This window comes from Homo sapiens, chromosome Y, assembly GCF_000001405.40.
Source record: "Homo sapiens chromosome Y, GRCh38.p14 Primary Assembly".
NCBI classification, from domain to species: Eukaryota; Metazoa; Chordata; class Mammalia; order Primates; family Hominidae; genus Homo; species Homo sapiens.
The window spans coordinates 12225675-12297763 of NC_000024.10; the positions used below are offsets into that span (position 1 = coordinate 12225675).

At 42.4% G+C, this 72089-nt stretch overlaps 3 pseudogenes; 2 read left to right on the top strand and 1 right to left on the bottom strand.

The window, feature by feature from the left end:
* On the top strand, positions 19071–26450 carry RPS24P1 (ribosomal protein S24 pseudogene 1; annotated as a pseudogene).
* ARSFP1 (arylsulfatase F pseudogene 1) lies at positions 26526–32361 on the bottom strand (annotated as a pseudogene).
* RN7SL702P (RNA, 7SL, cytoplasmic 702, pseudogene) lies at positions 47819–48088 on the top strand (annotated as a pseudogene).

Sequence of the window (72089 nt, forward strand, 5' to 3'; positions counted from 1 at the left end):
ATTCAGCCAACCTGTGATTCCATTTGGACTTAATCAACATTTCCATGTAACTCTGCAAAAACAACAAGTGGGTCTAGATTTCATGCACAGTGTCAGAAAATCGGGGATATGCATTAACTAGAGGCTATGATTAACTTAACATTTGTATGATATACATAAAACTTGCCATAGGTCATTTTGTGTGTGTTTATGTGTGTGTATTCCAACTATAGTTGCATCATCAATTTTTAAAATGACTTTCTCATGCATTTGGGGATTGTCATTGATTCCATATGGTTATGTGATAGTCATCTATTCAAAATCTTTTCAACACTTAAGCAATTTCCCTTAATATTTTAACTCTACAACTGATGATCAGAGAGCTAGAAAATTTTGATTCTGAGTTGATACCATTGTTTCAAAAGCACCCATTTGACTTACGCTGTTTTAAGAGGAAGAATGTTTTTTCATGTGAGTGGAATTTCCACATGCTTTGAAAAAATAAGCAGTGATTCATGAGTTTCCCTATAACGTACTTCCCCGCAATTGAAACTGGGTGCATACCCAGTATTTGCAAATCCAGGAAGACATCATAACCAATAGTCTTCATTTTATTTTACCAATAACCATAATCAGTATAGGGAGATATATTTCTTTATACACCAAATCCTGCATAACATGAGTAAAAGCATGAGTCCCTAAGCTCACATTAAATGCATGTAAATAAATCAGATTAACAAAGCATATGAAACAGGGAGTTTCAAAGAATAATTTCAAAATCCCTTTCCACTAAGTTTATCTTATATTTTCAGCTATTCATTTACTGCTCATATCAATGTTTCACCCCAAATCTTAGAATTCTTCCCTTTACAAAAAAAGTGCTCCACCTTCTTTTATCTCTGAACAAGAAGTTTTGTTTTTTAATGAAAGGAAATCTTGAAAATTACTCTCTGTTCATTTTCCTAGTCTTTTCCACCCAGTTATTTTTTCCATTGGTGTAGATGTGGACCTGGAACTCTCCTCCTTCAAAAATTGTATTTCGTGTGCTGCTCCTGAAGCATTAAAGGTGTCTGGTGAGCTGGCAGGAGGTAGTAAGGTTTTAACAACTTTTAAGTTTTTCCCTTAATTCATCCAAGTCTCAAATCACAGCCATGATACTTAATTCCCTGCTACTTATTGTAAACATTCATTAAGCAAATCTGGGGAACTTTTATTTTGCTAAAATACCAAGGGTATTTCAGGAATGATAATTATTCCTTCCTTTTCAGCTCTTAAAAACACACAGAAATCCAGTTACATCACTGGATGCTGGGCAACTATGTCCCAGGGAAGCTATATTTAAAATATGAATTCACATCTTAACCAGAGAACATGGGAATAGGACCTTATGTGGAAATAGGGTCTTTGCAGATGGAATCAAGTTAAGGATCTCAAGATGGAATCATCTTGGATTATCTGGATGGGCCCCAAATCCAACAACCTGTGTCTTTCTAAGAGGTGTCCTCTTGGGGTCATATGCAAAGCAGACACCTTGTTCTTGGTGAAGACAACATGCTTTTTTTTCTCCATCTTTGGGCTTCTGCTTGGAAGTATAACTTTTATAGCCAAGCATCAAAGTGGCCCACTGGGAGTCAGGCATGGTGACTCATACCTGTAATCCCACCACTTTGAGATGTCAATGTGGGAGGATCACTTGAGGCCAGAAGTTCAGGACCAAACTGGACAACATAGAAAGACCTCATCTCTATTTTTTTTAAAAAGTGCTCCACTGGGAAAATTTTCCTCTTTCACTTGCTACCACCATCTCCCTCTCAATGTCGCCACTGCAGCTGAAGCAATGTTGCCAGACCTTTGCCATTCTCAGAGACAGACGTAGAGGAGAAGGGCCATGCGGAGATGAGGACAGAGACTGGAATGATTTGGCCACAAGCCCAGGGATGCCAGGAGCTGGAAGTGGCAGGAAGTATCCTCCCCTAGAGGCTCCGGAAGCAAGTGAATACAAATGTAGTGGACTAAACAGTGGCCCCCAGAAAGATCTGTCCATATCCTAAAGCCTAAAACCTGGAATGAGACCTTATTTGGAAATAGGGTCTTTGCAGATGTAATTAGTTAAGGATCTTGAGATGAAATCATACTAGATTACAGTGATTTCTAAATAAAATGACAGGTGTTCCTAAAAGAGACAGAAGAGCAATGGATGATTTGATGCAGAAAATACATAAATACATACAATAAAATAAGAGACAGAAGAAGTAACACAGACAAAGACACAGAGGAGCAGTCCATGTGGAGATGGAGGCAGAGACTGGAGTGGTGCGGCCACAAGCCTAGTGATGCCTGGAGCCCCCAGGAGCTCGGAGAGGCAAGACGGAGCCTCCCCTAGAGCCTCTGGAGAATCGCGGCCCTGAGATGCTTTGTTCTCAGTCTCGGGTCTTCTGAACTGGGGGAGAATAAAGTCTTGTTATTTTTAGCCACCCAACATATGTTGACTTGTTAGGGGCCTCAGGACATTCCTCCAGAAGTTTCCTAGAAGCTGCCAATTTTACCTTTTTAGCAATACCCATTTCCTTGGTCCCATAAGGCAGGAACCATTCAGGGCAAAGAGAACAGCTAGGGTGCAGCATGCCTTCTTCAAACTGTGCTTCTGCAGGTCATGGACTTCATCTCTCTCTGGATCCTGCCTGTCCAAGATGGTCATTGGCATCAAATTCTGTCTTGGTTTCATGGCATAATAAAATTGTCCCATGAAATTCCTCCCCTCTGCTTTACAGCTTGCCTGACTTGTCCTCTTCTGCTCTGGGGAAAGCTATAAAATTACACACTGAAAAGAACAGATTTGGCACCCCAGTCTCCCAATTCCACGTGTCAGAGAGGCTGCATGTAAAAAATTAAACAGACAGGGTAGATTGTCTTCCCTTTGTCAGAAAGTAGGAAAAGTAGACACTTGTAGAGAAATGGGTTTATATTTAGAAGGAGGAAGCATCACCTTTTTAGCATAAGAGTTTTGCAAAATGAGCATGGCTTTTGTGAACGTATAGATGTGAATCAAAATGAAAAAGCTGGCTTTTGATTCGGGAGCAAATCAAACTTTGAAATCATGAATGCTGGTGTATTCTTTTACTCTTTTGTCTTTACTCTTGAAGGACTTGGAACTTTCTGCAAATTTTTCTTCAAATGTTTGGCAGGGGCCCCCAGGTGATCTCCCTTTGGGTTATATGCAAAGCAGACATCTTGTTTTTGGTAAACACAACACATGTTTTTTTCTCCATCTTTGGGCTTCTTGGGAATAATTTTTATAGCCAAGCACCAAAGTGTTCCACTGTGTGTCAGGCATGGTGACTCATACCTGTAATCCCACCACTTTGAGAGGCCAATGTGGGAGGACCACTTGAGGCCAGAAGTTCGAGACCAGACTGAAGAGCATAGCAAGACCCCTTCTCTATTAAAAAGAAAAAAAAGTGCTCCACTGGGAAAATACTGCTTTTTCACTTCCTGCCACCATCTCCCTCTCACCGTCACCATTACTGCTGAAGCAATGCTATCATATCTTTGCCACTCTTGGCAGCATGGAATATAAGCATGCCTCTCTCTCTCTTGCAGTTTCTCTCTGAGAAAACCCCAGAAACCTAGCTCACACCCAAAGCCTCACATCGATTGCAATGAAAGATCTCTTTCCTCTCCTCTTATACCTTCTTATTACTTCCTAAAAGGACTACAGATGTTGATCCAAACATTTATTAATAGTATAACCCCATTCACAGAATATCTTTACAATGTAGTTTTTTGTTTTCTTTTGTTTTGTTTGTTTTTTGAGATGGAGTCTCACTCTATTGCCCAAGCTGGAGTACAGTGGTACAATCTTGGCTCACTGCAACCTCTGTCTCCTGGGTTCAAGCCATTCTCATCCCTCAGCCTCCCAATTAGCTGGAATTACAGGCGTGTGCCACCATACCTGGCTAAATTTTTGAGTTTTTAGTAGAGACAGGGTTTCCCCATGTCGGCCAGACTGGTCTTGAACTCCTTACCTCAAGTGATCCTCCTGCCATGGCCTCCCAAAGTGCTGGGATTACAGGGATGAGCCATTGTGCCTGGCCTGGAAGTTACAATTATTAACAAGACAAAAAAAATATAGGTCAGTGGTACGAAAATCATGATAGAACTCTTTTAGCATCCTTAGGTAGACATGTATTCAACTTTTGGTCAAGTGTAGATGCCTATTTTTAAAAAAGAAATATTTGGTTGGAGAGGACACAGAGAAGCTAAGGGGGTTGGTGAATGCAAATGGGAAGAAAGAATGCTTAATGCAGCTTGACAAAAGTAGAAGCAAGCCCTGCGACCTAGTCAAAAGTTTTGTAAGAGCATCATTAAAAGATGGCATTGGAATCCTTATTCTCTGTCTCCACAGATGTTCAAAGCTGAGGAGGAAGCTGCACTGTCTTATTAAAATGGACCCAGCTACAGAGGCATGTGAGTGATTTCTTCTATCAAAAGCAATCAGCAGTGGGTTCTGTACAGACCTGTTCAAGCTCCCTTCCAACCTTATATTTCCATGCCCCAGGTTATGAAATCAGTTCCAGGACCAGAGTTCACAGTCCCTCCGAGCCCATTTAGACATGCATTACAGAAAACAACAGTGGTCTTCAACTCTGTATTTGAAAAATAAATATGGTCCTAATTATACTAACTACCTTTCCAAGCCAGAGGTTTTATCCATTTCACCTTAAGGTCATGTACTTGGGAAATGACAGACTCACATGTGGAAGCCATTTCTCTACAATTTACTAGGTGATCACAGGCTTCATTTCATCAAACCATTTTTCTACAGTAGCCTCATACAATTCCCAGAAATACCAAGGTGAGGAGCGGCCATTTGCTGCTATGTTCTTTCCTTGGTTGGTTCCATTATAGCCCCTCAAGCATAGAGCAACCAGAAGTGATGGCCCACACCTGTAATCTCAGCATTTTGGGAGGCTGAGGTGGGTGGATCACTTGAAGCCAGAAGTTTGAGGCCAGCCTGGCCAACATGGCAAAACCACATCTCTATGAAAAATACAAAAATTACCTGGGCATGGTGGTGCAAATCTGCAATACCAGGTACTCGGGAGGCTGAGGCAGGAGAATTGCTTGAAACTGGGAGGTGGAAGTTGCAGTGAACCAACATCATGTCACTGCACTCCAGCCTGGGTGACAGTCAGACTTTGTCCCCACCCCCCAAAAAAGGAAAGAACAAAAGATCAAAGAAGGCATCTCACAATAATCCTACTTCTTTTTCAGAGATGGTGGTCTGGAACAAGAAAACAAGGATGAATAATAGAACAAGAAAACAAGGATGAAGTCGATTTATTGGAGGCTATGGAAATCACTTAATCATGAATCATTTAATCTTCTTGTCTTGTGGCCTGACCCTAAATAGCTCCTGGACCAGCCCACATCCTGCCAGCTCTTATAATGTCAGGAGCCAGGTGGAAGATTTCATCATCTCTTCCTTTCTGGATTGCAACATCCCACTAACTGGTAACACCTCAATTCCCAGCCTTATTCTTCCCTAGTCCAAAACCCTCTGGACACAGTAGAAGATGAGATTATAGACCTGACCATGCTGTGTTCTGTGTAGACCCATTTCATGGTTTTCCACTGTTCCTGGGATAAAGAAGAAGCTCCTCATCTCAGACCACGAAGTCTGAATCATCTGTACTTGTTGCTTCTTTCCTGCTACCTCTCCATCCTCAGTGTTTGCCATCGTTTACCTCATTCTGTGTCTCCCAGCCACACTGCGGTTCTTACTGCTCTTCAGGGTTGCGTCACCCATTTTGTTACTGAGCAATGGGCTTGCTGCTTGACATGTATATAAGCCAATACTAGGGCATTGCTTTGGGGATTTTGTTGTTATTGTTTAAGACAGGGTCTCACTCTGTTGCCCGGGATGGAGTGCAGTGGCACGATCTTGACTCAGCGCAGCTTCTGCCTCCCAGGTTTAAGTAATCCTCCCATCTTAGCCTCCCGAGTAGCTGTGACCACAGGCACACATCACCATGCCTAGTTAATTTTTGTATTTTTGGGTAGAGACTGGGTTTTGCTGTTTCCCACGCTGGTCTCCAACTCCTGAGCGGAAGCAATCCACCTGCCTCAGCCTCCAAAGTGCTTGGATTACAAGTGTGAGCCACCATGCTGTGCTGTAGGGTACCATTTTTTTTCTTTGTTCTTTTCTTTTTCTTTCTTTCTTTTTTTTTTTTTTCCTTTTTAAGGCTTTATTGTGAGGTCAGCTGGCAAGGAGACAGGAGGCAGGGCTCAAATCTGTCTCCCTGATCTGGGGGTTAGCTCAAATATTTATGGGTTAAGAAGTGTGTGACTGGGCACAGTGTCTCATGTTTGTAATGATGGCACTTTGAGAGGCCGAGCTGGGAGGATTGCTTGAGGCCAGGAGTTCAAGACCAGCCTGGGCAACATGGCAAAACCACATTTCCACAAAAAATATGAAAACTAGCCTGGTGTGATGGTGCCCACCTGTGGTCCCAGCTACCCACCCAGGAAGTTGACGTGGGAGGATCAATTAAACCCAGGAGGTCGAGGCTTCAGCGCACCATGATCACGCCACCGTATTCCAGCCTGGGTGAAAGAGCAAGACCCTGTCAAAAAAAAAAAGAAAAGAAAAGAAAAGAAAAAAAGAAAGAAACAAACAAAAGAAAAGAAAAAGAGGTATGTGGAAGTGCTGGTGTGGCAAGTTTTAATTAAAGGGCTTTAACCTTGGCTATTTATAATAAGATATGGAATAGTGGATTTCAGCACAATGTCTTCTGGGGGAGTAGACCCTTTGCTTCTGAATGGGTTTCAGCATCCTGGTTCCGGTCATGTCCAGCTGTTTTTGGTTCCACAGGGAAGCATCATCAGTTTCAGGTGTGACTGGAAGTCAAAGCTTTTTCCCTTTGCCTGTGCCCAGGCTACACAACATGCAGTGTTGGTTCTGTTGCAACTGTATAACAGCTTAAACAATGGTTAAACAATTGAGTTGAACTGGTTCAAGCTGATCTCATGGTTACAGTTTCCCTACTCCATTCCTTGCTAAACTCTACCCAGAAAGACCCAGTGCTACATATTACCACCCCTTACTCTACTTACCAATCAGATTTACCTTCAAACACCACTTTCTCAGGGAATCTTTCCTTCCTTTCCAAACTTGGGAAATTTCCTCTAACATTCCTCTATTTCTACTGCCAAACACTTCTCCTGGTACTAATGAAGTAGGAAATAGTACTTTTTTATTTCTTTCTCCACTAAAACATAAGAGAAAGACAAATATGGTATCCACATTGCAAGCATGTTCCCTGAGGGTATTCTCCACTCATTACATGCTTTTTGAATATGTAAAATGTAAATATTCAGTAGGTAAATATTCAATATGTAAATATGATGATATGTAAATATTCAATATGAAACATTGAAATCTACTTCAAAGGTCATGGGTTTTTTGGAGTTTTCTTTGTTATTTTTTAATTGACACATAATGGATATACATGGTTTTGGGATACACGTAATAATTGAATAGATTCACATAATTTGTAAAAATCAAATGAGTACTTGGGCTCTTTATCATCATAAATACTTGTCTTTTCTTTATGCTAGAACCATTTGAATTCTTTTCTTCTAGCAATTTTGAATATGTAATAGATTACTGTAAACTATAGTCACCCTATGACCTAACACTAGGACCGTTTTCTTTCATCAAACTTTATATTTGCACCATTGAATCAACAAAACTGATGTTGATTCATGAGATTAAACAACTAAATCTGAAGAGATATCATCAGTTCTCACTCTGCTGGGGACATACTTCATCCCCTTGTAGGTAATAGTTGTATCTACACTAATGATATGTGACTCTGAGGTACTCTGTTTTTTAAATTTTTATTTTTTAATATAAATAGAAATGGAGACTCACTGTGGTGTCCGGGCAGGTCTCAAATTCCTGGGCTCAAGTGATTCTCCTACCTTTGCCTCCCAACATGCTGGGATTACAGGCATGAGCCACCAAGCCTGGCTTACTCTGTTTTTTTGTTGTTGTTTTCTTTTTTTCTTTGTTTGTTGGTTGGTTGGTTTTTTGAGTCAGGGTCTCAGTCTGTTACCCAGGCTGGAGTGCTATGGCATGATCTCGACTCTCTGCAGCCTCAACCTCTCAGGCTCAAGCTGTTCTCCCACCTCAGCCTCTGGATTAACTGGGATGGCATGGACTACCACCATAGATTTTTGTGTGTTTTTTGTAAAGACAAGGTTTCTGGCCAGGCACAGTATCCCAGCAGTTTGGGAGGCTGAGGTGGGCAGAACACTTGAGGCCAGGAATTCAAGACAGGGTTTTGCCATGTTGCCCAGGCTGATCTCTAACTCTTGGACTTAAGCGATCCTCCTACCTTGGCCTCCCAAAGTGCTAGGATTACAAACATGTGCCACCATGCCCATCCATTAAAAGTGTTTTCTCTTCCATTTTAAGAGAATGCTCCTTCATTGAAATGCACTGTCTTATTTATTCTTTTCTTTTCTTTTTAGATAGGGTCTCATTCTGTCACCCAGGCTGGAGTTCAGTAGTGCATTCATAGCTCACTGCAGCCTTGACCTCCCGTGTTCAAGCCATCTTCCTGTCTCAGCCTCTCGAGTAGCTGGGCCTACAGGCATGAGCCAGGGCACCTTAAAAGAAGTATACATTGGAGCTTTTGTAACATCAGAGGAGTAAAACAAAAAACAACAACAACAAAAGAAACATGTTGGGACTGTGTCCCCAGAAGGCCAGATATGACTTGAACTACTATGAGACATAAATTTAAAGAAAACCACCCAGTGTGGCTGAAGATAGGATTCCCTAGTGCTACTGCCTCACTTACAGACCAACAGTCTCCTGTCATCCAGCTTTCCACTCCTTCCTTGGCATTTCCACTGAGGTATCTCAGTGGCATCTCCAACCCAGGGATTGCAATGCATAGGTTCTTCCATCAGATCTGCCAGTTGCAAAAGGATTCCTCTGGTAGTGAAAGCCAGAAAAAACAAATGCTGACATCTATGGTCCCAGCTACTTGGGTAGTTGAGGCAGGTGGGTGGCATCTGTAGTCTTAGCTATTTGGGAAGCTGAGGTGGGAGGATTGCTTGAGCCCAGGAGGTTAAGGTTGCAGTGAGCTATGATGGTACCACCACACTCCAGTTTGGGTGACAGAGTGAGAATTTGTCTCTAAAAAAATATAAAAATAAAAATAAATAAGTCAAATAAATGTAACAGAGTTTAATTGAGCAGAGAACGATTCACAAATTGGATAACCCACTGAGCCAGAGTAGGTTCAGAGAGACTCTGGCGCTGTCTCATGGTGAGAGAAGATTTATGGACAAAAAAAGGAAAGTTGTGTGCAGAAAACAGAAGTGAGGTACAGAAATAGCCAAATTCTTTCCAGCTGACCATTGGCCTTATTTGAGCATGGTTTGGATAGTTGACTTCCTTCGGACAAAACTTTGTGATTGGCACAAAAGTAGGTTCCAGCCTGTTTACACATCCAGTTAGGTTTCAGTGCACTGCGTACGGAGAAACCTTTAAGCAAACCTTAAAATATGTCAGGGAGCAGCTTTAGGCTAAACTTAATTCAACACATCTTTTGGCGCTCAGCTTAAATATAGCTCTTGCATTAAACATGAACAGTCTAAGAAGAGGGCCGTGCCTGTCTAGTGAGACCTGAAATTTCGGCTGGGTTTTGGAAAACCAGTGACACTTGCCCTAAGTTACCGTGAAGGCTCCAGGTGTTGTCTGGGTGATATTACCCATGTTCAGGGTGAACTTCAAGATGAAGGACCTCCACTGTTGCACAAGTCCCTGTCATCAGAGAGACCAAAATAAATGCCCCTTTAGCAACTAAAACAGACCCTAAGGTTAAGGAAAGAAAAGTTTGCTACAGGCTGAGTTCACAGAGAGGCTAGGGTGGCAACTTCCTAAATTCCTACGGCTACAAGAAAAACCACACTCTTGCTAAATTCCGTAAGAAGACAAGCTACCCAGGCAAATTATCAGACCCTTCTAACACTTTTTTTTTTAAACAGGGTCTCACTCTATAGCCCAAGCTGGAGTGCAGTGTTATGATCATGCCTCACTGAAGCCTCAACCTCCTGGGCTCAAGTGATCCTGCCACTTCAGCCTCCTAAGTAGCCGGGACCACAGGTTCATGCCACTGTGCTCAACTAATTTGAGCATGTGTATTTTTTGCAGAGATGGAGTTTCACCATGTTGTCCAGGCTGTTCTCAACCTCCTGAGTTTAAGCAATTTACCTGCATCAGCTTCCCAAAGTGCTGGGATTACAGGCATGATCCATGATCCACTGTGCCCGGCCCCTTCTAAGTCTTGACAACCCAGATCACTATTCAGACAGAGAAGCAGCTTTACCCATATTCTTTCTAATAAGCAACTGCAGAACTTACTCCAGTTTCAGCAGCTCAAGAGGCTTCACACTGTTTGTGTCATATAGTTCACCTCTTCACATAAAGAACCAAATCCCACCTCTTTTTTTTCTTTTTTTTTTTTTTTTTGATACACCATTCCCCTTTGTCACCCAGGCTGGAGTGCAGTTGTGCAGTCTTGGCTGACTGCAGCCTCAGTCTTCTGGGCCCAACCAATTCTTCCACCTCAGCCTCCCAAATAGTTGGGATCACATGCATGTGCCACCATGCCCAGCTAATTCTTTTATTTTTATTTTTTGTAGAGACCAGGTTTCACCCTGTTTCCCAGGCTGTCTCAAACTCCTGAGCACAAGTGATCCACCTGCCTTGGCCTCCCAAAGTGCTAGGATTACAGGAAAGAGCCACCATGCCTCACCTCATTTTAATACTAAAACATAGCCCCAAAATGAACATGAGTCATATGTTACGTATATGTTTACCCGTTGGGCATGCACTCAGCTCCCCTCATAAATATGCATAGCTTCTCCACCAAACCTGCTGAATATGCATGACTCTATTGTGTAATATGATCCCTATGAGGCATGAGACCCAATCTCTTTTCCCTCTTCAGAGAGAGAGCATCTTTTCTTTATGCCAGGGACACTCACTCCCCAGTTTGCAAAGCGATATCACCAATAAAACTCTCCTTTCTATTACACTATTTGCGCATCCTGGTGGTCTTTTCATGACAGCTCTAAACTTTGCTTAAGGCTCTTGTGGGAGAGCAGGATAGGTCACCCCAAAAGATATCACTTTGGGATAAGCATTATTTTGAGCCAAAGAAAATTGAGAAGCAAGAGCTGCTAAAAGAAAACAGCTGTTATACAGATTAATTCATCACCCAGGCATTAAGTTCAGAACCTGTGAAAGGACAATATATCTTGGGGCCTCCAAGTCACTAAGCTAAAGAGAAAAGTCCAGCTGGGAACTGCTTAGGGCCTCTGCCTCCCATTCTAGTCAAAGTCACCCCTCTGCTCCCTGAGAGACGCGTATCTGATCGCCTCCTTTGGAAAGGCTCATCAGAAACTCAAAACAATGCAACTGTTTGTGTCTCACCTATCTGTGCCCTGGAATCCCCCTCCCTGCTTCCAGGCTTCCTGCCTTTGCTTCAAGTTGTTCCACCTTTCTAGATCGAATCAATGTGCTTCTTACATATATTGATTGATGTCTCATGTCTCCCTGAATGTATAAAACGGAGCTGTGCCCCAACCACCTTGGGCACATGTCGTCAGGACTTCCTGAGGCTGTGTCACGGCACATCCTCAACCTTGGCAAAAGAAACTGTCTAAGTTAACTGAGACCTGTCTCAGACTTTCTGGGTTCACATACCCATTAGTTATTTTTCCTGATCCTCTCCCTCCTCCCACGCTCCACCTTCTGAAAGGCCCCAATGTGTGTTGTTCCCCTCTTTGTGTCCATGTGTTCTCATCATTCAGCTCCTATGTATAAGTGAGAACATGCGGTATTTGGTTTTCTGGTCCTGTGCTAGTTTGCTAAGGATAATGGCCTCCAGCTCCATCTGTGTTCCTGCAAAGGACATGATCTCGTTCTTTTTTAACTCAAACAATAAAAGCAAGTCAGCTAAGGGAGTGGAAAAAAAAAAAAAACTCTCTGCACTCTCCTATTCGCCTGAAAGTAGACTTAGACTGTTAATTACCAGAGACACAGGCCTAGAGGAATCTACATAACAAACCTTACTCAATTTGCCTTTATCTTCCATTAGCTTCCCTCCTGTATTTATCTTCCCAAAGTTTGCAGCTCCTAGGAGCTTAAAAGGCCTTTTTCCTTTGCCTTTTTTCTTCATGACAAATGTATTGTTCTTGGGTGATTTGTTCTATGTGCCCCATGTCCTAACCACACTTTTGAGTTACTCATCACTGACTTTCACCACAATGGATGTACACTGCAAATCTTAATAAACTCTGCTTTTCTTTGGTTCTTTGGTCAGTTCCATTTCCAGGGCAGTAGCTAGAGAACTGAGGAAGACAGAGGAAAAAGTTGTTATTGTTGTTGTTGTTTTTCCTTCTGCTCTACCAGCGCCCTGTCAAAATCCTTAAACATTTTGGAACAGAGAGCTGTTAAAAGAAAACTTCAGACAAGTAAAATTTGGTGGAGTTTAACTGAGCAAAGAAAAGATCTTATTGAATCAGGCAGCCTTGAGGATCACAGCAGATTCAGAGACACTGCAGGGGTGCCTTGTGGTCAGAATAAATTTATAGACAAAAGAAGTAAAGTGAGGTACAGGAATCAGAAGTGCGGTATAGAAACAGTGAAATGGATTACAGCTCGGTGTTTGCCTGATTTGAACACAGTATGAACACTCAGCAGTCTGTGAGTGGTTGAAGTATGTCCCCTGGGATTGGCCAACACTCAGCTATTGTTACAGATGCATATTATTAGTTAGGTTTTCAATTTTGGCTGCCTATTAAACTAGGATACCCTTCATCCACAAGGACTCACATATAGAAGTACGGAATCCTTCTTGGGCCATATTTAGTTTGTTTTAACAGAAGTAAGCATTTTATTTTTATTTTTACCTGTTTCCCCAAGAGCTGAGCATTTTCATTTTGCACTCGGCCTTGCAAACTATACCTGGTTCTATCCACAAAGAAAAGATGCCAAGAACTGAGGTTGCTTAAGTCATTATTACTTATATTGATAGCAAGAGTAGATTTCTGAAGGAGTTTGCTCTTAAAAGTGCGTATTTCCTGAGTCTATACTATTGACAGCATTTCTTTGGCAGGGATCTAAATTTGGGTCTTGGGATTAAAATTAGGGAATCTGGGTTGCTAATCAAAACTCTGCTTAGAAGAAACAAAAATAGGCTGGGCATGGTGGCTTATGTCTGTGATTCCAGCACTTTGGAAGGCCAAGGTGGGTAGATGGCTTGAGTCCAGGAATTTGAGACCAACCTGGGCAACATAGTGAGACCTCATCTCTATAAAGTATACAAAAATTAGGTGGGAGTCGTGGCTTATACCTGTGGTCCCAATTACTTGGGAGGCTGAGGCAGGAGGGCACTTGAGCCTGGGAGGTCGAGGCTGCAGTGAATCATGATTGCAGCACTACACTGCAGCCTGGGTGACAGAGCAAGATCCCGTCTCAGAAAAAAAAAAAAAAGAAGGAAGGAAAGAAGGAAGAAAGGAAGGAAGGGAAGGAGGGAGGGATGGAGGGAGGAAGGGAGGAAGGGAGTCTTTACTGTTTAAAGAATGAATACAGGCTGCAGATGTGGGTAGATACTTGGCATTTTCCAAGTGGGAGTTTCACTTGCATGTCATCTAAATGCAATGCAAAATCAAACAAGGCATACTTAAAGAGGCAGGATTTTTCTGATTCAGAATCCAAGTTTTCTATTCTGCAGAATCTGTGTGTCATCCTGAAATCCGTTGCTGGAAAATGTTCATTGCTCAATTATCATCACCAAGAGGTGGCCGGGCAACAAACCATCATCCCATAACATGACCCCAAGGTATCCACCGCACAAACTGTGCTTCCACTTCCATGCAATGTGTACTTCCTGTATCTCCCGCCTGTTTTTTACAAGAGTACCAAGGAAATCTGCTGTAGTCAGAGGAGGGCTTCTGAGGCCATTTGCAGATCTGAGTAAGGAAAATCATACAACCCTGATCCTAGGAGTCTTTACCATTTGTGCGTCCATCCAATTTGGGATTTGCTTTTAAATCCCTGTACCACCCAAATCAAATATCATAAAATATTTGGATTTGAAAAAATCATTCCAAGTAGGCTGCTAAATACACTGCTTCCTTAACTAAATTATAGCCAAGATCTGAGGTATGGTTGCTGCTTTCAGCCAAGCCTTTTGAGATTATTTATTGTTGGCCCATCTCAATTCTAATTCACATTGCTTTTCTCATCCTCTGAACAAGGTCTTGAGACAAAAGAAACTATGTATCATTTCTCCAACTTTAGACCAGTGCCTGGATTATTCTAGGTTCTCCATTTATGCTCAGCCTCTGATGGATGAATGAGTGGCACAGATCACACATACTAGTTGTAATTAAAATATTTGTGCTTAGAAAAATCCAGATAATAAATGATTCACTTTGATATTTCTGTCTCTCTCTCTCCCCTGCTACCCTTCTGTCTGTCTTTCTTTCTCTAATTTTTGCTTTATGTTATTCCTGTCTAAAACTTTAATCAATGCATTCCATTCCTTCAAAGCTATTAAGGATTTGAGGAGCTTATGTAAAATACTGACAACCTCAGATGGATAAAGTAGGTGGAGGTGAATTCTGGATACAATCAAACAATATAGGTTGAAAAATATATCTTTCCTTTTCAAATACCTCTTCTGAGAATAAAGTTAAAATGTATGCTATCTTTACAAAAATGAAATAAATGTACACATTTATCATATTAGGAATTTGGAGCTAGCTGTGCAGGCAGCTATATTAGCATGCCACCTAGTGTTTAAATTCATGTAATGATTAAAAACACGCCGTGCTCAATCAGGCTTGCATTCCTTGATGCTAAGGAAAGAATATAAATTATTTGAAGGATAATTCAGAATGAGGAAATAATAGACATCCCTTAAGTAACTATATTTGCAGACTGAATTGTATAATTTATCTTTCTATTTAGGGAAAAAGGTTAATTAAGGGCTTAAGGGGCATATGGAAAATATTGACCACCTCGGATAGACAAGGCAGGTGAAGGTATTTTCTCGATGCAATGGGTCATGATAGGTTACTTAAGCATTGAGTTTGGAGTGTTTAGACCAATGGCAAAGGTTTGTATCATTTTGATAGATGACATTCTTTCAATTTTAATCTTAAGGTATTTTCAAAATAACCACTAGAAAAGGAAATATAATACTTATTAAGAGCTACCTATGGGCCTATGGGCTATGTGCAAAGTCTTTTACAGATATTATCTCCATGAATCTTTGTAAGTCTGGTAATATACTTTTCAGTTGCATTTCACAGAGGGAACAATTGAAGTACAGATACATTAGGGAATATGTCCAAAGATATTTAGCTGGCAAGAAGAACAATTACCATTCACCCCATTGTGTCAAACCCTAGAGAACATTCTTTCCACCTCTGAACACCACTGTGTGGAAAAGAACGTGTTCCCTTGGTTATACATAGCTTGCTTTTATCTACTACCTTCTCCTTGCCATGTGGTTAAAGAAAATGGAAGGACCGGAGCCAGGGAGGGAGAAGGATCTTGCATTTGGGGTTGACAACCTTGGGGCCAGACGTCATGGTCCTGCTCCCTTTACAGTGTGGACTCACCAAAGCCTCTTCATGTCTCCACACTCTGTGTTCTTCATCTGCAAATATAAGAGCATTTGAGAAAATGATTTCAGAAGTTATTTCTCAGGCTAAAATCCTAAGATTCTGTTCTAGGGTTTTCTAAATTCAAAATGAACATCCTCCTAACAGTGATGAGAAAATGAATGCTTTAGAGATCTTAGAACAGACTGGCAGAGAAATTGCTCAGCCTTTGTAAGGAATTCTTTTGTAGACAAATAAGGTCTGATATGGTGGCCCCAAATCACTTAGGAAAAAGATATCCTTGTTTAATAGTTAATATTAAGACAGTTATTTCTATTTCACTTGACACTTTCATATTACTCCTTAGTGAAGACAGCACAATAATACAGTCCATTGAAATAAATCAAACACACATAATTTTCTAATTTTTTTATTTCCATAGGTTTTGGGGGAACAGGTGGTGTTGGGTTACATAAGTAAGTTCTTCAGTGGTGATTTGTGAGATTTTGGTGCATCCATCACTGAGCAGTATACAATGCACTCAATTTGTAGTGTTTTATCCCTCACCCCCTTCCTACCCTTTCCCCCAGAGTCCCCAGAGTCCTGGCCTTTGCATCCTTATAGCTTAGCTCCCATTTATGAGTGAGAACATACAATGTTTGGTTTTCCATTTCTGAGTGACTTCACTTAGTCTCCAAACTGATCCACGTTGCTGTGAATGCCATTAATTCATTCCTTTTCATGGCTGATTAGTATTTCTTTGTACAAATATATACCACAGTTTCTTTATCCACCCATTGATTGGTGGGCATTTAGGCTGGTTCCACATTTTTGCAATTGCAAATTGATGAACACACCTGATTATGTTACTCCTGGTTTACACCTTTGAAAGACACTGATGGAGGGCAGGTGAGTTTCAAAGTGGGGCTTAGCCCACAGGGGTTCCTGGCTTAGCCCAGGAAAGAATTCAAGGGCAAACCAGAGGTAGAAGAAAACTGCTTTATTGAAGCAACAGTGTTATGCTTTGTGACTGTTCCTGCAGAAAAGGGTTACCCCCTAGGAAGAGAGTAGCAGCTCAGGGCAGTTTTGCAGTCCTATTTATACCCATTTTTTTTTTTTTTTTCCTTGTTTGAGACAGTGTCTCACCCTGTCACCCAGGGAGTGCAAGTGGCATGATCTCACTGCAAACTCCGCCTCCCATGTTGGAGCGATTCTCCTGCCTAAGTCTCCAGAGTAGCTAAGATTACAAGCATGCACCACCACACCCGGCCAAATTTTTGTATTTTTAGTAAAGACAGAGTTTCACCATGTTGGTCAGGCTGGTCTCAATCTCCTGACCTCAAACGATCTGCCCACCTTGGCCTCCCAAAGTGTATACCCATTTTTAATTGCATGCAGATTAAGGGGTAGGTTATGCAGAAATATCTAGGGAAAGGGTCGTAATCATTGAGTTATTGGGTCATTGCCACGGAAATGGGTGGTAACTCCCAGGTGTTGCCATGGCATTGGTAAATAGACATGGCACACTGGTGGGCATGTCTGACTGAAAGCTGCTTCAGTCTGCCCTGTTTTAGCTAGTCCTCAATCTGGTCTGGCGTCCAACCCCACCTCTGGAGTCAAGTCCCGCCTCCTACTTCAACACCATAGGGTTGATGTACATGGAGTTTTGGGGTTGGCATGGCTAGGGCGCTAGTCCCAGCCCAGTAACACCTAAGCTGTGTTCTTCTGAGCAAGTTACAGAGCATTTCAAGTCCCAGGTCCTCTTCTTGGTATTTTGGGGTGCAGTGGGTTAAATTGTGACCTCCTCAAATGTTACATTAAAGTTCTAAACCCTGGTACCAAATAAATGAGACTTTATTTGGAACTGGGGTCTTTAAAGATGCCATCAAGAGAAAATGAGGTCATACTAGATGAAGGTGGGTTCTAAATTCTATATGACTATAATCTCTCTCTATAAGGAGAGAGAGATTTAAAGACACAGAGCGTAGACATTCATGTAATGACAAAGGCAGAGATTGGAGTGATATGTCCACAAGCCAAGGAATTTCAAGGATTGGCAAGGACGGATTCTACCCAGGGCCTCGGAGGAAGCACCTTGATTTTTGAACTTCTAGCCTCCAGAATTGTAGAAGAATGAATGTCTGTTTTCTTAAACCACCAAGTTTATGGTGATTTTTATGGCAGCTCTGGGCAATCTCACACAAGTGTTTATACCTAAATCATGAGGCTGAATTAAGAAGGAAATAAGAGACTTCATCAAAGCTCTGGCACATTCTGGGGGGATCAAAGCAGTGCTGCTCCGAGGTTGTTGATGACTACTTCTCTTTGCTTTGTAGAACTTGGCTGCTCAGGAGAGGCAATGGCTTATCAGCTGTTGCTGAAATTTCCAGACTGCCAGGAGACCAATTGCTATGTCACTCAGTGCCAGTATGTGTGAAAGGAAAATATCCTGGGCCCCCAGAATGACTCAGGAAAACTCAAGCTGGAAACTGCTAAGGGCAAACCTGCTTCCAATTGTATTCAAAGTCACCCCTCTGCTCACTGAGATAGATGGATAATTGATCGCCTCTTTTGGAAAGGCTAAGCAGAAAGTCAAAAGAATGCAACTGTTTGTGTCTCACCATCTGTGACCTCAAAGCCCCCTCCCACCTCAAGACTTCCAGCCTTGCTTCAATTGGTCCCGCCTTTCCAAAGCGAACCAATGTATGTCTTACATATGTTGATTGATGTCTCATGTCTCCCTAAAATGTATAAAATCAAGCTGTGCCAGGACCACCTTAGGCACATGTCATCAGGGTCCCATGAGGCTGTGTCATGCATGGGCGTGTCCTCAACCTTGACAAAATAATCTTTCTAAGTTAACTGAGACCTCTCAGATTTTCTGGGTTCAGACAAATTTTGCTGAATTATTGCAACAGTCCTGATTCAGTTTCTATCTATTGTTGACAAACATAAACCCTTTTGGTTGGCTACTGGCCATGTTCAGACTTGTTGCTCTTAATACACTGTTTAAATGTCTGGTATGTTGCATCCTGATGACACAGGGCCTTATATTTAGAGCAAAGCAACTGAGCAGATGGCACAAGTGTCTGTAGGTGCTTGTTTTCTGGCACAGGAAGATATGCTTAGAAAATGGAAATTAGGGTTGGTGCAGTGGCTTATGCCTGTAATTCCAGCACTTTGGGAGGCTGAGGCAGGAGGATCACTAGGGGAATGGAGTTTGAGATTGACCTGGGCAACATAGGAAGACTCATTCCCTACAAAATAATATGAGCTGGGTGTCGTGGTACGTGTCTACAGTGCCACCTACTATGGAGGCTGAACTGGGAGGATTGCTGTGGGGTCCAAGAGTTCAAGGCTGCAGTAGCTCTGATTGCACCAGGGTACTCAGCTGCCAACATGAATGACACAGCAACTATCTACATAGGAAAGTCATGAGGTACCGACTTCTTCAGAGGCAACAAATGGTCATTAATGTTCTTCACGCCAGGAAGGCAACAGTACTTAAGACAGAAATCCAGAAAAATGCTAGCCAAAGAATGTCCTGGTTTTTTTTTTTTCTTTTTTCTTTTTTTTTGAAATGGAGTCTTGCTCTGTTGCCCAGGCTGGAGTGCAGTGGTGCAAACCTGGCTCACTACAACACCCACCTCCCAGGTTCAAGGGTTTTCCTGCCTCAGCCTCCCAAGTATCTGGGACTACAGGTATGTGTCACCACCTCTGGCTAATTTTTGTATTTTTAGTACAGACAGGGTTTCATGATGTTGGCCAGGCTGGTTTTGAACTCCTGACCTCAAGTGATCCACCCACCTTGGACTCCCAAAGTGCTGGGATTACAAGAGTGAGCCCCCATGCCTAGCCAGGATGTCCTGTTTGTATTCATATTCAGAACTCATTTTGGTGGTGGTTAAGACAACTGGTTTTGGCACAATTTACAAATCTTTGCATTATGCAAAGAAAAATGAACCCCAACATAGACTTTCAAGAATCACCACATGTGAGAAGAAAAAGATCCCAGGGAAACAGCAAGTGGAATGAAAGAACAGAACAAAGAAAGTCAGGAAGACTGCAAAGGCCACTGTTGGTTCTGGCAATAGAAGAGGTGGAGACTGGGTGAAAAACAGACTAAGAGAAGAGAGACAGACCCTCTCATATTGCTTTATATTGTTTTATACTCAGAAAAGGAAAGAAAAGTGAAACAAAAGGCAGGTAGCCCGGCGCCTAGGAACCAGACCTGAAACCAAAGAACCAGACCTGAAACCAGGCCTGGGCCTGCCTGACCTAAGCCTGGTGGTTAAAATTCCACCCCTGACCTAGCAACTGATGTTATCTATAGATTCCAGACATTGTATGGAAGGACATTGTGAAACCTCCCATTCTATTCTGTTTCACTCTGACCACTGGTGCTTGCAGTCCCTGTCACGTTACCCCTGCCTTGCTCAATCAATCACAGCCCTCTCACACAGACCCCCTTGGAGTTGTGAGCCCTTAAAAGGGAAAGAAGGTGGGCACCTGAAAGCTCAGATTTTAAGATGTTAGTCTGCCAATGCTTCCAGCTGATTAAAGCCACTTCCTTCACTATCTTGGTGTCTGTGGGGTTTTGTTCACAGCTTGTCCTGCTACATTTCTTGGTTCCCTGACCTGGAAGTGAGGTGACTGATGGACGGCTGAGGCAGCCCCTTAGGTGGCTTAGGCTTACCCTGTGGAGCATCCCTGTGGGGGACTCCAGCCAGCCTGAGTTACGCGATGCAAAGAACACTCATGGGTAGGCAATTGCCCCGGTGGAACGCCTCACCAAAGCAGCACATAACGGGCCCCCACGGAGGATTAACACAGTGGCTGAACACCAGGAAGGAACTGGCACTTGGAGTCCAGACATCTGAAACTTGGTAAGACTAGTCTTTGAAATTTGCCCACTCCATTTGAGTGGAAGCATGGCCTGATCACCCACGGTGTGCCTGTATTGGCACTTTTGTTCCGGTTTTGACTTTACTTGAATTGCTTGATACTTTGATTTTGATTTTGACTTGGCCTGATACTCTGATTTTAGTTTGGTATAAATCTTAAAGGTGTGTGTGTGCCCTCTTTACCCATTCTTTGTTTTGTGGTGAGTGTGTGGTGTGGGCATGGTATTTTGTCTTGAGAAAACATGGGCCAGCCTCAAAGTAAGCCAATCCCATTGGGAACTATGTTAAAGAATTTCAAGAAAGGATTCAAAGGAGACTATGGAGTCATTATGACTCCAGGAAAACTTAGAACTTTGTGTGAAATAGATTGGCCAGAATTACAGGTGGGTTGGCCATCAGAAGGAAGCTTGGACAGGTGTCTTGTCTCAAAGGTATGGCAAAAAGTAACTTGTAAGGCAGGACACCCAGATCAGTTCTCATATATAGATTCCTGGTTACAGCTAGTTTTAGACCCCCCACAGTGGTTAAGAGGACAGGCAGCAGCATTACTAGTAGCAAAGGGACAGTTAGTTAAAGAAGGTTCTTGCTCCACCCGCAGAGGGAAGCCAACACCTAAAGTTCTATCTGATACAGTGCCTGAAGATTCATTCAGTCGGTTGTGCAAAAGGGATGGATGCCCTGCACCTGGAGGACTGTGGGCATAAGGTGTCCAAGAAGAAAGCTCAGACCTGCAGACAGCAGGTACACTACCTGGGATTCACTATTCAGAAAGGGGAGTGCAGCCTGGGGTCAGAAAGAAAGCAGGTCATCTGCAGCTTACCAGAACCTGAAACCAGAAGGCAAGTAAGGGAATTTCTAGGAGCTGTGGGGTTTTGCAGATTATGGATTCCAAACTTTGCAGTGCTAGCCAACCATTGTATGGGATTACAAAGGGGGGTGACTGAGAGCCCTTTGAATGGGAGCCTCTACAACAGCAAGCCTTTTGTAAGTTAAAAGAAAAACTTATGTCACCCCAGCTCCAGGACTACAAGATTTGACAGAGCCCTTTACACTCTATGTATCAGAAAGAGAAAAAATGGCAGTTGGAGTTTTAACCCAAACTGTGCGGCCCTGGCCAAGACCAGTGGCCTACCTCTCAAAACAGCTAAATGGAGTTTCAAAAGGCTGGCCTCCATGTCTGAGAGCCCTGGCAGCTAAAGCCCTGTTAGCACAAGAAGTAGAAAAGCTAATCCTTGGACAAAACTTAAGTATAAAGGCCCTCCATGCAGTGGTAAGTTTAAAGAATATCAAAGGACACAATTGGCTAACAAATGCTAGATTAACCAAATACCAGAGCTTGCTATGTGAAAACCCCTACATAACCATTGAAGTCTGTAACACCCTAAATCCTGCCACCTTTCTCCCAGTATTGGATAGCCCTGTTGAACATAGCTGTGTGGAGGTGTTGGACTGAGTCCATTCTAGCAGATCCAATCTTTGATACCAGCCATGGGCATCAGTGGACTGGGAGTTATACATGGACGGGAGCAGCTTCATCAATCCACGAGGAGAAAGATGTTCCGGATATGTGGTGGTAACCTTGAATAATGTTATTGAAGCCAAGCCATCGCTCAGGGCACTTCAGCCTAGAAAGCAGAACTCATTGCTTAAACTCGGACTCTAGAACTCAGTGAAGGTAAGACTGTAAACATTTATCCTGACTCTCAACATGCCTTTCTAACCATTCAAGTACATGGAGCATTATATAAAGAAAAAGCCCTGTTAAATTCTGGAGGCAGAGACTTAAAATATCAACGAGAAATTCTGCAATTATTAGAGGCAGTGTGGAAAGCCCAAAAGGCAGCAGTTATGCACTGCAGGTGACATCAGCGAGCTTCCACCTCAGTAAGCCAGTGAAACTCCCGAGCAGTCACAGAGGCACGAAAAGCAGCGTCTACTCCTTACCGGGCATCAGTCACAGCCTTCCTGCTCCCTCAAACACCTGATCTTGTGTCTACTTATTCTAAAGAGGAAAAAGACTTTCTTCAGGCAGAGGGAGGACAAGCAATACAAAAAGGATGGATAAAGTTACTAGATGGGAGAATAGCTGTACCACAGCTGCTAGGAGCCACAGTCACGCTGGCTGTACATGAAACTACCCATTCAGGCCAAGACTCACTTGAAAAGCTGTTAAGCTGGTATTTCTATATCTCACACTTGCCAGCTCTTGCTAAGACAGTAGCACAGTGATGGGTTACCTGATGACAGCATAATGCAAAGCAAGGCCCCTCTGTTCCTCCTGGCATAAAAGCCTATAGAGCAGCTCCTTTTGAAGATCTTCAAGTGGACTTCACAAAGATGCCCAAATGTGGAGGTAACAAGTATTTACTGGTTCTAATGTGTACTTACTCTGGGTGGGTAGAGGCTTATCCAACAAGAACTGAAAAAGCTTGTGTAGTAACCTGTGTGCTTCTTTGAGACCTCATCCCTAGGTTTGGACTCCCTCTATGGATCGGCTCAGATAGTAGGCCGGCATTTGAGGCTGATGTAGTACAGAGACGGCAAAGATATTGGGAATCACTTGGAAGTTACATGCTGCCTACTGACCTCAGAGTTCCGGAAAGGTGGAGTGAATTAATCAGACTATTAAAAATAGGTTAGGGAAAGTATGTCAAGAGACAGGATTAAAATGGATGCAGTCCCTTCCTATAGTATTGTTTAAAATTAGTTGCATCTCCTCTATGAAAATAGGATACTCCCCTTATGAAATATTATATCACAGGCCTTCTCCTATACTGTGAGGACTTTCAGGTACTCCGCAAGAGTTGGGTGAAATTGAATTGCAGCAACAGCTACAGGTCTTGGGGAAAATTACCCAGACAATCTCAACTTGGGTAAATGAGAAGTGCCTGGTCAGCTTATTCTCCCCAGTTCACGCTTTTTCTCCAGGTCACCATGTGTGGATCAACAACTGGAACATAGCCCCTTTGTGGCCATGGTGGAAAGGACCTCAGACCATTATCTTGACCACCCTCACAGCTGTAAAAGTAGAAGGAATTCTGACCTGGATTCACCACAGCTGCCTAAAGCCTGCAGCTGCTGATACCTAGGCCAAACCAAGCCTGGACAATCCCTGTAAAGTGACCCTGAGGGGGATGACAAGCCCCGCTGCAGTCACATCCGGAAGCTGACTGGTCTACATACGGCCAAAGCATGAGGAAAATCGTCGTGGGACTTATTTTCCTTATAACATGGATTTGTGTGGTAAAAGCTGCTTCTTCCCACACAGAGGAATGCTTTCAGTGCATACTTCAGGTCACTGAGGTAGGACAAAAGGTTAAAACAATCTTTTTGTTCTATAGTTATTATGAGTGCCTAGGAACTCCAGAAGGAACATGTTTATATAATAACACTCAGCACAAAGTCTGTAATCCAGGAAGTGATCAGCCTGATGTGTGCTGTGACTCCTCTGAACCTCCCATGATCACAGTTTTTTGAAATAAGACTAAGAACTGGTCCTTTTCTAGGTGACACAAGTAAAATAATAGCTAAGACACAAGAAAGAGGGGTCCCCAAGCATGTAACCCTAAAATTTGATGCTTTTGCCACTATTAATAGTAATCAGTATGGAATAGGATGCGGTTCTTTAGATTGGGAAAAAAGTTACACAGCAGAAAATAAGTATATCTGCGATGAATCATATTCATGTACAAAAGTGTGTCAGCACTGGTCTTGTGTCATCTGGGTTTCTTGGAAAAAAGATGAAAAAGATCTCGTTTTCCAAAAAGGAAAAAGCAGCTCGTCCTGCACAAGTGGAAGCTGCAACCCTTTAGAATTGGTAATTACAAATCCCTTATACCCAAAGTAGGAAAAAGGAGAACACATATCTCTAGGCATTGATGGAAAAGGACTAGACCCTAGAGTAAATACCTTAATAAAAGGGGAGGTTCAGAAACGCTGTCCAGAACCAGTATTTCAGACTTTCTATGATGAACTAAATGTGCCAGTACCTGAGATTCCAGGAAAAACTAAAAATTTGTTTTTGCAATTAACCGAGCATGTAGCCCAGTCTCTAAAAGTCATTCTGTGTTGTTTGTGGAGGAACTTTAAAAGGAGATCGATGGCCACGGGAAGCCCAAGAATCAGTTCCTACAGACCCAGTTCCTGATGAATTCCCAGCCCAAAAGAACCACCCTGACAATTTCTGGGTTCTAAAAGTCTCAATTATTGTACACTATTGCATAGCTAGAAAAGGAAAAGAATTTACTCATCCTGTAGGACGGCTTAGTTGTCTAGGACAGAAACTGTATAACAGTACCACAAAACAGTTACATGGGGGAGTTCAAACCACACAGAGAAAAATCCATTCAGTAAATTTCCAGAGTTGCAGACCATTTGGGCCCACCCAGAATCCCACCAGGACTGGACTGCCCCCACTGGGTTATACTGGATATGTGGACATAGAGCCTATGCTAAGCTACCTGACCAGTGGACAGGTAGTTGTGTAATTGGCACTATTAAAACATCTTTCTTCCTAATACCCATAAAAACAGGTGAACTCCTACGCTTCCCTGTCTGTGCTTCTCACGAAAAGCAAAGCATAGCCATAGGTAATTGGAAAGACGATGAATGGCTTCCTGAGAGAATTATACAATACTATGGGCCTGCCCCTTGGGCACAAAATGGCTCATGGGGATACCAGACCCCCATTTACATGTTCAACTGAATTATACAGTTGCAAGCTGTTTTAGAAATCATCAGTAATAAAACTGGTTAAGCCGTGACTGTTCTAGCCTGGCAAGAAACTCAGATGAGGAATGCTATCTATCAAAATAGATGAGCTCTCGACTACTTGCTAGCAGCTGAAGGAGGGGTTTGTGGAAAATTTAACCTTACTAATTGCTGTCTACACATAGATGATCAGGGGCAAGTAGTTGAAGACATAGTTAAAAATAAAACGAAACTGGCACATGTGCCCCTGCAAGTGTGGCATGGATATGATCTTGGGGCCATGTTTAGAAATTGGTTCCCAGCACTAGGAGGATTTAAAACTCTACAGTAGGAGTTATAATAGTAATAGGAACCTGCTTACTGCTCCCTTTTTTACTACCTGTACTTCTTCAAAGGATAAAAAGCTTCATTGCTACCTTTGTTCACCAAAATGCTTCAGTACAAATGTACTATGTGAATCACTATCAATCTATTACACAGGAAGACAAAAGTAGCAAAAATGAGAGTAAGAACTCCCACTAATAAAAAGTGAGAGTCTCAAAGGGGGAAAATGAGAGAAGAGAGACAGACCCTCTCATATTGTTTTATACTCAGAAAAGGAAAGGAAAGCGAAACTAAAGGCAGGTAGCCCAGTGCCTAGGAACCAGACCCGAAACCGAGGAAGCAGAACGAAAACCAGGCCTGGGCCTGCCTGACCTAAGCCTGGTAGTTAAAATCCCACCCCAACCTAGCAACTGATGTTATCTATACATTATAGAAAGACACTATAAAACTTCCCAGTCTGTTCTGTTTCACTCTGACCACCAGTACTTGCAGCCCCTGTCATGTACCCCCTGGCTTGCTCAATTGATCACGACCCTCTCACAGACCCCCTTAGAGTTATGAGCCCTTAAAAGGGACAGAAGTTGGGCACCTGACAAGCTCGGATTTTAAGATGTTAGTCTGTCGATGCTTCCAGCTGATTAAAGATGGATTTTAAGACATTAGTCTGCCAATGCTTCCAGCTGATTAAAGCCACTTCCTTCACTATCTTGGTGTCTGGGGGATTTTGTGCACAGCTCGTCCTGCTACAAGACAAAGTAGCAATTCTGCAATGACATCAGCAGCAGCCATTGTGTGGATTTTTTACAAGAGAATTAATAAATTATAAACTTTAAGGAAATAAAACAAATTTCAATCAACATTTATCCACAGGAATTCCCCCCCCCCCCACCAAAAAAAAAGTTAGCAGCTAGTGGAGTAACCAGTGGGCCTTTAATAATCTGGAATGGTAGATAAATTTATTGGATCTTAAATGCATTCCTTGGAAACTTGAAAGCACCAAAGTTAGTGGCCTTTGGCAGCCTGATAGTAATTACCTCTACTCGTTAGGACCCCAGGGCTGAGAGAGTTCCCCTTCCTTGTCACACAGACAAAATGGGAACACCCCACAGCAAGGCTTCAGCCACATCCTGCCCTGATTCAGTTCTGAGAATTGGTAGGGCACAGGCACCATGGTTTCCCAGTGTTCCTTCAGGGTATCAGCCACCTTTTTAATCACAAAATAATGGAGAGTTGGAGAGTCTCCTTGTCAGGCATCAGTGGGGAAGGAAAATTAAATTAAGTAATAAAATTTAAAATAATAAGCATAACATAGGTAATAGTTAACATTTAGTATAAGCTATTTAGAAGTCACACATAGGCTAAAATTTTAAGCAGACCCTCCCAGCATTGTTAACAAGTTGCAGATGCAAGCTTACTTCAAAAGCTTTTCACCTGCCTCGGCCCACCACCTCCCCGCCACTTCCATCCCCCCACCCACTTCCACCCCCGTACCGCATCCCGCACATTGCACTGTGCATTGTGCCATTGCACTCCAGCCTGGGTAACATAGTGAGACTCCATTTCAATAATAATAATAATAATAAATAAAATAAAGTTGATATAAATTGAGCAAGTGGATAATACTACTGTCTTCATGGGTAAAATGCTGATGAAATTTGTCCAAAAATCTGATAGCTATTTCTTGGCTTATGACTTTGTGGGTTTTTGGTTGTTGCTGTTTGTTTGTCTGGAGATGGAGTCTCGCTCTGTCACCCAGGCTGGAATGGAATGCAATGGCACAATATCGGCTCACTGCAACCTCTGCCTCCCGGGTTCAAGCGACTCTGCTGCCTCACCCTCCTGAGTAGCTGGGACTACAGGCGCATGCCACCACACCCAGCTAATTTTTGTATTTTTAGTAGAGACAGGGTTTCACCATGTTGGCCAGGCTGGTCTCAAACTCCTGACCTCAAGTCATCCGCCCACCTTGGCCTCCCAGTGTGCTGGGATTACAGATGTAAGCCACTGGGCCCAGCTATGACTTTGTGGTTTGAAAGAAAAAAAAGCTATTTTCTGGTGGCAGACTGCATGTGTAAACACTTGTGTTAATTACTTCATTCCAAGAGAGCTTATCTCTGTTGACCTGGGAAACCCAAACATACACCTTGTGACTTGGAATTCAGATAAAAAGCTGTTATTGCATCAAAATAAAACTGAACCACACAGGGTGATCTTGTATCTCTGAGAAGTGCAGTAATTTTGATGTGGCCGGTGGTTGTTGTGTATGCCAGTGCACCTATGCACAGGTGTACTTTTTCTTTTCTTTCCTTGGTATCTTTTTTTTTCTTTCTAAGACATGCTCTATCACAGGCTAGTGTGCAATGCTGTGATCATGCTCACTACAGCCTCAAACTCCTGGACTTAAGTGATCCTCCCACTTCAGCCTCCCAAGTAACTGGGACTACAGGCACATGCCACCATGCTCAACTTACTTAAAAACATTTTTGTGAAGATGCGGTCTTACTGTTGCCAAGGCTGGTTTGAAACTCCTGGGATCAAGCAATCCTCCCACCTTGGCCTCCTGAAGTTCCGGGATTACAGGCGTGAGCCATCGTGCCCAGCCCTTTATCACTTGTTAACATAGTCAAGCCATGTTTTTATTTCCTCACATCCTAACTTGAGGGCAGAGTCCAGCAGAGCCCGCCAGTTTGCATACCTGATCAGATCGGGTATCTTCCCGTCAAGAACACGGACCAGCTTGGGCTGCAGATGGAGGTGGCAGAGATGTGCTGAGTCAGTCGCACGCCTTCCCTGGCAAGGCAGTGGATGTGAGGCGTCCTGAAGGGGGAGAGGGAAGGTGTATTGAAGAGAAGGAAAAGGTGGGAGGCGGGGGAAGCAGAGAGGAAGAGTGAGAGAAAGGCAGAGAAGGACAAACAGAAAGGCACAGGTGGAAAGAGAGAGGAGAGACAGACAGGGAGAGAGGGAGAGACCCAGAAAGCGAGGCAGAGAGAGAGAGACAGACAGAAAGAAAAGATGAAAGAGAGAGAGAGAGATGAGAATGAGAGCAACAGAAAAGGATAGAAAGAGACAAACAGAAAGAAAGAGATAAAAAGAGAAAGAGACAAAGGGTAGGACACACAAAGAGAGAGAGAGATGGAAAGAGAGAGACAAACAGAAAAAAGGAGAGAGAAAGAGAGACAGAAAGAGGGAGACAGAGAATGACAGAGAGGGACAAACATACAGAGAAGATGAGAGAGAGAGAGAGAGATGGAAAGAGACATACGGAGTTTAAGAGAGAGACAGAAAGAAATGAAAAGAAAGACTTAAACAGAAGGAGGGAGTCAGAGAAAGAGAAACAGAAAATGAGGTGGGTAAAGAGAGACAGACAGACAGAGGGAGAAGAAAGAGAGAAAAACATAGAGAGATGAAAAGAGAGAAAGAGACAGAGAGAGATACAGAAAGAGAGATGGAGAGAGAGAAGTAGAAAGAGAGAGATAAACAGAGAGATGGAAAGAGACAGACAGAGGGTGAGAGAAGGAAAGACAGAAAGAGATAGAAAGAAATGGATAGAATGAGATAGACAAAAAGAGAGACAAAGACAGAGACCGACAGTCACAGAGAGATATAGAAAGAGAGACAAGCAGACAAAGGGGGAGACAGAGACAGACATAGAAACAAATGGAGAGACAGAAAGAGATGGAAACAGATGGACAGAGAGAGGGAGAGAGAGAGACAGAAAGAGATAGAAAGAAATAGAAAGAGATAGATAGAGAGAGACAATCAGAGACAGATAGACAAGCAGACAGAGAGGGGTGACAGAGACAGGCATAGAAGGAGATGGAGAGACAGAAAGAAGAGAAAGAGAGAGACAGAGAGAGAGAGACAGAGAGAGAGAGAGAGAGATCTGAAGATAAACAACATCCCTGTTTATTATGATTTCCAGGTGCCCAGAGCAGGTAACTGCACATGGAGTTCATTTTTCTTTCTTGCCCGTGTCAAGGTGAAGTATGACTGAAATTCCAGGCAGCTGTTGTTCTGCGGGGCTCGTATACATGGGTGCCGCTATATGGTGTCCATTCACTGTACTTCAGCCTTACAAAATAAAATGCTTAAGGAATTGGGGTCTGATTTATCGAGGCTAATTGCTTACAGACCTTACTTATGCCTAACTACTTACAGACCACCCACCCACCAATTTGATAGATACATTTCCCTGCAGTCTGCATAGGTTGCAAAACTGTCATATGATTAAATATTCAAAAGAAGGAAATCCCATCATTTTCAACAACACAGATGAACTGAAAGGGTATTAAATGAAATAAGCCAAGCACAGAGAGACAAATACCGCATGATCTCACTTATGTGTGGAATCTAAAACAGCAAACTCAGAAGTAGAATAGTGGGTATCAGGGGCTGGGGCAAGGGTTGAGAATAGGTATGTTAAAGGATATAACATCTCATGGAGCCAAACATGAATAAATCCTCTATTTGATTTATTCCTCACATAGAGGAATAAATTTAAGAGATCTGTTGCAGATTGTGGTGACTATAGCTAATAACAATGTATTCTATTCTTGAAATTGCCATAATTTTAACCATTCTCACCACATATAAATAATAAGTATGTGTGGTTGTGCATGTTAATTAGCTTGATTTAGCTATTCCACAATGGATCCATGAATCAAAACATCATAATGTACACCATAAATACACAGAACTATAATTTGTCAATTAAAAAATAATTTAACAAGAGAATTCTGGAGGCTGGAGAGACTTCTGGAAAAAGAATCAGTCACCTCTTGGATGAAAATAAAATATAATGATTTCTACATTTGTTCATGAGAGAAATTATGACAGGTAACTGGTGCAAGAAGAATTTCCAGCTTTACCAAGGCATGTATCTGATTTTTTTTTTGAGATATGGAAGTCACCTACCAACTTTTAAAACATTATTTATTTTGCAAAGAAAAAAGATTATAAACTGCATTCCAGGGGCACGTGTGCCTGATTTTAGATTTCACATTATAATCTCACTTCTCAAATTGCTAGTATTTTCAGCAAAACACTGATACCTCACACTGACATAATCTCCATAAATATCTGCCATTTATGGACACCATGTTTCTGTGCGTTTGGGTGAGTCCTCCCTTCTTTTCTCATAAGCAATGGTTAATTTTTGGCGACTACTTTTTCATGACTCCTAGCTCTGTTGTTGAAAACTGTGATGACTACCTTCAGCATCTATTAGTCACACATGCAGTGATCTTAAAAGTGTATGATGTATGTCTTATAATGATGTACTCCTAAGCTCAGTATAAGCATAGCTAATACAGGTGGCTTCTATAATCCACTACAAAGCTCTGAGTTTCTGCTGCATATCTGTTTTTCTTCTTTCAGAATGCCCATTGTTAAAAATACAAGCTCATCACCTTAAAGAATCTGTTGACTCGCCAAATTAGGAAACAGAATGAATTCTGCTGAATGTACATATTCACATTTATATATTTATGAATATATATGCTTGAATATATAAATATATACTTATTAATTTATACATATTTATGAATATATTTATATGAACATATTTATATATTATAAATATGAATATATAAATATGTTTATAATATATAATTTTATGTTATGAATATATATTCATTTTATATAAATATTTATATAAAATAAATAAATATGTTTACATATATTTATTTATACTTTTCTAAAGTATATAGATGTTTATATATTTATTTAAATATATTTATATATAAATGTATATAAATTTTATTTATACATTTATATAAAAATGAATATATATTCATAGACATATAAATATGTATATATTCATGTATATATGAATAACATTTATATATTTGTAATATATACTCATATATGTTTATATATTGAATATATGTTCATATATTCATAATATATGATATATAATACAATAAATGTATGATATATATTTTATATATTATAGAATATATTCATAAATGAAATATATCACATATTTATATAATATTTATATGTTTATATCTGTATATGCACATGTATATACAATCATCATGCTTCATAATAGACTGCATAATAGAGGATAGTTGTGTGTTAGGTACTATTCTAAGTTCTTTACACATATAAACTCAGGGATATAAAGCCTTCTCTGCATTCGACAAATAAGAAAACTAAGGCACAGACAGCTTCGGCGACTTCTCCAAGACTTCAGAGGTAGTAAATACAGAGCTAGGACTTGGGTCCGGACAGCCACGCTTTTACTTTGACCATCCTCGTTAATGGTAGAGACACTGGATGCACTGATTACCCTGATCTGATCACTATACATTGTGCGTATCCAAACCTCACTGTGTATCCCGTGAAGATGGACGATTATTATTTCTTAAAAACTGAATGAGATTCAAATTAAAATTATTAAAAATGTAATTGTAAAACTATTTTTACAATTTAAATCTAAATAATTTAAAGCTATCAAAAAGCTTAAAGTAACTTAAAAAATCCCAATGAATCCATTTGGTTTTGCACATAGATGCAGTTGTACAAGTTTGTCAGCCTGTCAAACCTGAACAACTGATGAACATATGACTCGCCATGAAACCGCCTTACCTGATGGTGTCATTGCCATAGCAGCCCAGATCTCCAATACCCAGGTTATCAACCATGATCAGGATAATATTAGGCTTGTTGTCATGCACCCTGTGTGCCTGGCAAGTGTTCAAGAGTGCACACACCAAAGACATGAAGACCAAGGGGCTCCTGGAAAGCAAACGGATTTTATTGGCCAGGCTTCTCTGGGTGGATTCAGGATCCACCTCCCAGTACAACACAACAGGGGTCTTTGAAGATCACGTGGATCTCCCAGACATCTCCTCAAGCTCAAGAGTGTCTCTCTCCAAGCACCGAGCTCTGCTGCTGAATGGTAGCAGAAGTTCCCAATGTAATGTGCTCTTGGCTTCTCACGTTGCATAAAATAAAGGCTAAAACAACAGATGTTAATGTGGATGCAGTGAAAACGGAATCCTTTTATACTGTTAGTGGGAATGTACCACCGCTGTGGAAAACAGTATGGAGATTCCTTAAAGAACTAAAAATAGACCTACAATTTGATCCAGCAATCCCACTCCTGGGTATCTACTTAGAGGAAAAGAAGGCATTATATATAAAAGACACTGGCGGCCAGCTGTGGTGGCTCATACCTCTAATCCCAGAACTTCAGGAAGATGAGGTAGGTGGACCACCTGAGGTCAGGAGTTTGAGACCAGCCTGGCCAACATGGTGAAATCCTATCTCTACTAGAAATACAAAAATTAGCCAGGTGTGGTGGCACACACCTGTAATCCCAGCTACTAGGGAGGCTGAGGCAGGAGAATCACTTAAACCCAGGAGGCAGAGGTTACAGTGAGCCAAGATTGTGCCACTGTATTTCAGCTTGAGTGATGGACCAAGGCTCCATCTCAAACAACAAAAACACAAAAAATGAAGACACTTGCACATACATTGTTTATAGCAGCAAAATTCACAGTTGGAAAAATGTGGAACCAGCCCAAATATCCATCAATCAATGAATGGATAAAGAAAATGTGATAGATAGATAGATAGATAGATAGATAGATAGATAGATACATACATAGATAGATACATACATAGATAGATACATACATAGATAGATAGATAGAGATTCTATGCAAAGTGAGAAGCCAAGAGAGCATTCCATTGGGCATTTCTGCTCCCATTCAGCAGCAGTGCTTGGTGCTTGAAGTGAGACACTCTTGATATCTATGGATCTATAGATATCAATATATATCATATTTTCTTTATCTATATAGATCTATATCTATCTATCTATATCACATTTTCATATACATACAGACACGCACACCATGGAATACTAATCAGCCATAAAAAGGAACAAAATGATGTCATTTGCAGCAACCTGGATGGAGCTGGAGACAATTATTCTAAGTGAAGTAACTCAGGAATGGAAAACCAAACATCATATGTTCTCACTCACAAGTGGGAGCTCAGCTATGAGGATGCAAAGGCATAAGAATGACACAATGAACTTTGAGGACTCAGAAAAAAGGGTGGGAGGGGAGTGAGGGATAAAAGACCATATATTGGGTACAGTATACACTGCTCAGGGGAAAGGTTCATCAAAATCTCAGGAATCACCACTAAAGAATTTATCCATGTAATTAAACATCTCCTGTTCCCTAAAATTATTGAATTTTTTTTTTGAGAAGGAATGTCGCTCTGTCACCCAGACTGGAGTGCAGTGCATGATCTCAGCTGACTGCAAGCTCCATCTCCCAGGTTCATGCCATTCTGCCACCTCAGCATCCCAAGTAGCTGGGACCACATGTGCCCACAACCATGCCTGGATAATTTATTTATTTATTTATTTTTTAGTAGAGACAGGGTTTCACCATGTTAGCCAGGATGGTCTTGATCTTCTGATCTCATGATCCACCCACCTCAGCCTCACAAAGTGCTGGGATTGCAAGCGTGAGCCACTTGCACCCAGCCTGCAATATTTTTTAAAACCTAAAGTAGATGCTCTTCCAGGAGGGAAATCTGAAAACATGTACTCAGAGGCAAATGGTTGCAGAGGATGGAGACTATAAGACTCCTGAAGTTAATTCCTTCTTCCAAGGACTTACCCTTATTTAAGGAACTTAACTGAATCTCTAAGTTTAAGGGATTTAACCTTAACTTACTAAAATCAGAATTTTTATTCTAATTTAAAGGTGTGTCAGTGCATATGTTCCTTACAGCACTATTCACAGTGGCCAAACTGTGAAATCAACCTCAGTGTCCATCACTGGATGAATGGATAAAGAAAATATGGTACATATACATCATGGAATACTACCCAGCCTTAAAAAAGAATGGAATTCTGTCATTTACGACACAATGGATAAACCTGGAGGTTATTATGCTAAGGAAAATAAGCCTGGCACAGAAACACCAATACCACATGATCTCACTTCTATGTGGAATCTCAAAAAGTTGATCTCATAGAAGGAAAGGGTAGAATGATGCCTGTTAGGAGCTCAGAGAGCAGTGGGGGGCTTGGAGAGATGCTGGTCGAAGGATACAAAATTTCAATTTGACAGAAGAAGTAAGTTCAAAGAATCTATTGTACTTGTGCTGACTGTAGTTAATAAGAATGTGTTTTAGAGTTGAAAATTACTGATAAAATCTACTCAAAGTGTTCTCATCACAAATAGGTAGGTGGATGAGGTAATGTGCATTAGCATAATTGAGCCATTCCAAAAGGCAGGCGTATTTCAAAACATCAAGTTGTACACCAAAAATCTATGCAATGTTTATATGTCAGGGTTTTTTTACCCAAAGGACAATAAAAAAGAAAAAGAAATTTAAAAAGGAAAAAAATTAAAAAGAAAACTGAATTTTAAAATAAGAAAAAATAAATAAAAATAAAATATTAATAATATAAAAAGAATAAATACATGCAATTTATCATTACCCGAAATTTTTAAAACATCAGATTGTGTATGGAATTGGTTCCTTCCCGTGGGTTCTTTGTCTCACTGACTTCAAGAATGAAGCTGCAGACCCTCATGGTGAGTGTTACAGTTCTTAAAGATGGTGTGTCTGGAGTTTGTTCCTTCAGATGTTCAGAAGTGTCTGTAGTTTCTTCCTTCTGGTGGGCTCCTTCCTGGTCCTGCTGACTTCAGAAGTGAAGCCACAGTCCTTTGCAGTGAGTGTTATAGCTCTTAAAGGTGGCATGTCCAGAGTTGTTTGTTCCTCCCAGTGGGTTCATGGTCCCACTGACTTCAGGAATGAAGCTGCAGACCCTCACAGTGTTTCAGCTCACAAAGATAGTGCAGACCCAAAGAGTGAGCAGCAGCAAGATTTACTGTGAAGAGCGAAACAACAAAGCTTCCACAGTGTGGACAGGGACCCAAGCGGGTTGCCACTGCTGGCTCGGGTGGCCAGCTTTTATTCCCTTATTTGCCCCACACACATCCTGCTGATTGGTTCATTTTACAGAGTGCTGATTGGTCCATTTTAGAGAGTTCTGATTGATGAATTTACAATCCTTTAGGAAGACACAGAGTGCTGATTGGTGCATTTTTACAGAGTGCTGATTGGTGCAATGACAATCCTCTAGCTATACAGAAAAGTTTTCCACATCCCCACTCAACCCACAAAGTCCAGCTGGCTTCACCTCTCAATCTCCCCTCTAAACAGGACACCCCAACTTAGGAATTGGGTGATGACCATTCTAGCTACTTCCTGCTGAATAGGGCAAAGATGGGGCCCTGTATTTATAGTGTCCTCCAGAGAGGAACTCGTTAGGTCAGCAAAAGGGCCAGTGGGTTGGTCCAGGGGTTCTCAGTAGAAGTTGTTAGTTGAGCTCATTTGGGGTTCCATTTGTAAAAACAACTGTACCTTGATGGCCTCGATTCTAGAGGAAACAAATTTGACAAGGAGGTTAAAAATACAAGGCCTGAAGGTGAGTAATAGCAAGATGGCTGTCACAGGACCTAGAAAGGGGAGAAGCCATGTCGCCCAACTCCAGAGGTTGGTATAAGAGTTTGAAAGGTGTCTGATTTCAAAAGCCTTTTCCTGTAAACGCTGGGCAGCATCTAGTCTATCCCTGACTGATTAGTGTAAAAACAACACTCTTTCCCTAAGAAGGTGCAAAGTCCCCCTTTCTCAGCAGTGAGGAAGTCTAGGTCTTGGTGGTTTTGCAGAGTCTCTGCTGCTAAAGAGTCTATTTTGGATTGTAAAGTAAGGATAGATTTATTTATTTCTTGCAAACTGTCTGATAAATCCTTTGAGAGTGCATGGTAGTAGGATAATGAAGTAGATAAACTAGCTATTCTAGTTCCTGTAGCAGTAGCCATTCCTAACCCTGTAAGTAGGGATATTAGTTGTATGGCTCTGTGTTGACAGACTTGAGCTTTGAGGGACAGTGATAAGTTCTGATTTCCATAAGATTAGAAGTTAGGATAATACATGTTATACTGTTAACTTTTAGCAAACTTACTTTTGTTGAAAATCTTGTAAGTTTGGGATTTCAATTATTCTTTGCTATTAATAAGACCTTGTTCAGTCCATATTAACTTAGAATTGGTATAGATGGCTCCTTCCTGATTCTGTAAGTACTTTAAGGTTTGGCTGAGTGCAAACAGCTCACACCCTTGAGCAGACCAATTATTAAGCAATTTTCCTAACTCTTACTCTGCAAGAATTTCCTTATCACTTACTGAATACCATTGTGTCTTTTTCCCTTAATCACCTGGGAGGAACCATCTATCATTCTATTGTCCTGTCTTCAAGGGAGTTCCTCCTAGGTCTGGTCGGACCTTTGTATGGTAATTAGTTAAGATTTAGATTCCATTAGGAAACTTTCTGGGTTAAGGATTTTTGATAGGAAGGCTATGGGTTGTCAGTGGCCTCAGTGCTTTTGGGCTACATCCTTGTTTACACTGAAAACAAGGTGGCATTGGAGTGTTATAGGGTTATGGAAAAGACCTTCAATTGTCAATTACAGGTTTTTAATTTACCCTGGCTTTTAGAGGAATAGAGTATACTGTTTTTTCTTTACTACTTCCATTTCTGTTTCTTTCTCTTTTGACTTCTTTTTTGTCTCTCTTTCTGACTCTTTGTCTCTTTCTGACTCTTTGTCTTTCTGACTCTGTCTCTTCCTTTCTCTTTTTGATTTTCTGTCTCTCTGTTTCTTCCTCTGTCTGTCTCCTTCTCTTTGTCTCTCTGTTTCTTCCTCTCTCTCTCTCTGACTTTCTGTCTCTTTCTCTCTCCTTTCTGCTGGTCTTTGCCTGCCTCTGCCAACTGCTTATGCTGCTGTTCTCCCCACTCCTTCCCCTTTTGATGGCTTTGGCAGTATGAAACTGCCACCTCTTTGGGTTTTTGCACTGCATGCAATAACTCCATGATTGCCTTGTGATACTTAATGGGTCTTCCCCCAGAGGTTAGGAACAACTTTTCTTTTCCATATTGCAGCATGGGCATGTAGGATTAGATAAGCATACTTACTATCTGTAGCAAAGTCTCCCAGTTACAGCTGAGGAGGTGGGAGAAATACCTGGTTACAGGCTGTCCCAGGATTCCTTGGATGGTAACGTACTTTGAGGACAGCTTTCTGGGACAAGAAGCTAACATTAAGAAAGCCAAGCCAGTGTCCAGGAGGAAGTCAATTTCCTGGCCCTCCAGGTTTATATGTACCTGGGGCTCAGTGAGGGTGATGACATGAGCTGGCACTTGCCCCAGGCCTCAGTCCTGTTGTTGGATCATCTGTTTGGGGGCTTCTGGCCCAGAGAACCTTTGTCCATGGGGCAGTGCACCTTCTAGTGATTGCCTCAGCATAGTGGACATGGGCAAAGGGGCAGCTTGTTTCTTGTTGGACAATCTTTTTTAAGGTGTCCTTTCAAACCACACAGGTAACAAGCCCTACTGGGTGATTGGCTCCATTTTCTGTCCTCTCTGAACCACCAAGGTTTGTTTGTCTGAGGGCCATGACCAAGCCTGCAGCCTTTCTCTGATCTCATTTTTCCTTTTTGGCCTGTTCCTCTTGGTCCCTATTATAGAACACTGAAGTTTCCAGGTTTAATAATGCCTCTAGATTTTGTTCAGGGACAAAGGCTCACTATTGGAGCTTTCTCCTCATATCTGCAGCTGATTGGGTAATAAACTTATCTTTTAGAATCAGTTGACTCTCGAGTGAGTTGGGTGACAGAGGTGTATATTTTCTTAAGGCCTTCCATAGCTGCTCAAGGAAGGCAGAAGGATTTTCTTCATTTCCCTGAGTTATGGTGGACATCATTGAATAATTCATGGGCTTTTTCCTAATTCTCCTTAGTGCTTGTAGAACACAGGTCAACAGATGTTTGTGATTCCAGTCCTTATGATCTGAGTTGAGGTCCCAGTGGGTATCCATACTGGTGACAGTTTGCTGACCAGTAGGGAATTTGTCACTTTTCCTCAGTTGTCATTCTATCATTTACTTGACTAAGATACTAGGTATCTCCAAACTCTCAGGCTGCAGCTAAAGCCACATTCTTCGTATTAATGGCCACGGTTTGATCTAACAATACCATGACATCTCTCCAAGTGAGAATGAAGTTTTGTAGGACATCTATATACCAATCAGGATCATCTGAAAGCTTCCCCAGGTCTGCCTTGATCTGCTTTAAATCAGAGAGGGAGAAGGGGACATGTATCTAGGTTAGGCCAAATTCCCCTCCCTTCAGCTTGAAGTGGACATATCCAATAGCCTGGGGTTTTTTGTGGTTTTGTGGTCCTTTGGAGATTTGTTTGCTTGTTTTCTTCTGGGCAGGGGAGATTAGAGGAGGCTTATCATCAATAGGAAGGGGTGCTATAGGGAGGCTAGTAGATGAGGATAAGCTGAGAGGTCCTCCTGTGGGAAGTAAATTGCAAGCTTTGCATAGTTGTGGATTCTCTTTCAATGAAAAGAAAGCTGAGACATAAGATATTTCACTCCATTTGCCTTCCCTCTTAAAGAAAAGGTCAAGCTGCAGGATAGTATTGTAATTTATACTTCCCTCAGGGGGCCATTTTTCCCCATCAAGGAGAGAATATTGGGGCCAGGCTGTACTGCAGAAAAAATTGAGCTGCCTCTTTTTCAGGGTTTGCTGGTCAAATTGGTCCCAATGGCTTAGGATGCATTTCAAGGGTGAGCCTGTTGGTGCCTGAGTGTTTTCCATCTGAAAGACAAAACCATCTGTGGTTTTGGTTTGTTTGTTTCTCCCCCTACCCAAGAACCTGGAATGATCCCTCGACCCTGCTGATCAGAATAGTTGCACTCACTGACACAGCAGCAGAAACACCTCTTGTCCAAAAACCCACAATGGTCCCTGGACCCTGCTGATCAGAATAGTTGTGCTCACTGACACAACAGCAGAAACACCTCTTGCCCAAAAACCCATAATGGTCCCTGGACCCTGCTGATTGGAATAGTTGTGCTCACCAATACAGCAGCAGAAACACTACTTTTCCTCCTAGACCACAAGATGGACCAAGGAAGGTCAGATTTAGTGGCTCTTAATGATGCATTCTCAAAAACCTGCACCCTTGTCTGTCCTCTTAGACCACAAAGAGGACCAAGAAAAGTTGGATTTAGTAGCCATTACCAATACATTCTCGAAAACCTGTTAGGGTCCTAAGCATTAAGCATTCTACTGTTAGTATTGGGACTTTACCCCTGTCCTATAATGATGTTATGCCCCAAAAATGAAGTGGAGAGCCATACCCTGAGGGAGGGAAAGGATCTCCAGAGTTGGAAGAGTGATGCCTTTTGTCCTCACTTATATGAATAGGAAAGATACCATTTCTGAAGCTCCCCATACCCTACCTTCAGGAATAGCTTTTGTTAGGCCTGCTAGTCTGAGGAGGGAAAATTCCAGAAAGTCCTCTGCCCCAGTGTGATTTTGGGCTAAAGGTATGTCTTTCTGATTGGTAAGCCTGGGTGCCTAATGAAGTTAACAGAGTCCTGAAGTTTATCTAGAAATCATTCTTATAGGAGAAACTAGAAAAGTACCAGAGACAGGGAATGGTTTTTAGAAGCAGGACTAGACTTGTAGAAGAGAGGCAAGAGGAAGTTTGTCTGACAGGCATTAGGACTCAGGATGCAAGGGTCAGGATAGATGTGCAAGTCTCACTTGGGCGACGTGACTTCAAGAGTTCCGCTCATGGCTGCAGGGTCAACCAATTTGTTGTCAGGACCTCAGAGCTGAATGGTTTTCCTCTCTGTTGACCCTTGGCTCTGCCCAGAAGTATAGGGAAAGTGGAAGCTGGTTCCAGGCAAACCAACGTTCCCAACTCCAAGGGTCCAGGGGTTGTTAAAGAGCCCTTTCCCAGAAAGCCTGACGCCCGTGTCTTTAGTCTGGTGGCCACATTAGTCACTTTCAACTGGCCGACAAGTGCCTGGTATTTAGCCCCCGAATTCTAAGAAAAAATAGGACAGAATAACAAGTTAAAATGACCCAATGGTACTCACCACTTGGTGATTGTCCCTTCATGGTTGCCAAAATGTGTCCAGAATTGGTTCCTTCTGGTAGGTTCCTGGTCTCACTGACTTCAAGAATGAAGCTGCAGATGCTCGTGGTGAGTGTTAAAGTTCTTAAAGATGGTGTGTCTGGAGTTTATTCCTTCAGATGTTCAGATGTGTCCATAGTTTCTTCCTTCCGGTGGGTTTGTGGTCTCTCTGACTTCAGGAGTCAAGCCACAGACCTTCTCAGTAAGTGTTACAATTCTCAAACTTGGCGCATCCAGAATTGTTAGTTCCTCCCATAGGTTCGTGGTCTCGCTGACTTCAGGAATGAAGCCACAGTCCCTCATGGCGTTACAGCTCATAAAGGTAGTGTGGACCCAAAGAGTAAGCAGCAGCAAGATTTATTGTGAAGAGTGAAAGAACAAAGCTTCCATAGCGTGGAAGGGGACCCAAGCCTGTTGCCACTGCTGGCTGAGATGGTCAGCTTTTATTCCCTTATTTGGCCCCGCCCACATCCTGCTGATTGGTCCATTTTACAGAGAGCTTATTGGTCCATTTTACAGAGTGCTGATTGGCCCATTTTACAGAGCACTGATTGGTGCATTTACAATCCTTTAGCTAGACATACAGCGCTGATTGGTGCATTTTTACAGAGTGTTGACTGGTGCATTTTTAGAGTGCTGACTGATGTAGTTACAATCCTCTAGCTAGACAGAAAACTTCTCTAAGTCCCTACTCAACCCAGGAAGTCTAGCTGGCTTCACCTGTCAAGATAGCAGTGACTCACATCTATAGTACCAGCTCTTTGGGAGGCTGAGGTAGGATAATCAGTTCATCACCAGCCTGGGCAACACAGTGAGACCTCATCCCTACAAAAAATATAAAAATGAGCTGGGTATGGTGATGCATGCCTGTAGTCCCAGCTACTCTGGAGGCTGAGGTGGGAGGATCGCTTGAGCTTGGGAGCTCAAGGCTGCAGTGAACTGAGATTGTGCCACTGCACTCCAGCCTGGGCTACAGAACAAGACCCTCAAAAGAAAAAAAAACTGTAGGGATAGCAGCTTTGGTTGGAGAAAGGAAAGACAAGCAAAAGGTAATATAATAAGGAATTACCAAGTAAAGGAAAAGTGGAAGCTGAGGAAAGAACTGAATTGAGGAAAAGAAAGAAACATGGAATTTGAGGACCACTGCGTCCAGTTCATAGTTTTGCTCAGTCCTGGCTGAGGTCATATTTTCTTAAGGAAACACATGACACTTTTCTCAGCATATCCCTACTCAGTTATCAGGTAATGAATATTGGACATGGGATTATTGATTCAATCCCTATCTCGTCTCTATACTTATTTCAAAACTCACTTCAAATATCTCCTCTGAGAGGAAAAACACAAACAGGAGTTCATCCCTATTGTCTCTCAGAGTCCTTTGTAAATACTCTGAGACAATGATAGCCACAGATGATTACAATTTTTCTTTTTTTTGAGATGGAGTCTCGCTCTGTCAGCCAGACTGGAGCACAGTCATGCGATCTTGGTTCACTGCCAGCTCTGCCTCCCAGGTTCATGCCATTCTCTTGCCTCGGCCTCCCAAGTAGCTGGGACTACAGGTACCCACCACCATGCCCGGCTAATTTTTTTTGTATTTTTAGTAGAGACAGGGTTTCACCATGTTAGCCAGGATGGTCTCGATCTCCTGACCTCATGATCCACCCGCCTCAGCCTCCCAAAGTGCAGAGATTATAGGCATGAGCCACCGCACCCGGCCTACAATTTTTCAAACATCTCCTTGAAGATTAAGAATGTTTTGCAGGCAAAAGCTACATGCTCAGGACTGTGGGCCAAATCCCCAAAGTTATAGAAATGCTTTTCATCTATGCAAAGTTAGTTGAATTTTTTTGTCACCCCATTTTTACCATATTTTAAAATCATATATATGGCTGGGCACAATGGTGGCTCACACCTGTAATCCCAGCACTTTGGGAGGCAGAGGCAGGAGGATTCCTTGAGCCCAGGAGTTCAAGACCAGCCTGGGCAACATAATGAGAACCTATCTCTACAAAAAATAAAAATACAAAATTAGCTAGGCTGGTGATAAGCACCTGGGGTCCCAGCTACTCTGGAAACTGAGTCTGGAGGATCGCTTTAGCCCGGGAGTTGGAGGTTGCAGTGAGCTATGACTTCAACACTGTCGTCTACCCTGGGTGACAGAGCAAAACCCTGTGAAACCCTGTCTCTAAAATAAATAAAAATAAACATAAACTCATATGTATCTGTTGGAAATTTACAGTTTATATTTATATCAATTACCTCTCTCCTACCTTTTTAAAAAAATTCACACACTTATTAAGCAAAGAGAATGAACTTAGACATCTTATGGCCAGCCATATAAAGACAGCATGTTGACACATAGTAGTTTACATGAAAAAGAACAAAAGGCAGATGATATTAAATGTCTCTACCTGTGAGGCTGGATTCACAAATACAGAGAATTATACATTAAATTCAATGTGCTCAAAATTCCATATATGGCTTTATCTATCTGGGCGTGATTGTGCAGCTCGGAGTACCTTCTTGTTGTCTTTGGCAGAAGACATAGACAGGATTAAAAAGAAAAAAAAAATGTGTCAATTAAATTAGTTTCCAGCATGAAATTCTCACTAGACTTGGGAGCCATATCCCTAATTCCACCTAATTCCAACATTTTAAAATTGATTTTCTGAGGCCACTACTGCACGAATCCTGAACTCTTAATGAGTTCATTATTTTGACCCTTTTTTTGAGATGGAGTCTGCCTCCTGGGTTCAAGTGATTCTCCTGCCTCAGCCTCCTGAGTAGCTGGGACTACAGGCATGCACCACCAAGCTAGGCTAATTTTTGTATTTTAAGTAGAGACAGGGTTTCATCATGTTGGCCAGGCTGGTCTCAAACTCCTGACCTCAAGTGTTCTGCCGGTCTTTTGGCCAATTTTTAAAAGAACTCCTGCTGCCCCAAGCCCTGGGGCTCTTGGATGAATTTTCTCAGTGGCAAAACCTGCCCTGCAACATGCTGGCACAAGAGAATTGTCTCAATGTCCTGCCAAGCCTAAAAGCTTAAACTCAGAAAGCTTCTGTGTCCTGAATAAAGAAAGAGCCAATTAATCAAAATGAGCTGCCTCTTTTTTGACTGCAAAATGCAGAAACCACTGAATGACTAATGGTTGTATTTAATTGGCAGTGGCAGAGGGGTTAGGACTAAGGGATATACAGCCAAATGCATTACAATGAAAGAAAAGCCCATCTGTAGTCTGCAAGTTACTACCCATATTTGTACCTTAAAATAACACTAAGGACAAAATATAAACTCATTCCTCCTTAAACTCATTTTGCTCCAAAGCATGGATACTCTGGTCACATACTACACACACTACACACACACACACACACACACACGTGCGTTCTTTTTTTTTCGCATTTTTTTATTATTATTATACTGTTAAGTTTTAGGGTACATGTGCACAATGTGCAGGTTAGTTACATATGTATACATGTGCCATGCTGGTGTGCTGCACCCATTAACTCGTCATTTAGCATTAGGTATATCTCCTAATGCTATCTCTCCCCCCTCCCCCCACCCCACAACAGTCCCCAGAGTGTGATGTTCCCCTTCCTGCGTCCATGTGTTCTCATTGTTCAATTCCCATCTATAAGAACGTGCGGTGTTTGGTTTTTCGTCCTTGTGATAGTTTACTGAGAATGATGATTTCCAATTTCATCCATGTCCCTACAAAGGACATGAACTCATCATTTTTTATGGCTGCATAGTATTCCATGGTGTATATGTGCCACATTTTCTTAATCCAGTCTATCATTGTTGGACATTTGGGTTGGTTCCAAGTCTTTGCTATTGTGAATAGTGCCACAATAAACATACATGTTCATGTGTCTTTATAGCAGCATGATTTATAGTCCTTTGGGTATATACCCAGTAATGGGATGGCTGGGTCAAATGGTATTTCTAGTTCTAGATACTTGAGGAATGACCACACTGACTTCCACAATGGTTGAACTAATTTACAGTCCCACCGACAGTGTAAAAGTGTTCCTATTTCTCCACATCCTCTCCAGCACCTGTTGTTTCCTGACTTTTTAATGATCTCCATTCTAACTGGTGTGAGACGGTATCTCATTGTGGTTTTGATTTGCATTTCTCTGATGGCCAGTGATGATGAGCATTTTTTCATGTGTCTTTTGGCTGAATAAATGTCTTCTTTTGAGAGGTGTCTGTTCATATCCTTTGCCCACTTTTTGATGGGGTTGTTTGTTTTTTTCTTGTAAATTTGTTTGAGTTCATTGTAGATTCTAGATATTAGCCCTTTGTCAGATGAGTAGGTTGTGAAAATTTTATCTCATTTTGTAGGTTGCCTGTTCACTCTGATGGTAGTTTCTTTTGCTGTGCAGAAGCTCTTTAGTTTAATTAGATCCCATTTGTCAATTTTGGCTTTTGTTGCCATTGCTTTTGGTGTTTTAGACATAAAGTCCTTGCCCATGCTTATGTCCTGAGTGGTAATGCCTAGGTTTTCTTCTAGGGTTTTTATGGTTTTAGGTCTAACGTTTAAGTCTTTAATCCATCCTGAATTAATTTTTGTATAAGTTGTAAGGAAGGGATCCAGTTTCAGCTTTCTACATATGGCTAGCCAGTTTTCCTAGCACCATTTAACACATACGTTCTTGGTTAAGAAAGAAAAAGGAAGAAAGGGAGGGAGAGAAGAAAGAAGAAAGGGTATGAGAGTAACAGAGAGAAAACTTACCTACACTAAAATTGATTTAGAATCAATTTCTCAATGCCTAAGCTGATCCATTGAGTTTCAGAATACAATAGGTCAAAGGATCTTTCAACTCTGCCCATTTCAACTAGAGGTTAAAAAAAAAAAAAAAGACTAAGAAAATGTGTCCAAACAAGCCTTCCCCAACTCACCTATCAGTTGTATTTTCTCTCTAATGTCTATGAACAGAACAGACAGGCTGTTCTGAAAAGGCTTTGCCTCTTCTGGCAGCTGCCTTGAATCATTACGAAAGCATTAGCCACTCCATCTCACCTCCCTCTTCTATGGGAGGGCTGGTCCATGCTAGGCTTACCCAGATTGTTCATCTTGATAATGTGCAAATGAGGCAATCTGCGCCCCGCATTTGCAATTCCTACTATGCATCCAGGAAAAGAAAAAAAAAAAAAAAACAGCACACCAACAACAAAACATTACATTCAGCGAAACACCTACAGCTTTTCTTGCTGATGCTGAATGTTCTTATCTGTGACAACCACCAAAGCCATTCATCACACCAGGATCAAGACTGGCTGTTTTGAGCCAGAGCAATCCCGTTTGATGTCCCTTGCGTTGCGGTGACCTCATGGTCTATAGCAGTGCCTCAGGGACATCTGTGCTTCCAATTAAAGGTGTGGGTGGGGTGGACAGAAATGGAAGGTCTTCCCTGTCGTTATATCTTAATAATATTCAACAAGACAAAGTGTGGGCAATAATTTGGAAGATGGTAGGTATACTGTTCATCAACACCCTGCCCCAAATGGATGGCTATTATATTAAACAGCACAGATGGAAAGCCAGATAGTAACTCTCCCAGCATTTTAAATAAAGATTTGAAAATATCAGAGGGCATACATAACTGTCTCCCAACAAAACACCATTTTGTGAGATGGAACACTCCATTAAACATGCTATTATATGATTCCGTAAACTCTAGAAACCAGATTTCTTTTTTTTTTTCTTTTTTTTTTTTTTTTTGAGACCGAGTCTCTCTCTCTCTCTGTTACCCAGGCTGGAGTGCAATGATGGTGATCATAGCTCACTGCAGCCTCAACTTCCCAGGCTCAACAATACTCCTGCCTCAGCCTCCTGAATAGCTGGGACTACAGGCACCCGCCAGTCCATGGATAATTTTTGTAAAATACAAAATCTTTGTATTTTACATAATTTTTGTATTTTTACATAATCTTTTACTATGTTGCCCAAGCTGGTCCCAAACTCCTGGGCTCAAGCAATCCTCCCAACTTGGCCTCCCAAAGTGCTGGGATTACAGGCATGAGCCACTGTGCCCAGCCTGGAAACCAGATCTTGCATCAGACCAGAGATGCAGATTTCTTCAGGTAAAAGTACTTGGAGAGGAATTCTGAACTGGAATTGTCTAAAAACACCAAAAGAATATATGTTAAGGAGATGTGAACTTATTCCCTAGAATGAAAATTTACATACAAAGGGCACATGCATTTTTTTGAGATAGAGTTTCACTGTGTTTCCCAGGCTGGAGTGCAGTGGCCCTATCTCAGCTCACTAAGATCTCTGCCTCCTGGTCTTAAATGATTCTCCTGCCTCAGCCTCCCAAGTACCTGGGATTACAGGCACCCACCACCATGCCTGGCTAATTTTTGTATTTTTAGTAGAGACGGGGTTTCACCATGTCGGTCAGGCTGGTCTCAAACTCCTGATTTCAGCTGATCCACCTGCCCTGGCCTCCCAAAGTGCTATGTTTACAAGCATGAGCCACCACGCGTGGCCACATTTTCAACCCAAGCAATAAAATACAAAGAATAAAAGTGTCTGTAATTCAGATTTCCATGGCAGCTCCATGACCATTGGTTTGCAGTCTCATTGGTGAATTAGTTAAGTGACTCTGCTTTCCACAGATTCCTCTCCTCCCAGCTTCCAGGACTCTCTTGATTCATTCTGTTTCTCCATGGAATGAGTATTCACTCTGAGGACTTCTTTCAGAATCCCTACTTATAATCACAAAAAGGTTTTCCACCTTCGTGCAACTGCTCATGGTAAAACCTTGGTTTCTAAAGAATTTACTAATCTCTTTTTTTCTTTTTCTTTTAGATACAAGGTCTCATTCTGTCACCTAAGCTGGAGTGCAGTGGTGTAGTAATAGCTTGCTGCAGCTTTAGCCTCCTAAGCTTGAAAGATCCTCCGTCTCAGCCTCTGGAGTAGCTGGAACTACAGGCATGCACCACTGCACGTGAGTAATTTTTTTATTTTCTATTTTTTTGTAGAGATGAGGTCTATGATGCCCAGGCTGGTTTTGAACTCCTTGCCTCAAAGAATCCTCCTGCCTTGGCTTCACAAAGTGCTGTGATTATAAGTGTGAGCCATCATGCCCAGTCTAGATTTACTGATATTGATATGTTCTGACTTTTCTGAGTCCATTTTATGTTGACAAAAGCAAGAAGTAGCATGCCTGTGGTCCCAGCTACTGAGGAGACTGAGGCAGGGGATCGCTTGGGCCCAGAAGTTCTGGGCTATGGTGCACCATGTTGATCGGATGTCTGCACTAAGTTCAGCGACTCCCAGGAGGAGAAGACTACCAGGCTGCCTAAGGCCAGGTGAACCACCCTAAGTCACAAAGGCAGCAGGTCAAAACTCCCGTGCTGATCAGTGGTGGAATCACATGTCTGAATAGCCACTGTACCCCACCCTGGGCAACACAGCAAGACCCTATCTCCTAAAAAAAAAAAAAAAAGAAAAAAAAGAAAAGAAAAAAGAAACAGTAGCATAGCCACACTTAGCTAAATTCTAAACTTTGGTTCCTGCTATCTAATCAGTCATGTCTATTTAATGCAATAATGCCAATGCACACAACTGTCATAAGGGCAGGAAAAGAAAACAGTAGAACACACATTGAAAAGGAACAAACCTTTGACCAAACCAGGTGTTGTTTCTTGAGCAGTGTAAAGGCAGCCCTATTAAAGGTCATGATTTGCAATGTTCTGGCGTCCATTGAGTTGTTGTCGGGGTAGGGTGCTTGTGTCTGAATTCACCCAAATTGTTCAGAAATGGCACTTGCCTGCCATCTCTGAAAGACATAGATGAATCTTAATACAGTCCTTGTACATAGCTTTTCTATGTTGTTTTTTTTTTCCAGTAGGACAAGAAATACATGAAAGACTTCATTGTCGTGCTGGTTATAGTGACCCAGTGAGGATAAAGCTCCCCTAAGGAAAATGATAGCAGGTCTATTTTATCAAAGTTTGCATTTATTTCAAAGGTTAGCATCTGGCCAGGAAATATAATGTTCCCTCTTCTAGGAAATAAAGTGAAATTGTAATAAATGCAATGTTTATCATCCACACGCCTACATTCCTGAAATTCTTGGAGTTCACTTTTCTCATGGGTGAAATCAAGATTGGCGTGTTATCTGTGCATAGCCTTTGATGTAAAGATGATGATACTCCCTAGCCACATTCCCTAGACGATTTCAGCTGCCTCCTAATAAGACGTTCTGACTGTTACTCTTCAGAATTATGGGATGAAGAGGGCTCCATAAACCATCTCACTCAAATAGAATCAGAACCACTCACTCTTCCAGGAGCTGAAGGGAGATTTTAAGCAGATCACAGATGACCAAGTGTCCTAGTAATGTCAGAGTTTCTGGGGAAAAAAAAAACGCTAATAAAGAACAAAAGTGCTCCCTGCATTTGTGATGCAGGAGATAATTCTTGCTGAAGTGAAGCAAAACAGACAAATTTTTTTTGCTTCTCATTAATATAAATTTTGCTTAACAATATTCAGCTCCATAGAGGATATGACACATGTCATTTTGCAATAAGCAACTTGCTGAGGTGTTTTTATGAAAAAATATCCAGGGATCTATCAAATGATGGGCAACTGACTCTTTTACCCCAAAGCCAAAGTTCGTTTGTTCATGGAATATTTATAAAATCCCAGCTGAGCATCTGACTTCCAGGGTAGACTTTGGAGTCACAATGAATGGAATCAGAATAGCTCCTCTCTCAGCAGAGAGGATCAGTGTCAGTCGTGGCTATTAAAAAGTTCAATAAAGTGTCACAGACAACAAGCTTAATGTATCCTGGGTTGAAACAGACACAGGTTAGAAAGTGAAAGGAATTCTACCTAGGGTGATCGGAAGAGAATCATAGAAAAAGATCAATGTTCTCCCGTTTTCTAATAAAGCAGTCGGCCTGTCTACAAGAAAATTGAGTGAAGCAGATTTTGTTTAAGATTGAGATAAAGTCAGCACTGCCTCCATCTGTTTCAGGTTGGGTGGAGAGGGTCATTCTCTTCAACAAGATGTTGTTTTGATACGATCCAATATGTTCAATTATTTTAAATGTCTAGACTAGACATTGAAATTAAGAATGATGCTTCCTCCGAGAGTGGTGGTTCATGCCTGGAATCCCACCACTTTGGGAGTTGAGGCAAGCAGATGGCTTGAGCCCAGGAGTTTGAGACCAGCCTGGCCAACAAGGCAAAACCCTGTCTCTACTAAAAATACAAAAATTAGCTGGGTGCGGTGGCACATGACTGTAATGCCAATTATTCAGGAGGCTGAGACAGGAGAATCACTTGAACTCAGGAGATGGAGTTTGCAGTGAGCCAAGATCGCACCACTGTGCTCCAGCCTGGGCAACAGAGGGAAACTTCATTTCCAAAACAAAAAAAAAAAAACCACACAAAACAAAAAAAAAGGAATGATGGTGCGACCCAGCACAGTGGCTCACACCTGTAATCCCAATATCTTGGGAGGTTGAGGCAGGCAGATTGATTGAGCCTGGGAGTTTGAGACCAGCCTGGGCAACATAGAAAGACCCTGTCTCTACAAAAAATATTATACAAAAATTAGCCAGGCATGGTGGCACACACCTGTGGTCCCAGTTACTCAGGAGGCTGAGGTGGGAGGATCACTTTAGCTCAGGGGTTTGAGGCTGCAATGAGCTGTAATTCCGCTACTGTTCTACAGCCTGGTCAATAGAGCAAGACCCCATCTCAAAAAAAATTTGTTTAATTAAAAATTTAGTCAAAAAGAATGATGCTGCATTTTTTTTCAAACCTTAAATCCAAGTAGTTTATTAGGGAGGTAATTGAGGCAGCATTGATCAGGGAAAGAGGAAGAGAGACAGGGAAAGGCAGGAAGCCAGTAGAGATTGTACTTATGAAGCAGCTTGCCACTGGGCTATTGAAGCTGAGTCTTGTGCAGAAACACTGAGATTCAGCGAGAGACCCTCAGAATTATCCAACCCAGGGACGATGAAGATGAGATATTTATCCTAGGATTCCTTTTCATCCTTCTGTCCCAGCACCTTTATTTGGTCTTCCATGCAGAGGCTGACAGCAGAGTCAATAGGACAATTTTGCCATGTGCTATGATGGCTAGGACTATGGGGCCATAAGCTGCATGTAGACAGCATTCACCATATATACATATTTCTGTGTTAACTTGGAGGTTTCCTTGATCATTCTTTACACTTCCTGACTGGTTAACTTGAAGAAGAGGGATGAGGGGAAGCAGAAACCAGGCAATCTTGCTCAGCAATAGTTTGAAATAGGCATAGTTCACTCCCAAAAGTAGGAACTGGGGCAAAGATTGGATTTTTTTTTTCTTTTTTTGAGACAGAGTTTTGCTCTTGTTGCCCAGGCTGGAGGACAATGGTGTGATCTTGGGTCACTGCAACCTGCGCCTCCTGGGTTCAAATCATTCTCCTGCCTCAGCCTCCCAAGTAGCTGGGATTACAGGCATGCACCACCATGCCTGGCTGATTTTGTATTTTTAGTAGAGATGCGGTTTTTTTCTCCATGTTGGTCATGCTGGTCTCAAACTCTCGACCTCAGGTGATCTGCCTGCCTCGGCCTCCCAAAGTGCTGAGATTACAGGCATGAGCCACCATGCCCAGCCAAACATTGGATTTTAAGTGCAGTTTTGGCTGGGTGCAATGGCTCACGCCTGTAATCCCAGCATTTTAGGAGGCCAAAGTGGGTAGATCACTTGAGGTAAAGAGTTCAAGACCAGCCCGACCAACTTGGTGAAAGCCCATCTCTACTAAATACAAAAAAATTAGCTGGGCTTAGTGGTGCATGCCTGTAATCCCAGCTACTCAGGAGGCTGAGGCAGGAGAATCTCTTGAACCCAAGAGGCAGAGATTGCAGTGACCCAACATTGTGCCATTGCACTCCAACCTAGGCAACAACAGCAAAACTCTGTCTTAAAAAAAAAGAGCAGTTTCATGCATTGATCCTAAAGGTTGGATTTATTGCCAGCTTATCTAAACTTTCATGAATGCTTAGCGATTTGAATTCCATAGAGAAAAGCAGACAGCGCTAAAAGACTTCATGGGTTTTAAGAGGACACTTAGTCAGGCGCGGGGGCTCACACCTCTCATCCTAGTACTGTGGGAGGTCAAGGCAAGAGGATGGTTTGAGACAAGGAGTTTGAAACCAGTCTGGACCACATAGTGAGACCCTCCCCCATTTCAAGTAATGATAATAATAATAACAATTAATAATAATAATAGAGGGGGCTGATTGTAGGCTGCAAATTTTTTAATAAAGAAAATGGTCATTGTGGAGCCACCTTCCTGAGGAAAGGCATTTGTAAGAAGCTTGTGAGGAGACCCCCTAAGAACCAGGGGTGATGTCCCTTCAGGAAGAAAAGAACAGATCATCAATGCTGGGACCTTGGAGGTAGTAATAGAGAATTTGGATTTTATCTGACAGTGAAGGAGAGCTGCCCCATGATTTATAACCAAGGTCCATCCACTCTGGCTTGTGTTTCAATATCAATATACTTGACCAAGTACAGCATACACTATAAAGTGAGTGTGCAGCTGGGACCAGGAACAGGCATTCTTCCTTGAGAAACTACAGTGTGTCTCTGAAAAAATGTCCAGTACATAGGCTGGGTGCAGCAGCTCATGCTTATAATCCCAGCACTTTGGGAGACTGAAGTGGGTGGATCACTTAAGTCCAGGAGTTCGAGATGAGCCTAGCCAACATGGTGAAACCCCCATCTCTACAAAAATAACCTGGACATGGTGGCATGCACCTTTGGTCCCAGCTACTTGGAAGGCAGAGGAAGGAGAATCAATTGAACACGGGAGTTGGAGGCTGCAGTGAGCAGAGAAGGTGCCACTGCCTGGGTGACAGAATGAGACTTCATCTCCAAAAAAAAAAAAAAATTCAACAAGGTTGGCAATGCTGAGAAAGACTCCCTGCCAAACAGGGAGGACTGGAAGGGGCTCTGCAGGACATCATTGAGTCTCTAATACTTTCCTACAGGGGTATTTGATGCCTTCCAAAAGTACGAGATACCCCATGGAAAGGCTAAATCTCAAAGGAGCAACCAAGTCAGGCCATGAGTAGGGACCCTTCTGTAACCAAGTTATGGCTTTCACACCAAAAAGCTGGGGCAAGGCAGTCTACCACAAAAGCAAAATTCTCCAACCAACTCTCTCCCTTGTTTCTGGCTGCAACTCTGATCCTGGCTTCTAGACCCAGATAGGGTAGAAACCACCTTCTGTCTCCTCTGTTTCCTGCCCACTTTCTTTAAATTTATTTATTTATGTATTTATGTATGTATGTATTTATTTTCAGACAGGGTCTTGCTTGGTTGCCCAGTGTGGAGTGCAGTGGTGCTATCAAAACTCACTTCAACCTTGAATTCCTGGACTGCAGCAATCCTCCCACCTCAGCCTCCCAAGGAACTGGGACGCACCACCATGCCTGATGAATATTTTAATGTTTTGTAGATATGAAGTCTTTCTATGTTGGCAAGGCTGGTCTTGAACTCCTGGCCTCCAGTGATCATCCCACCTTGGACTTCTTAAAGCTGGGATTACAAGCAGAGTCACTACACCTGGCCTCCTGTGCACTTTCTAGGTTTCTAGAAAGTAGGAGACCTTAAGAAGTCATGATTAAAGAATACAACCCCCTCAGAGTTGATTTTGGCACTCCAACATTACCAAAGAGATAATCCTATAACATACAATCTAGAATTCCACTAAAATGGGGCCATGAGACTTAGCAAATAAAATTTCAGGGTGCCCAGGGAAATTCAAATTCCCATTAAGCAAGGAACAATTTTTTAGTACAAGTACATTCTAGACATTGCCTGAGGTACTTATACTGAAAAAACAAAAGTTCATTGTTTATCTGAAATTCAAATCCAATTAGGAGTCCTTTAACATGTCTGGCAACCATACACAAGGATGAAATATGGGTAAGATCAGTAAGACCAGTCCTTGTAATTCACTTGAAATTAGATAATATAGAATTGGTTAATGTAGTAGCTGACCTTATCGGGTGGAAGAAAACAAGATCGGACTATGAATAATAGCCAAAAAAAGGCCAGGTTTCATGGCACATGCCTGTAATCCTAGCACTTTGGAAAGCCAAGGCAGGCAGATCACCTGAGGCCAGGAGTTCAAGACGAACCTGGCTAACATGGTGAAACTGCTTCTCTACTAAAATTATAAAAATTAGCTGGGCACGGTGGCTCAAACCGGTAATCCCAAGTACTAGAGGGGCTGAAGCAGGACAGTCACTTGAGCCCAGGAGGTCAAGGATGCAGTGAGCTGAGATCGCACCACTGCACTCCAGCCTGGGCAGTGTGACTGTGAGACTGTGTCAAAAAAGAAAAAAGAGAATAGACCCAATGACTACAGATACTTGAAAATACAGGTTGACTGCAAATTTAATGAAAATATATTTTGTCTTTAGACTGTGAACTCATTTTCTATTGCTACAGGAAACAATGACCCCAAACTTAGGAAATTAACACAACACAGCATTATCTCATAGTTTCTGTGGGCCAAGAGTCTGGGGACAGCCATGTTTTCTGTTTCGGTTTCAGGGGGCTGGAGCCAGAGTGTTAGCAAGGTGTGCTCCTTACTGAAAGCTCTGAGGATGTGTCTACGTACAAGCATATTTAAATGGTAGAGAGGATTCAGTTGCTTATGGTTGTAGGACTGATGTCTCTGTTTCCTTACTGGCTGTGAGCTACAGTTTCTCTTAGCTGTGCTGAGATTCGATCAGACTGGTGGGAAAAACATTAGTTATCATAGCCACAAAACCCTTTTGGATGGCCTGAGAGTTTTCACATGACTTCGGTGAAAGTGGCCTGGTCCCATTACTTTACTTAAATAGATTAAAGTAGTAAACACCAGGGATGTGGGGAAGCTATCTAGCTAGCTTGTTTACTCATGATCTTAAAATTAACCTTTGATGTACCCTGGGTGCTTAAGTGCTTTTTACTTTGGAAGTCCACAATGTCAATTACCCTCTAATGGTATTGACTCAAGCTTTTGTTAATTAATCTTACTGAATAAATGTTAGTCTGACTACCTGTTCAATGCTGGAACTGCAACTGTTTACCAGACTCAGCAGGGAGTCTGTAAGTGGCTAGGACCCTCAGCCGGACTGGCAGAATAGAATATCTGTGTGTCAGTGCACGTTTATTCATCTGCCGCTGAATCAGGGGTCTGCAGGAACAGATCCCTCGCAGCCAGTGAGCCCACAAAAGGAGTGCTGCCTCAGGGTCCTAGAAGCTATCCACATTTTCATGCTTTTTTATGGTGCATTGACTCCCTCTCATATTCTAAATCTATCTGAATTCCTCTTCAAGCAATGTGAGGTAAAGGACTGTCACCCCCAAATTCCCTACACTGTCCCCTATGGTTGGTGTGCAGCACCAATCACACAATGACAGTGGCAGATTGCAGCAATGATCGCCCGATAATTTACCCCTTTTTCCATCCACATCTTGGCCACAGGGCTCTTCTACAGGGTCCTCTTGCCCCAAGCTTAGGCACATGATTTGGCTCACCATTGGGTTATTAGAAAATGGGATAAGCAAAGCCTCATGACACATGTATGGGGGAAACTGAAATGCATATGGCTCGTGAAAGAAGCCAGTCCCAAAAGTCTACATACTGTGGGCTTCCAACTCGAGGAAATTCTGAAAATGGCAAAAGTATGGAGACAGTAAAAAAGATCAGGGGTTAGTCTGGCACAGTCGCTCATGCCTATAATCCCAGCACTTTGGGAGGCTGAGGTGGGTGGATCACTTGAGGCCAGGAGCCAAGACCAGCCTGGCCAAGATGGTGAAACCCTGTCTCGTCTAAAAATACAAAAATTAGCTAGGTGTGGTGGTGCATACTGTAATCCCAGCTACTCGGGGATGGTGAGGCACAAGAATCTCTTGAGCCTGGGAGGCAGAGGTTGCAGTGAGCTGAGATCCCACCACTGCAGTCTGGCCTGGGTGACAGAGTGAGACCCTGTTTCAAAAAAAAGATCAGGGGTTGGAGAAAGGAAAGCATGAACAGGTGAAGCACAGAGAATTTTTAGGGCAGTGAAACTGCTCTGTGTAATACTACAATGGTGGATTCATGTCACCATACATTTGCCCAAATCCATAAAATGAAAAACACCAAGAGTGAACCCAATGTAAACTATGGACTCTGGGTGATGGCAACATGTCAACGTGGGTTTATCAATTTCAACAAATACACCACTGTAGGGGGGATGTGGATACTGGGGGAGGCTGTGCAGGTATGGGGGCTGTGGGTGTAAGGTCAGCTGAGAGAAAGGATGAGGAGACCCAAACTCAGGCAAGCAAGCTTTATTGAGTCATTAGAGGAGGCAGCCTGGCTTACAGACTATAGCAGGATTTTATAGGGCCAGAACCAGGTCGGGGTGGGGGAGCTGAGTCGGGGGTGCAGAACAACTGGGTCGGGGTCGGGGAGCTGGGTCAAGGGTACAGGTGTCTTGACTGCACCCTGCAGAAGTTTTTTGCCAGCTGTGTTATGCGAGGTTAACAAACATGTTAACCACAACCTGTAACCGTCTGGACAAACAGTTACTGGAGGGGTCACTGAAGGAGGGGTTTGTCTTTTGCCCTGGGGGAGTTGTGTGGAGAGCGCAAGAGACTGTATTGTAAGGCCTGTGGGAGGGGAAGGGAACAGTCTGGTTGGGGTGACCTTGACATTTTAGCCTTTTAATAGATAATAGGAAAAGAGGCACCATTTTTCATCTGGCTACTTTGAGCTGAGAGGGGGCAGTAGTTAGGGAAAAGGCTGGAAGGTAGAGGTTGGTCCTGGTACTGTTTTGAAATTGGTGCTATTCTTGTAGTAGCATCACATCTTGTATGGTTTCGTGGGTAAAAGTTGGGACGCGGTTCTGTAAAAACTGAGTAAAGAGACATAAGAGGCAGGGCGCAAAAAGTAGGAAAAGGAGAACGGTTATGATGGGTCCTACGAGTGGGAGTAACCAGGAGGCCTAAGAGCTGAGAGACCAAGGGGGCCAAGAGGGCCAGGCAGAGGAGCTGGTTGGTTTTTTTTGGTTTGTTTTTCGTTTTTTGTTTTTGGACAGGGTGGGGGAGCTTGGTCTTTTAGTTTTTGACTGCATCCTGAACCAGGCCTGACAAATTGAAACAGAAGCAACATTCCTCATCTACGAAGATGTGGAGACCTCCTTTTTCTGCAGTAAGTAAATTAAGGCCTTTGCGGTTTTGTAGGGTAACTGCTGCTAGGGAGTCTAGTTGGTTTTAGAGGTGGGTAATAGAGTCTGCAATTTTTTTTTTCTTTCAGGAAAGCTGGTAAGTCTGTAGAGAGTGCCGGGAAATATGATAATGAGGTTCCTCTTAACTGGTGTGTAGGAATAGATGGAGAGCAGAGGGCCCCTTGGGAGGAACTGACTGAGCATAAATGATAGTTTGAGGTTATGTTTTTTAGTAAGATAAAAAGGTGGGGGAAGAGAAATATGGGTGAAGGAGAAGGTACAGGGGGTGCACACCAACATGGAAAGATTGGTGAAGGGATGATAGAATTTTTTGTTTGTTTGTTTGTTTCTTTGTTTGTTTGGTGGAGGATGAGTTTTTCATTTTTGATTATCTAGTTCCTTTGGAAGGAGGTTCCTTGTTGTAGTAGTGATGCTTTCTTTTTAGTGGGGGAATATTGGGTTTGGATTGTAGGGGTTATGAGGAGGAGAGAGACAGGGGCAGAAGAAAGGGAGACTTTTTTGGCTTCCTTATTGGCTTTCATGTTTCTTCCTGAGATTTTATCTGATCCTGTTTGATGTCCTTGACAGTGTATAACCCTTGCTTTGGTTGGAAGGTGTGCAGCCTGAAGGAGTTGGTAAATAAGGGGGCCATTAGTAATGGGGGTTCCTTTGGTAGTCAGGAATACTGTCTTTTGCCAGATGGCAGTGTGGGAATGAAGGATGTGATATGCATATTTGGAGTTTGTATAAATGTTGACTTGTTTGCCTTTGGAAAGGGTTAAGGCTCAGGTGAGAGTTATAAGTTCTGATTTTTGGGAGGAGGTTCTGGAGATAGGCGTCAGGCTTTAATTACTTAGTCAAAAGAAGCAAGTGCATATCCAGCAATTTTGGGGGAGCCACTGGGCCTGAAAGAGGAGCCATCTATGAATAGCTGGTTATTGGGGTTGGTGAAAGGCTTGGAGGAAATGTTTGCGAAGTATAGTTGCAGGTGGTCTAAGATGCCAATGCAAGAATGACTAGGAAGGGAAAAGGATACGAGGAGTAAGGATGCTGGGTTGAGAGGAGCACTTTTGGCAAGGCAGAATTTGGGATTTTTGCTAAAGAAGTCATGGAGTAATTGAATCCAGGAAGGAGGAGGAGAGCTTAATGCTTGGGAGGAGAGATCTTATAGATTATGAGGACTGTAGACAGTGGTATTTTGGCTGAATGTTAGTGTCCTGCTTTCTACAGCTAAAATGGTTGCTGCTGTTAGTGCTCTAAGACAGATTGGCCACCCTTTGAATGTGCTGTTGAGTTGTTCAAAGAGGTAGGCTATAGGAGCAAAGGAAGGGGGATCTTCTTTTTTGTTGTCTTAAGAAACAAAGGGCTATTCACTGGTTTTGGGCAGTATAGAGAGTGAAAGTTTGGGAGATAGTAGGTAAGGACAGAGCCAGTGCAGTGATAAGATCAGTTTGGAGTTCACAGAAGTTGGGGAGTATGTTATGTGAGGAGTTTAGGGGTATATTGAAGGGGCCTTTGGCTGCTTTATAAAGGGGGTGAGCTAGGAGGGCAAAGTTGGGAATCCATATTTTTAAAAGCCTGATAGCCCTAGGAAGGAAAGGATTTCGCTTTTTGAGGAAGGTGGAGATAGGCTGTCTATTAAGGCTGCCCATGCCAGGGTCATTGCTTGGGACCCAAGGGAGAGTTGAACTTCTAAGTAGGTCACACGGTAGGGATGGAAAGCTGTGCTTTGAAGGGGGAGACCCTATAGCCTTTATTAGTAAGGAAATTGAGAAGGGTAGCAGTGTGAGTTTGGGAGTTTTTTAGGGAGGGGCTACAGAAGAGGAGGTCATCTACATATTGAAGAAGGCAGCTGGGGAAAAAGATCCAAGGAGGTGGGGTTTTGAGCTAGGGCTTGCCTGAAGAAATGAGGGCTATCCCTGAAGCCCTGAGGGAGGACAGTCCACATGAGTTGTGTCTGTAGGTTGTCAGGGACAGTCTGAGTGAAAGCAAAATGGTTTTGGGAATCAGGGTGTAGGGAAATGGTGAAGAAGGCATCTTTCAGGTCAACTGCGGTGTAGTAGGTGATGTTGGAGGGGACAACAGAGAGACGTGTATAGGGGTTAGAGACTACAGGATGAATAGGGAGGACAGGCTGACTGATAGCTCAGAGGTCCTAAATGAGTTGGTATGAGCCGTCAGATTTTTTAATAGGGAGGATAGGGGTGTTATATGGACAGTGTGTTGGTTTAAGAACATTGCGTGAGCAGAGCTTGTTTATGATGGGTGGCAAGCTCTTTTGTGTGTTAGGGAAACAGGGTATTGGGGAAAGTTGGGAAATTTAGAGGGGTCTCTTTTTTTCAAGACGGAGTCTCACTGTGTCATCCAGTCTGGAGTGCACTGGTGCGATCTCGGCTACTGCAAGCTCCGCCTCCCAGGTTCACGCCATTCTCCTGCCTCAGCCTCCTGAGCAGCTGCAACTACAGGCACCTGCCACCATGCCCGGCTAATTTTTTGTATTTTTAGTAAAGACAGCACTTCACCCTGTTAGCCAGGATGGTCTGGATCTCTTGATCTCGTGATCCACCCACCTCGGCCTCCCAAAGTGCTGGGATTACAGGCATGAGACACTGCGTCTGGCCTAGAGGGGTCTTTTAACTGAATTTTGATGGGGTCCTGGTGAGCAGCTGTGGAAGGGGTGGTGGTGTAACACAGTACTGGGTTAATGAGGGAGGTGGGTAGCGGGTGCTGGGGAGGGGGCTCAGGGGCCGGACTAGCAGAGAGGAGCAGGAGAGACTCTGGTTGAGGGGACAGGAAAAGGTGATAGAAGCTTTGAATTTGGCTAAAATATCTTGGTCTAGGATGGGGGTGGGGCAATGAGGCATGATAAGGAAGGAGTGTGAAAAAATATTATTAAATAGGGAACAACTAAGAGATTCAGTAGCACACAGACACAAGATGAGTCCCTCAACCCCCACAACAGAGACCTGGGAAGGGTAAGTGGGTCCTAAAAATTCAGGTAAAGCCGAATAGGTAGGTGGCCCCACTATCAATTAAGAAAGAGATTGGCTTACCTGCTATTAGCAGAGTTACCCTGGGCTCCCATGTAGTGATGGCAGATGGGGCCGGGGGCACTGGGCTCCATCAGTCTTCAGTGGCCAGGCCATGGGGCTGCAGCAGTATGAGTGCCTTTTTACTCTTTGCTTTTCCAGGGCCTTGAGGAACCGGCCTGTTAGCTTGCTTGTTAAGAGGGCAATCAGATTTCCAGTAACCAGTTTGTTGGGAGGCTGGCCAAGGCGTTTTTGGCACTTGCAGGTTAGGGCACGCTCAGGCCTACTGGCCTTCTTTGCTGCACTTAAACAGGGACCAGGAGGGTCACTGCTATTGGGTCTTTTGTGCCCCTAGGCAGCCTGGGTAGGCTGATGAATAGCTGCTGCTAAGAGCTGGTATTTAGCACAATCTCGTTGGGCTTTATCTAATTTATTTTGCTCATCTCTGTTGCTGAAGACCTTACAGGCCAGGTTAAGGAGGTCTTGTTGAGGGGTTTGAGGGCCGTCTTCTACCTTTCCGAGCTTGCACCATATGTCAGGAGCAGACTGAGAGATAAAATGGGTATTAAGAACAATCTTTCCTTCCCGGGAGGTGGGGTCAACATGGGTGTGTTTTTGGAGGGCCTCTGTAAGGCAGGAAAGAAATTCAGTGGGATTTTTGTTGGCCCTTTGGGAGATTTCTTTAAGTTTTTTAAAGTTTATGGCTTTATGGGCAGCTTTGTTGAGGACTGCGGCAAGGCAAGTGATCGTGCCGTTAGGAGATGCCCAGCCAGGATCTGTGGGTTGATAGTCCCAGGAGAGTTTTCCCGGGGTACTGCAGTGGCCCCCATGGGCTTAGTAGGGTCTTGCTGATGAAGATTGTTGGCATGTGCCTGAGCTGCAAGCCACACTTTTTTTTTTTTTTTTCCCTGGGAGGACTGCAGAAGAGAGGATAATTTGGAGATCATGCCAAGTGAGTTTGTACGATTGGGTAAAGTATTTGAGCTTTTTGATGGAAGTGTCAGGATTGGAGGAAAACGACCTGAGACGTTTCTTAATTTGGGAAAGGTTGGAGAGGGAGAAGGGAATGTGGATATGAACGATTCCTTTAGCCCTGGACACCTCTTGGAGGGGAAGTAAGGGGGCCGACTTGGGCGTGCTGAGTCTGAGAGCGGGTGTGAGGTGGAGATGAGAAGGAATCAGAATCAGAAGCTGGGTGGTTGGAAAGAGTGGGGAAAAGAGCGAGGGCAGGAGCGTAGGGTGGAGGGTCGTGATGATTGGGCAGAAGATTATCATGTTGACTGGGCCGGGAGAAGTCGGCAGGGTCAAAGGAGGAGGAATTGTCAGAAGGAAGGGGGAGCTGAGGATGTGTCTGGCTTGGAGCAGGTGAAGAGGATTTGGAAAGCGGAACAGGACTGACAAAGGGAGGGGTGGCTACGGAGGGCAAAAAAGGCCTGAATATAAGGGATTTCAGACCACTTGACATTGCGATAGGAAAAGTTGTCTAAGTCCCTGAGGATGTTAAAATTGGAAGTGCCATTTTCAGGCCATTGGGAGCCATTGTTTAGTTTATATTGCGGCCAGGCAGTGTTACAAAAAAGATGAGCCTTTTTGGCCGAATTTCGGAACGGAGGCTAAGGGCGTTAAGGTTACGGGGGAGACACTCGAGGACGGGATGTTTCGACGGAGTGGATTGGGAGGCTCCTATAGTGGAATGAGAAAGGCAGAGGTAGAGACGGGAGACTTGGCCAGAGACCAGAACGGTGGGAGAAGGCATCCCTTGTCCCATGGTTCAAGTCGGATAAGTGGATATCCCCCCGTTCAGGCGTCCCTGAAAGAGAGATACCGAGGGCCTAGAGGCTGGGAGGGGGGAACCCTTGGCCCAGCGCTGGGTCTTTCGGGAAGGAAAGAGCGGACAAGGGTTCCAGACTGAAGACAAAAGTCTCCTTTACTCAGGCCTGACACGGCCCCGGTGTTGGATGTTATTGCTAGCAATGGAAAAGCTGTATGAAATCCTCGGGTCTCTAGCAGATTCTGGAAGGAGAAGTTTGGCTAGGAGGAGCTGGGAAAGTAGAAGGGGAGAAAGGGAGGCCGAACTCTACCATCTTCCCGGGTTTCAGCACCAGGATGTAAAGGATCATTGGAAGGACAGTTGAGAAGGGAATGAGGCCAATAAAGCCAAGTTCAGGCAAGCTGATTTATTGTCAGTCCTGCGGGACTACCTCTTGAGAAAACCAGAGGAGGCAGCCCGACTTACAGACTGTAGGGTTTTATAGGGCCAGAACCAGGTTGGGGTGCCGGAGCTGAGTCGGGGGTGCAGGAGAACTGGGTCGGGGTTGGGGATCTGAGTCAGGGGTGCAGCTGTCTTGACCTCACCCTGGAGATGTTTCTTGCCGGCTTTGTTATGCGAGGTTAACACACATGTGAACCGCATCCTGTAACTGTCTGCACAGTTACTGGAAGGGTCAGTGAAGGAGGGGTTTCTCTTTTGCCCTGGGGGATCTGTGGAGAGAGTGCAAGAGACTGTATTGTAAGGTCTGTGGGAGGGGAAGGGAATGGTCTGGTCAGGGTGACCCTAACAGGGGGCATATGGAAAAATCTCTGCACCTTGCTTTTAATTCAGCTATGAACCGAAAACTGCTCTAAAAACTAAAGTCTATTAAATGCTATATATTAATGATAATATATTGATATTTATAGGTAAACATATAGAATGCCTACCCTGTCCCAGGCACTTTCTTCTTCTTTTTTTTTTTTTTTTTTTCTGAGATGGAGTCTCAGGCTGGAGTTGCCCAGGCTGGAGTGCAGTGGTGTGATCTCACCTAACCGCAACCTCCACCTCCTGGGTTCAAGAGATTCTCCTGTCTCTGCCTCCTTAGCAGTTGGGATTACAGGTGCCCACCACCACACCCAGCTAATTTTTGAATTTTTAGTAGAGATGGGGTTTCACCATGTTGACCAGGCTGGTCTTGAACTGCTGACTTCAAGTGATCCGCTCCCCACCTAGCCTCCCAATACACACTTTGGATATAGTAACTCAGCCCTCACCACAACACCATGAGGGAACAACTCCCATTACTTCCTTTTCACAGATGAGGAAACCAAAGCACAGGCAGTGACCACACTGAGAAGCCACAAGAGAAAGTGGTGAGGACTAGGCACTAGCAGGGGAAAAGACCTTCCTCTATAATTTAAGTGAGAAAAGCAATGTGTCTATTTAGTTATTTCAGTGCTGCTAAACAAACTGAGATAGGCACACATAAAGAGAAAGAAAAAGGAAGGCAGAAGAGGGGAGAGAGAGAAACACAGAGAAGAGAGAGGAGAGAAACACATAGAGAATGAGAGCGGGAATGAGAAAAACAAGAGAAAAAGAGAAAAATGCGAGAGGCAATCAGAGTCAGAGAGAGACAGAGAAAGAGAAAGGTACAGGGAAAGAGAAAAAAGAACCATGCAGAAAAAGAGAGAGCAAGAGAGAGGGAATCAGATGGAACAGACAGAAATACACAGAGGCAGAGACTGAGAGAAAGAGGGGGGCCAAACACACGGATAATGAGACAGAAACTGAAACCGTGACAGGGACCATTAGAGAGATGCAGAAGACACTGGAGAGAGAAGGAGTAATACAGAATGAGAATCACAGAGAGAAACAGAGAGAGAGGAGACAGAAACACAAATAAAGAGAGAGGGAGAAAGAGAGTGAGATATAAAGGAGAGAAAGAGGGTGACACAGAGAGGAGAGAAAGACAGTAAGAGAGGAGAGAGAGAAACAGAGTGAGACAGAGAGGACAGAAAGACAGACAACAGAAAAGATGTGAGACAGAGAGGAGAGGAACAGAGTGAGACAGAGGAAAGAGAAACAGTGAGACAGAGAGGACAGAAAGACAGTGAGACAGAGCAGAGAAAAAGACAGTGACACAGAGGAGAGAGTAAGATGAGAGAGAGAAAAAGAGTGAGACAGAGAGGAGAGAAAGAGACAGAGGAGACAGAGTGAGAATGAAAGTAAGACAGAGGAGAGAGACAGAGGAGAGAAAGAAAAAGTGTGAGACAGAGGAGAGAGTAAGAAAGAAAGTGAGACAGGAGGAGAGAGAGAGAGGAAAGAGAGAAGGAAAGTGAAACAGAGGAGAAAGATACAGAGAAAGACAGAAAGAGGAGAGTGAGAAAGAGGAGAGAGAGGAGAGGAGAGTGAGACAAAGAGAGAACTACGCACACAGAGGGAATGAGAGAAGGCTGAGGCAGATACTCTCACATGTTAAGTTGGAGTGAGATGGAAGATGTCAGGGATTTTTCTCACTGTTTTTCTTCTCCTCCTCTCTGTGTAAGCTTCCCAAGTGCACGGGACTTTTCTTGCCTCTGAGTTTCCTTCTGTATCCCTAGAGCCAGGAACAAAGGCTGCCACCTGGGATGCACTCCTTAAATATAAGTTCAAGAAACACAAGGGAGAGCAGATGCTTTTTCTTTGATGCCAAGGCATGACTTTTATAAGCAAGACAATTTGACGCTCACAGAATTTCAAACAGCAACAAACACACACACGCATTCCTGCTTGCTCTTCCCTCTGCAGGCTCCATGAGGAGGCAGGGGCTAGACAGCTGGTGGTTGTTCTAACAGAGTCCCCAACACCAGACTTGGGAGTACAGCCACACGAAGCACCCAGGAAACCCACAGCTCAGGAGTGCAGCAAATGCTTATGCTTGAACATGACTTATTACCCACAGTTATGATGGCCATAAATAATGATTCCACAAGACAACATTTACCACCCACAGAAACTTCATGGAAAAACCACTTCACCATAAAGAGCTCAGTGACAAAATAAACAAATAAAAACACAGATTTGTACAAAGCCCAAGAAAAACCACACAGAAAATGACCGTTGTATCTGGTAATGCTCCAAGCCAAAATGGAAAATGTTGGAAGTGAGGGAATGCAAATAACTTTCGGAATCTATGATCTTTCATTGCCCATCCACTCAAATTTTTGGAATCTATGATCTTTTACTGCACATTTGTCCAATTTTTTATGAACTTTGAAAAAAATCTATGTTCAAAAGTTTAAAACTTATATAATTTTTATAATATATTGCCCATTTCTTATGCTGTTTCTAAATATTCTTCAGTGTTTTGTTTTGTGATTCTTTTTTTCCTTTAACTGAGACCTATTTCTTTAAATCTTCATGGTGGCCTAAGTCTTCTTATAACATGAGGTTTTTTCAAGTTTTAAAAAACCCAGGGTCTGGGTGCAGTGGTTCATGCCTGTAATCCCAACACTTTGGGAGGCTGAGGCAGGTGGATCACCTGAGGTCAGGAGTTTGAGACCAGCCTGACCAACGTGGTGAAACTTCCTCTCTATTAAAAATGCAAAATTATCCAGGCGTGGTGGCTCAGGCCTGTAATCCCAGCTACTCCAGAGGCTGAGGCAGGAGAATCACTTAGAACCTGGGAGGAGGAGATTGCTGTGGGCCAAGATCGCGCCACTGCACTCCAGCCTGGGCGACAGAGCGAGACTCCATCTCTTTGAATCTGGGGAAGAACAACTACTATTAAATCATGAAGGTCGACATCAATTCTAAGTTCTACCTGGACAAATAGATGCAAAACATGAAATTATCATGCAGTTCATGCTCAACAGAGATGTTATGGAGCCCTGTATAAAGCTATTGTGTAGGCACATTCTCTGTTGATTTAAATTAACAAAGAACGTGCTCATATGATGGATGTTAAATTACGTCGGATGTTCAATTACATTGACCATATAGGGAATGTGATGGGGTCACACGAAAACATTGTTTAACCCCATTCTGTCTAAGATTCCACAACTCCAAGATGAGGGGTACATCTCTAATACTCAGGAGTGTCTGGAGAAGTGAGAATACAATAAATATGTAAGTCTTTGGTTAGGTATGGTGGCTCACCTGTAACACCAACCCTTTGGGAGGCCAAGACAAGAGAAAAATTTGAGCCCAGGAGTTCAAGACTGACCTGGGCAACATAGTGAGACTCCATCTCTACAAAAAATTTTAAAAATACAAAAATTAGCTGAGCATGGTGATGTGTGCTTTTACTCCCGGCTACTCCAGAGGCTGAGGTGAGAGGATCGCTTGAGCCCAGGAGATCAAGACTGCAGTGAGCTGTGATCACGCCACTGCACTCAAGCCTGGGAGACAGAGAGAGACCCTGTCCCCTGACAAAAAAAAAGAAGAAAAGAAAAGAAAAAATATTTATATATATAAGTCTTGTCCCCTAGTCGGCACAAGTTTGTGCATCTCCCATTACTTCCTTCTTACCTCTTCCTTCGTTGTTTTAAGATGATGGATTTAAAGTGCCCCAAAATGCTCTTTATTGGGCATTAAGTATTAAAGTATTGTATGAATCAAAATGTTCCACCTTTTTCTAAATTTGGCACTAAAAATGGGGGCATATATTTGCGATGATCTTCATTCTTGCGTTATTTAATGGTCCATAGAATTGCATGTATTTACTACATTATAAACAGTGTGATAAGTTGATGCAAAAGAATGATGAAATAGCAAAAAAAAGATGAAAAAATTATCTGGGTATGATGGTGCATGCCTGTGACACCACCTACTCAGGAGAATCACCTGAGTCTGAGGAAGTCCAGGCTACAGTGAGCCATGATCATATCACTGCACTCCAGCCTGGATGACAGAGTGAGACCCTGACTCAAAAAATAAATGAAATAAAATAAAAATACAGTACAAATAGTGACATGCTTAGGGCTAAAGATGCTGCAGGATAATAGCTTGATAGTTTTGTAAATCTGCCCAAATTTAAAAATTAAGTTGTAATTAGCCAGGCATGGTGGCATGTGCCTGTAATACCAGCTACTCAGGAGGCTGAGGCACAAGAATTGCTTGAATTTGGGAGGCAGAGGTTGCAGTGAGCTGAAATCACACACTGCACTTCACCCTGGGCAACAGAGCGAGACTGTCTCAAAAAAAAAAAAAAAAAAAAAAACAGTTGTGGATACAGCATTCACACCTGCTGAACATTTATTTTGACCAATAAATGATTTCTCAATGTACAAATGCAAATCAAGGAAGTTCAAATTATCAGAGGACATGTCAGAACTTCTCCCTAAATAAAATGTCTGTAAAAGTGTATTTCCAAATGTGGACCATCTCACCTACAGTGCCCTCCCCTGGAATTTAATATGCAACTCATTATGAATGTTGGGAGCTTTCTCATGATGTCAGGCTAGTTCCTGGGCATAGTTTCCAGGAAATGAACTTTCTGCAACTGTCTCACCCCATGCCAGAACTTGCTGATTTGCAGCCTGTTCACCTCTTCCTGATTCACATCTGCTAATTCTATAATATATATGGTAAATCTATACTATATATACATACCATATATATATACTCACATCATATATACACATACACATATATACACACCCTATATTTATATACACACACACACCCAGTCTTTCTCAGCAACAATAATCAAGAAAATAATTTCCTTGATAGACAAGCAGGATGAACTTCAGAGAGACAGGTTCTTTAAAACATTCCTAGAGATGCCTTCAGTGTACAATAATTATAATTCTAAAATATTTTTAGTGTGTGATAGGTGAAAAAGAATTGCAGGTGTATGCATAAAAAAGGCAGTTGCAATCAGGGAGATAGGTTTGATACTGTTTTGTTTTTACTTCTTTGAATGTATCTTTTTTTTTTTGAGACAGGATCTCACTGTCACCCACGCTGGAGTGCAGTGGTGTGATCATAGCTCACTGCAGCCTCAATTCCTGGACTCAAGTGATCCTCCTGCCTCAGCCTCCAAACATGTGATTATGGATGTGATTGGCTGTGCCCAGGCCGAATGTATCATTTTTATAGTAGAATATAATTTGAGCTGTTTCTTTTTAATCAGTGATTTGAAAAACTATTAAAGAACCTCTGTTGGTAATAGAAGAAAATTACACCCATGCTTAAGATAGGATATTTAAGCTACACTTAAGGAATCAAAGCTTTTTGGTTAAAGTGGACTAGCAAAGCCAAAATATGTAGGACATGCAGAAAAAATAAATGAAGTATTCCAAGTGTTTCAATTTGACAAAATGTAGGTGAAAGTATTCTATTGCTGAAGACTAAAATGAATGCTGAAATACAGCGAGGCATAGACCCTGTCATAGGATATGATTATATAGAGTTATGCATTTTGGTGTCATAACAGAAGTTTGGTGTCATAACAAGTTTGGTGTCATAACAAGTGCAGTTGACAAGGCAGCTTCATTTTATAATGACACCACTAGAATAGAGAATCTCAGAGATGACTCAACAATAAGTGATTAAAATAAAATTAGTTAAAAATAATGTAATGGGTGACAATAGAATACAAGTTTTGTTTGTTTGTTTGTTTGTTTTTTGAGACAGCATCTTCCTTGGTTGCCCAGGCTGGAGTGCAGTGGTATAATCTTGGCTCACTGCAACCTCCAGCTTCTGAGCTCAAGCAATCCTCCCACCTCAGCCTCCCAAGTAGCTGTGATTACAGGTGTGCACCACCACACCCAGCTAATTTTTAAAATTTTTGTAGAGACAAGGTCTCGCTATGCCGGCCATCCTGGTCTTGAACTCCTTGGCTCAAGCTATCTTTGGCCTTGGCCTCTCAAAGTGCTGGGATTACAGAAGTGAGCCACCATGACTGGCCAATTTTGTAATCTCAATCAATCAATAAAGGAAAGTGGACACCATCTCCGACTTTGCTCCTTTTTTCCTAAGAGATAAAAATGAACACACTAATAACTTTGGAAGGCAAAAATTTTCTCTTCTTTGTGATCAGTGCTTAGAGGGAAACATTCATGACCATCCCCTAGGCTGTCCCAACTCCCTGCTCACTAAAAGTCACTAGGAAGGGTGACATGTGGAAATAGCTTCAAAAGACCACACCTGTTCCATTGGCCTTGAAGTTAGATCATCTATTTCTGCCTCTGCTAAAAATGTAACTCTATCTTTGAAGAAGCTCCTTCCAGTCTCTTAGTCTCTGTTGCCACATATGCAAGACACAAGGAAGGTTCTCCCCATCTAAGTGGTGTATGTGCCTGCATGAAAAGAAATAGAACGTGGAGCACAGTAGATGCTACACTTTAAAGATCAGTTTCTCCCTCAGTCTCCTTGGGAACTGCATCTTCCTCACAATCAAAACCTGTAAATTCTACACGTTTTTCTCAGTTTTAGAGTTGAAGGCTGTGAAGTCAGGAAACCAAAGGGAAGTTGCAGTGAGCTGAGATTGTGCCACTGCACTCCAGCCCAGGCCACACAGCGAGACCCTGTCTCAAAAAAAAAGAAAAAGAAAAAAATATATATATATATACATATGTGTACACCTACCATGTGTATACTATATATAGACAAAATACATGTGCACCATATATGTCTATACACCTCTGCACACTATATATGTGTTACATATGCCATATACATAAATCTATACCATATTTACATACCATATATATATGCACTCACACCATATATACACATACACATATATACACACCCTATATTTATATACACACACACACACCATAACCATCCATATATATTCATATAGTATATATGGGGTGTGCATGTGTTTGTGTTTCTGTGTATATGTAATATACACTGCATATAAAATACTAGTCCACCATATACATCTATACAAAATATATATACCACATAAATATATATCCCTCTCTCTATAGATACATACCCACCATGTACACATAAATCCAACATATATGTACAAGACATATGTGTACACACACATATATACACACATCAATCTACACACCATGTTTTTACACCAGATATATATGCACCATTGATATACCATATATACTCCATATATAATACACACTATATATATACATACACATATTTTGTGTGTATATATATATTATATACACACTCCATATATAATACTATATTTGAAGAGGTTTATCTAAGGAACATTACTCAAGAGACTTCCTCCATAAATAAAACTAATTCAGCTAATGAAATTCTGCTCACTAACCTGATGGTATGGGGGCTTTGGACGGAGGTAACAAAATTTTGCATGTGACAAGGGTATAAAGATTTGTGGCCAGATCTCAGAATCTGGCACTTGTAGGCATATGTCTACAAATTTCTGATAGGCAGCCCTGGATAAATATTTTTGTTAGGCAATCATAAATAACTAATACAATGAGCAGACACATATTTGTAAAAAATAATAACAGTAATGATTATTTTAATAAAAAATAATAAAAATATATAGCAGGAATTTAACAGTGTTATTTCTGGGTGATAGGAATATAGAGTCTGGTTATTTTCTTCTTACTATTTTTTCTATATTATTATTTATTTTATTTTATTTTTTGGAGACAAAGTATTAGTCTGTTACCCAGGCTGGAGTGCAATGGTGTAATCATAGCTTACTGCATCCTTGACCTCTTGTACTAAAGTAGGGACTACAGGCACATGCCACCACACTCAACTAATTTTTTATATTTTTTGTAGAGATTGGGTTTCGCCATGTTGCACAGGCTGGCCTTGAATTCCTGATCTAAAGCAATCCACCTGCCTTGGCTTCCCAAAGTCCTGGGACCACAGACATGAGCCATTGCACCTGGCACTATTTTTCCATATCTTTGCTTTTTCAGTTTTTCAAAATGAAACCCTAAAAAGTAGGATGAACAAAGTTTGTCCAGAAATCCTTTTATAAATGTTTGCCTCATTTTGTCTACTAGCAACTAGGGGTCAGTTTGTGCTCCTGGTGCTATCAGAGTTCCTACCTCTCACTTACATGCAAACATGGGCATGTCTCATTGCTTATTAGCCTCCTGTACTCGGATGTGCACAGTTCAACATCAATGACCACTCAAGTTTAATTTGTTCCATAGCATTGCCAGGGTGGCATGACTGCCCGTTCCTGGTTCATCCTGTCCCTTGATGGGACTCCCTATGGCCAAGATGAGAAAGTAGGAAGAAAGAAACCAGTCAGGCAGGCAGTTAGGGTGAGTCTTCACTTGAATCCTTTCAAACAAAAGAACAACCTGAAGGAATTGCAGATAAGGGAACTTGCACAGGGGACTTGCCTAAGACATGCCCACAGCTGCACAGATATGAAGGGGTGCACAGGTGACTTGCCCAGACATGCCAGCAATGGAAAATGCTGTGCTCTAACACATGCGCAGTGAGCAGGATAAAACAGTATAGGGTAACTCAAGCTAAGGGCCTGTGTATGCACTAGGAGGATGTTGTGGAGCTACCAGCAATTTGCACCATATGCAAATAAGACACCCTGCCCTCATAGGTTTCTTATAAAGGCCTTTGCATTCACTGTGAAATAGTAACCCTCTTACAGGCCCCCACTCTGTGATGGTCAGCTTTCTTCTTTTCTTGTTGAAGTTTCACTCCAACCTCACCATTTTGCCCATGCTCCTTAATTCTCTCGGTCGTGAGAGAAAGAACTACAGGTGATACCTTACAATGAGAGACTGCTACATTGCAGTGCATTGGCGAGAGTATAACAAAGGGGCTTAGAGCCCAAAGACTTACAGCCAATTTAAATGTCCTAGGACAGATGGGAATGAAGGCAGACAGACATTCATCGACCTTTAAAATTCTTTAAGCAATACAAAAGCCCAAAAGCCAAACATGAGGTTACAAAATTAACTTATCTTCACCTTCTATGCATCAACCTACTGTATTCTTGGTTTTATTTATAGACTTGTAGCTGTTAGCTACACAAAATATAAGCATGGTTAAAACCTTTTACGCTAAGGAATTTAGACATTTTTAAAACCTTTTAGCCTAGGAATTTAGAGAATTTTGTTGTGCTGTAATGCTTTTTACATACTTTTTAGCAATTTGTCCTAAGTTGGCTGAAAATTATATATATATCTGTATATATATATATATATATATAAAATATGTGTGTGTGTGTGTATATATATATATATACACACACACACATAAATCTCATACCTTGGAGTATTATACCAGGGAGGCTTTGTCATAAGGTACCTTTATCCTCTCAGTAATTTTCTTTTAATTCTATGGGAAGCAGGAAATTTGTTATGGTTTGGATGGATGTAAAGGGTTGGGTAATAACCCAGGAGGCAAAAACAGCTTGTTTCACCTGCTATTTAGTCATCTGTGTATCCATCCTTGATTTGGAGGGTCTGAACTAACTCTATCTCTCAAAATCGGCTGCTACAGTCTCAGGCTCC